We start from the raw sequence: 72089 nt of genomic DNA, 5'->3' as shown, positions 1-72089 counted from the left end.
ATTAGTCCCAAGTTGCAGCCTTCTTTTTCTTTGTTAGGAGGGCTGTTTATAGTTGAAGGTAGCCAACTGCACATGGAGCAGTTCTTTCCAGCTCTTTTCTCTTGCAACGTGAGTTACTTATTTTGAGTTCCTGTTAGCTGTACAGGGGTCCAACCCAGAAGATGAGTTGTATGAAAGCATTTGCCAGATACAACTTGTGACTCAGGACTCTCATGTTACAGAGAGCATGCTATTTTTTGTATCATAGATCAGTCTAAATGTACACCGAAACCAAAGATTTCTTCATTTGTTGTGTGTTGATTCTTGTCTTAGAACTGAGTTTATTTACCTCCATTCTTAGATGACAATTACCTTTTTTTCCCACTCCTTTTGGACAAAGACGTCTATTTACATCAAGCCATATTCAAGCAGTGCTTCTTCTCAAATACCTGGCTATAGGAGCTTAGTCTGAGGAGAGCCTATGACAAGGAGAAGCACTCACTGGATGCACTCAGTCAGAGACTCCTATGGGGATTCTGCAGAGCCCCTCTGGATGTCTTGCACTTTGTGCTGGATCTAGGTTTTCCAGCATCACTTGGAAGTCAATGCAGCACAAAAAAAGAGTCAAGTCCTCGTAAAGAAAGCAATAACTGAGCCGAATCAACCTCCAAGTAAGCTCCATCAGTGCTGTTGCCACCCCCTATTCATCAGGAACAATGAGTGCAGACATTGAGATTCCACGCTGGTTTTATAAACAGAGTGCTGCCTTTTTAGTATGTCACATTTAGGCAAGAGAACAGATTCTGGCTGTAAAAAGTACCCTTGGAACCTGCTTTTATAGTTCTTACTTGAAATATTTCTAAACAGTCCTCTCGTCACATGCATTTAAACAACTTCAGCCTCAAGAGTATAATAACCTATAGCAAATACGCTGACTTTTCCAGAGCATAAATGCAAGTCTTACAGGCAGGTCACAATTTAATGAGTTCACAGACAACAAAGCCCCCAAATGAAAGGGGAATCGATGCTAATTACAATGGGGAATCCCAGCGTCTCTAGTGCATCTGTAGTGACGCTCACCTGCAACCACCAACTTTTCACATACTGATTTTAAGGTTAGCATCAGGCACAGCACCTTGATGTGAAATGTGTCCTTCTGCCCTCAGATTTGCACTGACAGGGATCAAACAGCCAATAATTGGTAGGGGGAAAACATCCCGTACTCCCCATGCATAACTGGAACAAAAGAAAACCCAGATTCATGAATATTTAGCAAGTTCTCACTCTCTTATTCATGACATGTATTTTGGATTTAAAAGAATGTCAAAACCATTCACTGCAATTCCCTTGTGCAATCAGAGCAGTCCCTTTTCTATGAGCAGTTTTGTGGCTCCATCCCATACCTACTTCCTGAAGATTAGTTTGGGGTTGGAACTGTTCAGAGAGGAAAACGGTATCCATACAGACATCTTTTATTTGGAGACTTTTCAATTACATTTATCTTTGGTCTTTGAGGGTGTTTACATCTGCTATATATCTGCCACGAGTTCAAGTATTTCTTAGACACTGCTCCCATTATTTCTTTAAAAGAATTACCAAGACCAAAGAATCATATGCCACCAAAAATATCACCTAAGGAAGAAGAATATCAGTTTCTGTGACCAGAAGGTTACACCGCAGGACAAGCCCTGCTGGCATCCAGACCAGGCTGGCTACGGGGAAGAAACGTACACAGAGCTAGCACAAAGCCCTGCCCTGCGCCACAGCTAAAAGTACGATTCGCAAACACATAAGGTTAGGCGTGCCCAGCTGGCTAACGCGGGGGGTCGGGAGCCTCTCCCCCACCCCGACGTCCAGGAGCCCCCGCTTTGCCAGCAGCAAGTGCCAAGGCGTCACCCACTGGGTCGGAGCAAGCCATGGGCACCCCCCGCCTCCGGACGGGCGAGGGGAGCAGGAGGGCTCCCCGGCTCGCTCCTGAGCCCCAGCCGTCCTCTGGCCTCCCAGGCTCCCCCCGCGGGTCGAGGTACCCCCTCTGCCCGCTCCTCCCCTGCTGCAGGGAAGGGTCTGGGGGCTGCCTCCCCTCCAAGGCTGGGTGGCTGCACCGCAAACACCTCTTCCGTGGGGGAGCCCGCCGTTACTCATCCCTTGGGAATACAGGGCTGGAGCCGCCAGAGAAGCCGTACAAGGGACAGAGAGGTATATAAAATGCTCCGTTAGTGAATTTAATGCCTAGTGATAAAATGTTTTATCCATTCTGGAGGACAATATTTAAACAGATGCTATTAGTGGTTGTATTTCAAAAGTCAATGGGGCTAAATAAATCTAACATTTACTTCTACTAAAAATGTTATGAGGCCAAGCTCTTTTTTTTCTTTAGGTGTTCAATTAAGCAAAAATACATAGATCTCCCGCAGAATTTAAGACTGCCATGAACAGGAAAGCTTTTTGGTTAAGCTTTCATCTCTTCACGTAAAGAACTAAATTGACGATTTTTAAATAATTTACATCCCAGAAGTAGTATTAAAAAGATGTCCCAAATGGAGCTAAAAGCATCGTAAATATAATTTCCTGTCAGATTATATGAAATACTCTGATGAATAAATAGTTCCTAAGAGGACACTAAGTGTGGACTTGGAAGTCCAGCTTTGGGTAGTGTGCCATTTGACTTCATTTTTGCTTGTCTTGAGCAAGCCCTCTGAGATACATGAGTGTGCACTTGTTTTTTTCTTTTTCTGATTTATTACATAGATGCTTATGTTTTGAAGAGCCTTATCCATCTGAGAAGCAAAGGGAAACTAGTCATCAACCCAGAATTCGGGGAAGGGTAGTGGAGCAAATCATGACTTTGTTCACAGGCTGGATGAAGATCCTTTTGAGCACATCACCAGCTTGCCAATGAATGCAAATATCTTTTATTTTTCTTTCAGTGTGAGGGGGAGGGGGAGGGGGAGGGGGAGGAGACAGAGGAGGGAGTCAATCTCTGCTGTTATCTCTGCTGTTATAATGCTGAATTAAGACAACCACCTGCCCATCATCTACTTCCAAATCCTTTTTGCTTTTCAAAGATGACTGACGTTTCACAGCCTCTTGTTGCCCATCTCGCTAAAATATTAATGCATCCAAAGGTTCAGATGGCTGCAACCATCCAGAACAGAGAATCAGAAATTAAAAGCAAACAGGCAGAAGAAAACCCGGTAACGAACACTTAGTTCTGAACTTGCTGTTAAAAGACGAGGTGAGCATGCATTCAGCTTGAGACGTGAGTGAACCGTTTTTGTTATTAATGCAATATTTATTAGCACAGACTCCTCTTCATGTGACTTCTGCCAGCTCTGTTTTCACACCATGTTCATCATAACAGCTTTTCAGTTTCTGTACCCCGCTGTCACAGTGCCCATATATTGCCCATCTTGTCCAGCTAGCTTTCTTCCATGGCTCTTTGTGTGTCATATACTCTCATTGTGTAAACAGCCTGTTTGGCTGCATGTTTTTAATTGCTAGTCTAAAAATAAGATGGGCAATTTTCTTGTCTCATTCTTCTTAAACATTCTGAATATTTGGTCGGCTTGACTGAGGACATCAGCCATACATGACTAATACAGACTAAGATTTTTCTTTCCACACCCAACTGACCATGGTTAATATTTATGTGAACAAAAGGTAGCTACGAAGTGTGGACTATGAGCAGATGCCCTGAATGCCTGCTCTGGAAAAGATGCTAATTGGTGTGGAAATATGACTCAGTAATGGTGCCAAGGGTATAGAGACCTTCAATTCTTTTGCCCCATCCTGTAATATAAAACCAAGTGAGGGTACCTAAATGATGATAATGATTATGATTATTATAAAGAATAATAATCTCAGGGACGGGGGTGATGCTGCTTGGGACATAAGTAAAGACCACCCCTGCCTCAAGAATCATATCCCAGCCAGGTCTGCTGGAGAAGCACAGAGGGCAAGCGCAGAAGAGGCTTGGGGACTTCAATGGGAGCTGAAGGGGACACAAGAAAACAGATGTGGATGAAGAAAGATACATTTGGCAGGTGGTCTACAAGGTGTTAATCACAGTTCCCAGCACAGGGGAAGAACAAGTGAGTACTCCTTCCTCCAGCCCAATTCCCACCAAAGCATTACAGCATGAGAAGGTATTTGCTGTAAGCATTTTTTTTTTACATATACAGCTGTGAAAATTAGGATAAATTCAGTAAAGAGATTGTGCTGGATGTCACTTTCCCTTGCCTCAGGAAATAATTCTGACAGATGTTTATAAATGTGTTAGTACTGCTTTCTTCTGTAATGCAGCACTACCTTCTGAAAGAATATTGGTGTTGCTCAAATTATACCTGTTTTTAATTGCGTTATGGAACAGCATTCTTGTTTTATGTATTGGCATTTTTTTGATGCATAGAGACTTTTTATAGATTTGTTGTTCGTCACAGTGAAAGTCAAAAAAAAAAAAAAGAAAAAAGATTGAAAGGAAACTACCAAGGAGATGTTTCTTCTCCTACAATTTATTCTAGAAAATCTCTTTTCCCTCATCCCACTTCACCTTTTTTGAGAATTTCAGGCAGATTTCACAAGCAAACGCATTAGCAGGGTATCTCCTACAAGGGGAAGAGGGCAAAGGAAGGGCAATAAACAGAAAATAGACGGTTGCCCAGTAACACTACAGAAACCTGATTCACCATGATTCAGCCAAACACCAGAGCACTAAGCCCAGCATTTCCAAAGGGAGGCCACCATCCTGCAGGACAGATGGGACATGATGTACTTTCTCACATCTCATCCCTGAAATGGTCCCCAACATGCCAAGACAGCTCCAGGCACTTGAAACAGCTCACAGGTAGTCCTGAGCCATGATGGATTATCCTTCAGGACCTGCCTCGGTGCTCAGATTCAGAAGGCACCAAGACATCTGAAGTCAGCCTTATCTCCGGTTCCAGCAGTGGGCTGAACTCATGAAGCTAGGCATCCCCAGCTCCAGCACCAAACTGATCTTGGTGCCCAGCTTGTTGCATTTGCTATGACACTACAAATCTGGGATATGGCTCAGAGACGTGTTCTCTGTGCTGTTGGCCATTTCTTCTTTTGCAGCTGTGTGTATTTCTAGGTGATGGGACAGCAGTGGTGAAATAAAAAGTGACAGTCCACGTCAAGTGTTGTTAAGACACTGTCATTTCAATTTTTAAACAGATGGAGTTGGCACAAATTGAATACAGCTCTTCCGACACACTAAACGGCTTTAGCATGATTGGTGGAACTGACCTCTGAGCCCAGGACGTAGTACTGTCGTTTAAAACACAAAGGATGACCTAACGTTTCATACCACTGCCACTGCCAGTCAGTCAGTGATCTGGGCACTGCTGGAAAGGGCTTGTGCATCTGCGCTCAGGAGCCCTCTCAGATGCGCAACGCTGACACTGGAACTGCTGCTCCTCGTACATCCTGGCAAGGTGCATGGTACACAAGGAATGACCTTGGGCTCTTCCACCAGCCTCTTCAGACCACCAGTCATCCAGTACTGAATCTGCATGAAGAACCTGACGCGTCCCCATCCCTACGTGGGCTCACTCACTGTTGTTTGAGAGTCTACAGCAACAGGGACCAAGACAAAATTGTCTTGGTATCCCATACCATATGACTGCATGGCTAACACCTTCATCACCTGCAGCAACTTGCAGGTCATCAGGATGCTTACAACCTGCTTTGGCTCTCTTTGAATTTGGCCAAGACAATTAGATATTATTCTGTTAGCAGCATAGAAAGATACCTCACTACTACTTTCTTCTGCCAGTAATGTGGCTGGCCTTCTCATCTGCTGCTCTGTGACATTCTGTTCTAAAGGCTGGACTGAAATTCAAAACAACAGCAACAGCGTTTGATGTTTTCAGAGGTAGGAAGAGTGCCATTCGGGCAGCCAAGGAACATTACAGCTTGCGGAACTATCATTAAAAGCTGAAAAACCTGCCTTGGCATGAAAATACCAAGCAGACCTTCTCGCTGCTTGGAAGTATATATATAATATATACCAGAATAATTGTGTGTACAATTTGGAAAGTTTCTAATTGCTAATCAAGGGATCAGGAGAGAGTGATCATCTTCCTGGTATTTATTACCAGCATTGTAAAAGTAATTATGTGGAAGATGTCCTGATGCTATTGATGCTATACAAAAACTTTAGATTGGATAGAAATTAATTACTAACAACAGCTCTGTACTGTGTCTTTGCGAATAATTGCAATGTGAGTGACATACAATGGCTGTTCAGCTTCCCACTAGATCAAAGCACTTGCATCATCCATGACAGAGGTGCTACATGGGCAGGAACGTGAAGATTAAAGCCAAGCCAAGTGATCATGCCTCTGGAGGTTTGCATGTAATTCTGCTGACCTCAGTCAATGATGCAGTGACTTACCCAGATGCGTCCCGCAGGGGTGAGATGGCTGTCCGTTAGGCTAAAGAGGAACAGAAGGCTGCCATTAGGTGAACAGCAGTAGTTTAGCTTCAGTGTCCAAGAGGGACATCCAGCAAATCATGATGAGAGCTGAGAACAGACACCGAACACTTCTATGGCACCGGTCCTACCTACCACACTAACTCATCCTTCCTCGAGAGGGTGAAATACATAACTCTTAGAAGAGGGAAACTATGCTCAGCGAAGAGTAGAGGTAAGACAAATGCAGACGTTATGGGAAGTGTTTGCAGTTTCCTTCCGCTCAGACTGAAATTCAGAAATGGTAACAGCTAAACCCTAAGGAGAGGAGGATGAAAGGGCTTCGCTCCCAGGCATGTGACACTACTCCCCTTTGTGGGACCAGATGCGAGGAAAGAGAGGGAGAAGAGAAGCAAAGCTGGAGCTGAAAGACTCTTTTTTTTTTTAAGAAAGAACAAAATGAAAATGATCCTGAAAGAACAACTGTTCCTTTCAAAGCCATTGGTTTGGGAAGCTGGCTGTAAAAGGGTACATTTTTGAAACGTGGCTGCGGTTACCAAGCAACAGCTGAGCCCCTGCTCCACTGCCAGCAGCGCCTCCGAATTCGGGGAGGGAAGGAAGGACGGGGGGCCAACACCGCAGCTATACCCCCCCATGCTGGAAATGGCCCCAGGGGAGCCCGTGCAGCCGGGCAGTCCGGAGAGCAGGCACACCCTGCGGTGTGCGGAGCTGAGGATGCTCCGCAGGGAGCGGCCGCAGCCCAGCCCCTGCTCCAGGAACAAACCGCAGCTTTGAAAGTAATGAGGATGGAAAACCAACTGATGCATTGCACTTGATGGAGTCTGATGGAGGAACAGGGAGAAGGAAAATCTGAAATAAACCAGTAACTGCAGCAGAAGAGATCTAGTTTTGTGTGGGTGTAACCATGAGCATCATTTGATGTATATTACTAAAACTAAGGGAAACGGCAAACAAAACTTTAAATTAAAATTAACAGTTCTCACATGCGTTGGACACACTGAAGTGTTTTGCAGGATTTCGTATGGCTCAGGGTTCTAACAGTGGAGAGAAGAAAATAAATCCTCCTGGGACCTAACGTTTCAAGGCTGGTTCTGTGAGCAGCTGAAAACCCACAATCATGGCTTCGCCCAGAGCTCTACGGTGTTTCATCCCAGTAACTCCAGACAAGGATATCATTACACTTATCTAATCCGCAAGCTGTTTTGTTACCTCCATTACTGTTTTAAATAAGAAGTAGGCACAACGTCCTTAATTTAGGCTATCAGTTGAGCTGGCAAAAATCTAAGCTTCTATCCAAGCTGTACAAAGAGCTGAGGGGTTTTATTTTGACCCATTTGGTGCACAGAACTGGCTCCGAAACTTCACAGCCTCACACTGCCCCAAACATCTCCCTGGCAACATGCATCCCCAAATGCCCCAAGCTGTCTGGAGCTGAGGTCTGGGTTCAAACGTCTCAGCTTGAAACATTAGCACAAAGACAGTGATTAAATGTCATAGGAGACAGCTGAGGACACCAATACCAAAAATGCCCATCTACATCTGCTCTCTTCATCATGTGAAAAATTAGGACTGGAGACATAAACCAATTGTCCACGCAATTCAGCATCCTGACACTGATGCTGACTATTTGCACAGACTTTGTGAGTGCACAGGAAAATTGTTTGGTAGATAACTGAGAAAAGAAAGGTTTTGCTGTACTCCTCTATTTTATTCTGTTAACTATCACTAATGGGACTGTTATTATTTCCTCACATAAATATATTTCACTCTCTTTGCATGCCACCACGCAACTGTGCAAACAGTTTGTCTTGAAACTCTGAGCATTGCTGAACACCTGCTTGTTCCAATGTTCCAAGAGAAATGAACTTAGCACTTCCAGTTCACTATTTCTCTATTATTTGTCTTCCTACATTTCTCTGTGATGTTGCCCTTGTCCTCCCTTTGTGATCCCTGACTCTTTGGATTCACCTCTGACGGTTTGCCATGTTTGTTGTTTGTGATACACTTAAAAATGGAGGGGGGGGGCAGCTTTTGCCATAGAAAACCTAATAGGCCAACTTGATAGTGCTGCCAGACAATAACCTAATTCATGGGCACTGAAGACAGCAGACTAATTGCCATGACTCAACTATTTCTCCTTTCGAAGCTGGGAAAAGGTGGTGAGTGTTAACTGCAAGGCCCGCTCGCAAAGAGCACTGTACAGTATCTTGACTCTCATTTGAACTCCGAATCAGTGTGATCTTTGTTGTGCTGGGTGTTCAGGGCTCACTAGTCATTGCTGTCGGTTCCTGATAATGAATGATTGAGCCAGCATGGGATAAACCCCCTGATCTAATGCTCTAACAACCTCACTTTTCTCTACAGAATCTGAAAGGGAGGCTACGAAGGTTTCTGAGAGGCGCTGGTGCTGCTATTTTATGAAATGGGCAGACATTGGAGACATTCAAATGTTTATGGCTCAGGTGACTCTCTATCTACACCGGTTTATTATGGCCCACTAAAAATAAAGAACAAGACACTACTTGCACTTGTCAAAAGACCAAGCCTTCAAGCAGAAAACAAAAGCAGCCTTATTTGATTGAAGACTTCAGCTGGTGCTGCTTTGTGATTACTGCAGTGTAAGGTCTTATCATCCACATTACTCCTTCACACGGTCTAGCTGAGCAGCTCCAATAAAGCACCCCTTGAAATCCAGCTCTGGGTCTGAATGGGAGGAGGGGAGGCAACATCTCAAGAGCTTGGTGTGGTGCATGACCCACTGCATACTTAGTTACTAAGACAGCAGTGACGCAAGGTGCTGGTGAAACTGCAGGTACACTGGCCTTTCTTCTCCTCAACAAACAGCTGCATTTAAAAGATAATACCAGTCAAGAACATCAAAAGGCACCACTCGGAAAAATACCAGTACTTTAAGCTAAATGTGTTGTCTGAGGTTGAAAAATACTCAAATAGGAAGGACAAAGATAGAAAACCGATTTGGCCAAGGACTGTCCATCTCCCTTGAGCTCAGCACAAAGGGATCCCACAGTTAGACACACAATACCAGGAAGGAATATACATTCAAGTTACATTTGAAGGCACTTGAATAGCAGGAAGCGCTCCACCTCACGTGGCATGATTGCAAACATGGTCTTTTCTTCTAGTCCGTGTACCTTCACAAACCTTAGTGTTTACGCACTCAAGACCAGGATGCTTCGCATTTTGCCACCGCTCCCTGGCTCCGTTCCTCGGGCCATGGCGGGACCAGTGGGCCAAGCGCGGAGACGCGGCATGGCCGGGGCCCAGACACGCACCACGGAGCAGCAGTGGATCCTGCTGGGCTCGGGCACGGCCGGCACTGCTGGCCCTGGTGGAGAGACACCGCAGAACAAACAGGGGGGGGTTGCAGCTCATCTGCACCCCCAGCTCCCTCGACGCATGGACACCCCGGTAGGTTAAAGTACTTCTACTGAGACAAAGGAAGGTGGACATCACAAACCAACAGAAACACGTGGGCAGAGCAGAGAGGACTACAGGAGATGCGACCAGAAGTGTTGAACAGAGTTTGAGGCCAAAAAGAATGAAGACCATTTAGTCTGGCTTCCTACAGAATACAGACCATTAAATGCCCAGTAACTTGCATCATAGCTGCATCCTGTGGTCGTGCTATACCAGAGATCATCTCTTATGAGTAAGGTTGTTACTCCCCAAATCATAATCAAATCACCTCAAAGATTACAGGTATATAAAACTGCTTCTGCACACATATTGCAGTATGTTCAATACGCTACCGACCAGAAGCGCTACTATGTTCTTTGGGTCTGAATCTTTGAGTGGTGCTTTTAGCAAATTACCTTTATCAGCCACTTAGAAACAATTCCTTTGCATCACCATCATCTCTTAACGGTCAGGTCAAATGATACCCTCAATTTAGTGGCTGTTGCATGAAGTTGCATACACAAAGACCAGCAGAGATCAGCAAAATGTTGATTTTTACTGCAAAACTAACAATAAATTCTACACCAGAACTCATATTCACGTGCCTATCTACTCTGCTCAGTGCCTGCAACTGATTCCCTTGAATCCTATCCTGTCCACTGACAACACCTAGCTGTCTTGTTCCTCGTCAACAGTACAGAAAAGCTGTGTCGTCATCAGATTTTTGTTCCAACAGTTGCATTTCTTTTCCCAGGGATGCTAACCATACCACCAATACTTTCTTGTGCAGCAGTACGTGCAATTGCCATCTGTGTAGTTGGCACTTCTTCAAAAAATATTGAAATATCTGTGGAACTTATAAGAGTGTAAATGGAACATGACAAAAACCATAACACAACATAATGTACGCCTGAAGTAAGGGAACATCAACAAGTTCACAATGTTTGAAATGGGAAAAAAAAAACCCTGCACAAGTGCTACACAATACCCCTCTCCCACCAGTTAGCCTGTTCCCAAAATGTGCACACGGTAGGTGTTTTCCGCAAACCTTTTCCATTTTCAGCTGAATCAAACCAATCCCACATTTCTGTGCTAGTGCTAGGTGATGATTACTGAAGCAGCAAGGAGCTGCACAGCTTAATTACACACAGCGCAAAGAAGCACTGCAACTTTTTGTTTATTTTGAAACTTCCTCTCACTATTTTATGTGATGCTACGTTAAAGGTGAGAAGCAAAACCTTAATGACCTTTAGGCCAGCAACATCCTGACCAAAACTCATCATATTTACCTGTTCCTTTTTCACAGCATACTTCAGTCTTTAATAAACTGTAAGTTGAGCAATAGGAACAGCTATAGTTACAGCAATCCTTATTTATGCTGAAAGTTTACCTTCACCTTTCAAATCCCTCCTGAGTTTGGAAATCATTTGGCTTTCCTTTATTACATCTCTTATATTTTCAAATGTTATTTCACCTCTACTTAGACACTAGGAATGCGTTCCAGACCCTCATCTATGTTATCCTTCTTGTTCATTTATCTTTTAAGGATTTTTTCTTCAAGCACTTATTACTGGGAACAGCATCTGTCCTTTCAGACCCCCAAAAAGTGCAGAGTGGTACCAGCTGCTTCCAAAACTAAGACCTACCTTAGCAGCAATGAGAGTAGGAAAGAGGAAACTCTGGAGCTGGAGGCTCCAGACCCAGATGGGCTGATTTGTGCTGCACCTTCCAGCACCTCTTCCCACCATGTTGAACCACGCTCCATCATTATCTGAATCAGATGCAACAGCGTAACACCGTGTGCTACAGCATAAAGCACACAGTATTGCTATACAATTAGCACCATTTTAGCATCTGCCTTTATTTTCACAGCTAAAGCAAATTCTGAGAGATGTCTTAGGAACGTAAGATTCTTACCCAATCTGCACAATCTTCAACAAATGCTCTGTGCGTGGCATTTGACATATTGCTCTGAAATCATTGGGAGTTTTGCCAATAATTGTATTAGACCTGATAGTTTCCCCTATGTTACGCATAATATGGCATTTATGTTACGAAACCAGTCATTCTGAAAAAAGAATGACGTTGTCAACCGCTGCACTAAACAGCTGTTTTGCTCAGTCATTTCATGAAATAACTGAAAATTGTAGGTAGGCATTACATGGAATGCCTAATACCTGAGTATTTAGGATTATTAAATAAAAAGGACAAGAAAACTATTTGCTACATTACATTCATTTATGAAACCAAACAGTCTTTTAGATGTTTCTTCTTGAAACCACACTAGCAAAAACTGTCACTTTCCTGAACTGATCCTTACTTTCACAATTGAGCCTATGCTCTGAAGTGACTGAAAGTTTGAGTCATTTAGCACAAGAACTGCTCCCACAACAGGATTCCAAAAGTAATGCCACTCATTTAGCAGTTTCTGTGCTGTATTTTGTGCAACAACCAAGCAGTACCATCAGGCACAGAAAGAAAGTGCTTAGGATTTTACTCAGATGCAGAGTGCCTCCAGCTGCCACTCATTCCATCAAATGACTGATTTTACAACATGACCATAACACATACATGCTTTATTTTCCTAGTTTTGCCCCTTTTCTCTTAGTGTTATTAGATATCATTTTTCCATGTCTGCATTCTGCTCAGCTTTGTACCTAGTCTTCCTTTTCTTTACTCATTCTTACACTACTTTTGACATATAAAACATCAGATCATCCTTTGAATTTACAATCTGATCCATTTCTCTCTTAATTTAGTAGGAGCTGCAGCGTGCACTTACATGGGTTTTCTCAAGGTACAACTTCTCTGTAGACAATGGGATGACACAGATGAGAAAATAGTGCAAGTAAAACAAGAACAATGTCCTGTAGGTCTGAGTCTGAAAACATGTGAAACAATCTCACACATCATTCTTCATAATCAACACCACTCATACCTCTTCCCATGCAGCGCATCATATTTTTAACTTGTCCGTCCGAACAGCAGGTATTCTCAGCAGTCCCATTTGAGGGAGCAGAAGGTGGTGGCACAAGAGCTAATGCAGATAGATGCTGAAGGCCCATTATTCACAATCACCTTAAAGCTTTTCAGGTAGGCTTTTCAGTGCTCACCCTTTAGAGTGATGTCTTTGCTTTGCCACACTCAAGACTGTGTTGGCACTTCAAAAAAGAACAGGTATTTTTCTTTAAGGCATGTAAACCACAACTGTGAACAAGATATTAGAACAAAAACCCCCTCCAGTCAGGCTGGATTAAACAGAGGCGACCATCTCGCAGCTTTGAGGCAGAGTGCACATCTCAAGATCAACCTCTGCTCCTTGTGAGGGACGGAAAAATTCCCCAGGGAATGGGAGAAAAAATAGTATTATTAACCAGACAGGAAATTAGGGAGTGGAGAGATTACGGCCAGGACTATGAAGGGTATTTAGGCTTCCATCTCTCTTTGAAATCTGTAAAAGGCACCAGAAGTCTCCCTGTCAAGGCTTTTAGACACCCCACCTACCCCCCTATATCTTAAGATCACATGGTGAGTGTGTGGCAGAGTTAGGAACTGAGCGCAGGTCCCTCAAGTCAGTGGCCACTGTCTTAGACAAAATGCCATGTTTCTCTTTTTCATCCATGTTTGAGAGTAGAATCTGGCATAACCAATAGCAGAAATGAGCCCCCCTCACTCAGCCGCCTTGTCAAAACTCAAATGCTTTTCCTGGTTCAGAGGGTTTCTACAGTTATTCTTCTCCAGTCAGAACTCTATTCCCAGTCCTAGAAAGTCCGCTCTTACTTTTTATCGAAGCCATGCGAAGTAAAGTATTAGGCTAGATGCGCAGGCAGGGTAAGATTCTAAAAACAGTACTGCCTCTTAGGATTTAACTGAAATCCAGATGTTGGTGAATTGGTATCCTGTATATTCTTGGATTAGAGAAACCAAAGTGCTGTTGATAAGCATTTGCAAAAGACCTTCAGATTCCTACAATCACCCCTACTTTTCACATCACAGTTTCCATATAGAGCTTAATTATCTCAGCTGCCTTTCCATTTACCAAAAAATGCAGCATTTCACAGAAGCTTTAATTACATTTAACCTTCTGATCAGCCTTTTTTTTAACAGCGTCATGGTTTCTGTCATCCACCTCCACGTTCCCAGGTTCACCAGGCAGGGTCCTGCTCTCATTTACAGAGGCGCAGATCTGGAGTGGTTCCCATGGCCTTCATGGGAATCACTTCTGATTTACACCAGGGCACAGAAAAAGCAGAGTTTGGCCTCCTATTTTCTCAACTGGAACACTCTATTGATTATTACTTTTTCCATGTAATAGCATATTACTAACAAAACAGAGCTGACATGAGCACTGTGGAATGAAAGATAATTGCAATGCACGGAAAAAATGAAGTACCAGCACACCAAAGGGTAGAGGAGACCTCGCAGATTCAATAGATACTTTGTACAAGATGCAAAGCCTACTTGCTAAAATGGCCTCCCCAGTGCTACCATGGATTTAATCCCTATTTGTTACTCTTGGGTAAGAAGAGAGCAAACTTAATGTCAGTTGCCAGAAAGTACTACTGGAGATTTGTTAATTTTCTAAACACAGAACAAAAAACACTTTTTTTTTTTTTAAAAAAAAAGAGACTGTCCAATGTGATGCAGGTCTTACCAGTGCTGAGTATGGTGACAGGAAAGCACTTTACTATGGCATCTGATCTGGTGGCCTGCTAAAAATATGCATCGATTTAATTCAGCTGGCTTAATTAAGCCTTTGCAAACCTTATGTGGACAACATTACTCCAATTTATGAATGCCTTGTTCTGTTTACTGAAACTACGTTACAATTCCCATCTTCACAGAACTGAGATTTCACGGCTCCCCGTGATTATTAACATCACCCAGCCCAAAGGGTTTACTGACATCTTAACTAGTCTCACTAGCCAAGCTAAACTGAAATAATAAAGCAAGCTTTAAAACTGTCTTTTGCTTGCTTTAACTAAGTTAAATTAAACCAATGAAACTTTGTGTACAGAAGAACTCTAGATGCCCAGCCACACAGGGCACTCTGCCCGAGTGGAGCAGAGCACTGCGTGTGCTGCTGCTGCCCGTGCCCGCTCCGAGGGGCAAGGGCAGCCGTGCCCCCCGACAGCACACTCCCACAATTGCTATGTACACTGTGATGCAGCATCAGCAGGGGACACAGAGCACCTCCTGCCCCCACCCTGAAATACTCCGCTGCAATAATTTCAGGACAGAGGAGTGTTGCCACCTCCCCTGGGATACAACCCTACCCTTCCTTTATTTTCCTTGCTGATCCCCCCAAAATGGTGCTGGTTCGAGTCTTGAACAGTGACATGACACTGCTGCTTGCAGCCCTTAACCTCCTTGGTCGGGTCACCTCGTGGCAGCAGGGTTCTCGCCCATGGCTGCAGCGAGTCTTGCAAGTCCCCAGGTGCTAGTTCGTACACAAAATCCTGGGAACAAGCTGGCATTCAAGAGGGCTCAGTGTAGCGGGGCTGGTGTTTTATAAAGCCTGGCAGTTTGTCTGGGCTTTGCCCGAATTCAGAAATCAAGTCAGAGCAGCTGCAAGACCCCCAAACGATAGTGGTTGTTTTCATGTCAAATCTCTGAAAACAGATCGTAAGTCAAAGCGATAGCATGTCCCTGAGATACACTCATCATACCAAGCAGGTCTCACCAATGCCTTCGGAAGCACGCCAGACACTTGCAGACCCGAGCCGGCGCTCACCCTTGCAGCAAAGGTCCCAAGTGGCCATTCCTGCCCGCACGCACCTTCAGAGACCTGCGCTGCCCGCACGGCCAGCGTGCCTGCTCGGCGAAGCAGTCCAGCGCAGCCTCGGCTCCCGCCGGCACGGCGTCATTGCTGGCAGAGTTCAGCCACCCCCCCGGTCCACACCTGGTACCCCAGGGAAAGGGCTCCTTTGCTGCTGCAGGCGCTGGGGAGGGGAGCTTTGCCTTCATGGGTACAGCGCCGAACAACGCAACGCCACGGGTGCACGTGTCGCGCTGCTGATACGCCGTAGTGCCAATCGGGAGTTTGGTACGTTTTCAGCATCGTTTTTCTTGCCGATAACGCTGAACTTCATTTCCTGCCACTGCTTCACCTGGGCAGATTCCTGTAATTCTATTGATTTAGGCCCCAACCCAGCATAACATTTAAAAATGTCATTACATTAAACATTTGATTAATTTAATTTCAGTAAAATTAAATTAATTTCAGACTTTTGCAGCCTTAAAGCTGTACACACACATAAAGGTTGGATGGGTTGCAATCTAACAGATGCACAACTTCTCGGGGTGAGAACACATCTCCAGACATCAGTATTTTAAAATTTGAACGTTACATTGCTAAGTCTCAGGGTTATTCCTTAATCAAAATTCACAAAATCACTGTACAATTGCAGCCCTATCAATACATTAGGTCCCCAAAAATATTTGTTAAGAGCAAAAGCATTTTAGCTGTTCATTCTCACATCTTACCAAGTCTGAAGGATCATCAGAATTATGTGAATGCTGTAACAGCTTGAAACTCTTTGTGTTTCCTTCCCGGATTTCTGTATATGAACACTATTTGCAACTATTGCAAAATTGTTCATAGAAGGGTCTTCTGCCAGCAACTGCAATTTTTTTCTCATAGATAAAGATAGGCATATCTTGTGGCTAAATGGATTTACAGTTATCATTATGATTTTATACTTTTAAATTCTAACACGAGCCCCAAAGTACACGCTCACAGCACTGCAGCGCATAGCTGGACGAGGCAAGGGGCACGAAAAGCAGGACGAGGTGCACGGTGCTAGGAGGTGCACAGCTTGTCCATGGTCGCCAGGACCTCGGGCGCAGAGCTGGAAGGAGACCCCCGTGTCCCAGCTGTCCCCCCTGGCAGCAGTGCCTGCCTCACCCGCTCCCCTCACCCCTTGGAAACACACAGAGGACTGGCAATGCCACACGCGAAGGGGCCAGGCACAAAGCGCCGCGGTCGACGTTTGAAGAGGCACGGCCGGGTGCTGGGTGCCGACGGCAGCAGCCTGGGCTCTTCTCCCACTGCGCAGTGCCCACACGGGCTCGCTGCCGAGGCGAGGGGGCTCTGCTGCCCACCCGGCTGAGGCTTCCTGACCGCCACCTGGCCAAAGCTGCTTGCAAAGAGGATTTCGGGGGGGGGGGGGGGGCAAGGATCTGGCCCTTGAAAGGCAATGAGCAGAAATGCAAAATCCTTCTTTTTGGTCTGCCATGCCTGCAAATTATTTCCCATGTTCTGTAGCCAGAAACAGAAGTTCCTGCATTAGTCTGTTTTTAAAGCAAAACACAACAAGACAAAACGTCCATCAAAAAAGGAAAGAAAAAGTAAACCGACAAACTCCAGTAGCCAGGCACAGCAAAGTTTGCGTAGGTAGGTCTAAGACAAGAAACACACATGTAACTAAAGCAATGCAAACACAGAGGTGGTAAAATTCATCCCTTGATGCTGGCACCAACTAAAGATTGAACCTTTCCAGCATCACTGCGCTAGTTTTTGCAAGGTGGTGAACAAGTGAGATTAGTCTATGGCTCCCGTCTTTGTAGTCTATACATCCTGTCTTTGCAGTCTATAGCTCCCATCTTTGGGTGCATTTCTAATCTAGGTCTGCTTCACAACTAGAGGATTTTGAAATTATCTAGCATGTCTGCAGAGATCTGAAACAATCAACCAGGTCCCTCTTCTCCTCAACTGTGCAGAGATGGGAAAGTCAAGTGTAATTTAAGTAGTGTTATCATTGCGTTGGCAGGTTCAGATCCCACTCATGGGGCATGCCGTACGGAGAAAGATCCACGCACTCAGCATCACTGAAACCCACGGGGCTGGTCAGAGCATGAAGTACTGTGCAGCACAGAGAAGGGAAACAGCATCAGTCCCCGTGTGGCATCCAAGTTCTCTCTTTCCTCTCAGGTCCCAGAAAACCCCCGAGTGCTGCTTTCTCACAGCCAGGCAGGCGTTCGGTCTGACATTACTGACCCGCACTCCTCAGCACAGGAGGTAAATGAGGGTCCCCATAACCGCATCCGATTTTGGCTCCGAGGGACAAATCTCCACAGGTTTCATTTAAATACGCAAAGACTATGGGGTGCTCCAAAACCACATGCAGTTACAAGTGTGCAGCCTACTCCCATTTAAATGCAGATGCTTTAAGAGTAATTATAAATTGATCAATCTCCATGTGAACCAGTAGCAGAAAGCAGTCCGTGCGTGCAGTGAAGACAGCAGAGCAGAGCAGGCAGTCCTAAGGACACCAAGCAAACTGCCTTTCAGCTCTCACATTTATAAATAATTTACTCCTATCCACCTGTGCCCAGAATAACAATTTGCTGCCTGAAATCTCCGAGCTGGTGCTGGGAGGCTGCCGGGGACTCGCTTTCCCGGGACCCTCTAGACCTGTTGGGAAGGGGTCTGGGTCTCCAGAGGAGCGGCTCCAGAGGGATCTGCCCCTAGTGGGAAGAGGCACCGAGAAACAAACACAGGAGCATCCGTTCAGCTGATCGCATTAGGTCCTCGCACTGCTGCTGCCGCCACTTAGATATCTGCCTATGCAGCCATCCGTGCGTTTAGACAAATACACGGACGGATAGAGCGTACGGGTAGGTCTGGAAGCGTCTGTAGCTGCGGAAGGCTGCAGAGCTCTTCCGCGAAGCAGACGTAGAGGAGAGGCTCTGTTTCCCCCGAACAGGGGGTGCGTTACGAAACACGAGTGTACCGGCTGTGGCCGAGGATTTTGGCAGCGCAGCGCCGAGGCTGCTTCGACCCTGCCTGTCGGCGCAGGAGGCCATGGAGCGTTTCTCTCCCGCCAGCTGCCGCACGGCGCAGGACGCCGGCGCCCCGGCCCGGTGAGCCGCAGGGACCCCGGCGAGGGACCCCGGCGAGGGACCCCGGCGAGGGACCCCGGCGAGGGACCCCGGCGAGGGACCCCGGCGGGCGGCGGTGAGCAGGGAGCGTGTGCGGGGCTGCGCGGCGGCTGGATTACTTCCTGATGGGAACAGCTGGAGGGAGCGGAGCGCCGCGCAGACACGGGCAGAGCGCGGGGGGGTGCCCGGCAGGATTACAGCCCTGCGCGCTGGAGGCGGGAGGCAGGAGCGGGATTAGCGGGGAAGGGCAGAGGGAGCAGGATTTACCGGCTTTTCAGATATGCATTACAGCTTTTTATAATATTTCACTGGATTGTCTAGGACTTTGCCTGGCTACAACACGACTTCCTCGACCGTAAAAGAAAGGTGAGTTTTCTCCTCTTTTTCGTATACAGTTGCGTTATCCGCGCCTGCAAGCTGTTTGTCAGCTGGCCTTGACACAAGTAATAACCAGACAACTTTTCGCAGAGGCTGAGGTATTAAAATTCATTGCAGTCTGAATGGCTGTTTGATTTATTAAATTTATCCGTGGCATCTAAGTACACGAGGCTTAGCTGCATTATTTATAAAGATTGCAGTTTGCTCTCGAGATGCCCTTCTCTGAGCATCCGTGAAACATACTTGAAAAGTAGGCATGGATAATGCGAGTGTGTGTTTGTGTCACATAGCCTGGCGAGGCAGACTAGAACGCTCGGCTTCTCTAAACAGTTTCTGAAGCATCATTGTGCTAAATAAATAGACTCTAACAATTTTTAGTAGGCGGACGTTGCGGAAATTTGGATGTTGAGGGGTTTGTGAAAGACACTTTTAAAACACCTATGATTTAGTTACAGATCTGCGTATTATTTTAATTCCAGTAGATTTCCTTGCACACAGGAAAAGATCTCATCTCTAGCTACTGTGGGCTGAGGCAAAAAACAATATACGGTACATTTTTTATGACAGTCTCTTGCAAAACTTCAGCCTATAGCCACGGAATCATATTGGGTTTTTTGGAAATTGCAGATAAAGCATCATTTGCTGGGTGCTTGAGTTCTTAATATCAAAGGCATGTACATTATGCATGAATGCTTTATTATTGATCAAAATACTTTCTAGGTTCAAGAATACTGTTTGCTGGTAGGTCTCAGTTTACCAGTGAATGGTAGCAGATTGTATGTTATCTTTTGAGTACACATCCCTCTATGTACAGAATGCATACACACATACATATATATGTCTGTGTATGTATACATATAAAATGTAGATATGTATATGTCTGCATCTTTTCCATACTGGCATGGAATCAGTCCTCCTGATTACTACTTTATCACCAAGCTAGGTAAAAAGTATTGGATTAATGGAAGAAATACCATATCGCCATGGTGTGCTTTCTGTTACAAGCTGTCACTGGAACACTTTCCAAGTCAGCTCTCTGTCTCACAACACGCCTTCCTGGACCAGCTGCCTCCTGCAGGCTCTTCTGCATCCCTCACCATAGGCTACTGCGTTCACCAACAAAATTATAGCCTAGATTTACACCTACCTATGCTAGAAAATTGGTCTCAAAAAAGCAGAGTATCTAGTGAAAGAGCTGCTGTGACCAAATTTGCACAAGTTAGTGCTGACTCTCCAGCCTCAGGCTGCAGCTCTGTTCTGTGACATTGCCTTTCACTTCCAAAGCCGAATTATCTGTCAACTGTAAAACACCTCCCATATTGCATACAGTGGATATCATGCATATTTTTAACTTGTATATTTTCAACTTGATTTGACTAGTTTATGGACTATAGAGTTTTTCTCCATCTTTCTGCTATCTCTGCATAAAGATTTTTTTCTGCTTTATTTATCACAGTTTATCATTATTTAACAGTTTTAACACGGTATCAGCATCAAAAATAACTTTGCAATCTGATTACATATTGTAGCAAAAGCACTTGTAGCAAGCAATGGTAAACTTGCTAGAAAGCCCTCTCAGGCTGCAACGTTTGCCACTACAGCATGTGGAGAAATTGTGGCACTTCTACCTCATTTCTAGTTTGTTGGCAGACCTTATGTTGTTCCTGAAGAAACACTCAAAGCAGCGTTGTGTCAGGAAAGAGTTGCTCGTGAGGCGCATGTGCGTAGAGTCAGGAGAGGTCCATCCTCTAGCAAGCAAAACTTTTTAAGTTGGAAGAAGTGCTTATTGCTTCTGAAAGCCCAGATAGTAAGGCCAGACCTTTTGGTAGGGCAGCTGACATGACACATCGGAGCTTCAGGGGTCAGGGCAGGCTGAAGGTCCCTTCACTTATGTCTCATTGTTCACCTCATTATTGAAAATCCCTAGATGATAAGCTTCATTTTGATGGGAAAGGGATGGAAGAGTTAGTTTCTAGAAATATTTAAAAGCCAAATTATTCTCTAGATCAAACAATTGGAGGTAAGTTGGGAAGAGATGGGGAAGAAATCCTTTTATTCTATTTAAATACAAACCCTCAGCAAGTTCTGCAGCAGCAGAACTGAATGACGTGACGTGTTTCACATGGAGGGTGATGCAGGATGTGCACGAGCAAAGCGTGGGCACTAACTCATCCTCAGCCTCGCGTGCCTGAGCTAGACATCCCGCCTTGGAACAAAGTAGAAAAGCACCTTGAGTTTTCCACTGGCCCTGCAGGAAGGGCAGGGGTGAGAAAACTGGAGAACAACGGAACTGGCGTGAGCTGCAGCGGCTGCCGGAGCCGTGTAGCACGTCATTGTGCGAGGCTTGAGCCGCACCAGGGCTGTCTCCTGACCCTGCCCATGCAGGACAGCTCACGCACTGCTGGGACGGGGGCTGCGGCTGCTCCACGGCCTGCGATAAAAGCCTCATCTGCAGGGTTATCGGAAGAGCGCGGGGGGAATGCCTGCCCAGGGCCAGAGTTGGAGGGTGTTTCTGCCTCTCCACCTGAAGCCAAATGCTCTGGGAAGGCCAGGTTGTTGGATTCTGGATGGGTCTCGTTTGAGCATTGCATTGTAACAGCCAGAAAGGTCAATGATCAGGTTATATACCATAGACCTTAGCTCACAGAAAAGTGCATGTTTAAGTTGGTGAAGAAAATGAATATTATAGTTAACTCTTCATCGAAAATTTCCTCTCTTTTTGGTGAAAGAGTATCCTAGGAAAGGTGATGGAATTACAAAATCACCTCTTTTTCTTTCCTTTGCATGAATTCCTAAATTACATTGTTAAGTTAGTGAGACAATTCCACATGACACTTTCTAAAGGAGACAGAAAAAGTAATGATGGACCTGAGCCAAAAATCCATCAGCATGAACCTATATCTTGATCTGAGTGGATTTTGGCTTAAGACAGTAGAGTACCAGGATGTTTCTTCTAAGCTTTACTTTTAGCATGTGCTGCTTTCCACACAACTGTGATCCATGGTTTCATTTTCCTCTCTTTTCCCATGATTTGGAAACTGGGATAATGTGGAATTTCTCTGTTGATTCCACTCAAGGTATGAGGGGAGAGCTCAGACAGCTCACCTTTGTCATCTTTTTTAGCCCCTTTCTCAAGAGACAGCTCTGGCCATGTATGAAAGTACAGCTGCGAGAACTTGCTGTCGGCCATCTCGGGACCGACACTGGCAGATACTTGGGATTACTCAGGCTGCTTTTAGCTACAAGAATAAAAGGAACTGCAAATATTTGACAGGATCCCAACATCAAATCTGCAGCTTCTCAGGAGTTTTTCTTCCTATGTGCATTCACACAGTATGATGTTGGCCTTGACTTTCCAAACAGCCTCAAGAAAATGACAGCGTATATCCAAAAGAAAGGCTGTGAGCCAGAATCCTTCAGCTAGGTCCTAACTGACTACATTTGTCCTCAAAGAAAGCTGACAAAAGAAAGGAGAAATGTGGAAGAGGGATGGATTTTTCTAAAAATAGTGTTCATGAGTCCAATTCCCTTCAGTTTACAATAGAAAACATAGTCTTGCTTCCGTGCCAAGAACTCTGAATTTGCAAAATCCTGCTGGTCTTTAGACAAGATCAACTATTGATGAGCTGCAGCCGTCAATGCAGTATTGACCTAAGTTTCTGCACTGAGCAACCTACTAAGGGACAGCCCTCAAGTGAGCAACTCTTCATCTGCAAGTCTGGGGCTGTTCTTTAGTGTCTTCAGCCTTTGCTAGCTTTCATAGCATCACTGAAAATATTCAGTCTTCCCTTAAAAATTCTGTAACTACTCCTCTGGCTAGGAGACTAGAATTGCCAAGAACTTTACAATTTTTCTTCTATTTCTCTTCACAAATAAGTTAATGAAGCTGCCTACTGTGACATCTTCATCACACTTTGTGAGATCATTTTGGAAGCAAGGTACTGACCTGCTTTTTCTATAGCAACTTTTTAATGGCAGTTATAAATCTGGTATTATATATGTAATGAAAGAAAAATAAGGATTAAAGGAAAACCAGCATTTAAAATTAGAAATGCCTCCGGTCTGGTGCTTAGTCCCGTCAGTGCACTCTGAGACGCAACGTGCTGAGTTCACAATCTGTGCTCTGGCATTTCTCAATGCTGTGCATAACCTCTCAGCATTGCAAAAACACCAAGGGAGGGGTACATTTCCAGAGTGGTCTGAAACGAGTAGCACATATGGACAACTCCCTTCTCTGCCTCCTTCCAAAAAGAGCTCCCTACAGTCATGTCAGTGGTGCAGGTGTTCCCCTACCTGTTAACCACATCGGTTTTATGAAATATTGATAGAGCTCTACAAAGATACATTATCCTTTACCAGGCACAGCGGCTGTTCCTAGCGTCTGCAGCGAGTTCAACCAGGGGGCTCACATCCCCTCAAAAACGGCCAGCTGCCTGCTGACGGACATGTTCAGAGGAGCTGGGTGCTACGTGGCTGCCAGAGCTCATTTCAGAGGATACCACTAAAGTCCCCTAAAATTGCTGCCTCTGCCACCCTGCTCTTCTGGGCAATGGCAAGACCTCACAGGAGCAGGCTCTGAGCAATGCGGCCTGCAGGAAAGTTGCAGAAAAGAAAAGCAGCTTTTCTCTGGGTGCTGGTAGGACCATGCCTTATCCAAGCATTGTGGATCCGTGCAAAATCTTTGGGAGAGCATCTCTTAGAGCTGGCACCCAGCACCACACACTCTGAAGCCTGATGGCACCTGAATAAACAAATAACCCATCTGCAACAGTGCTCAGGAGGATTCCCCAGCACTGGGACAGTAGTCTGGCTACCAGCCAGCAAATCCACTGGTGATCAAGTCATGCCAGATTTAGAGGGATCTTTCTTTTAAGATGTTGGCTTTCCCAGAGACAGTGAGAAGAATCACAGCATTGCCTGTTTTAGGAAACAGTTTGGAACACATTCATATTTGGGGATTCTGGGATTTCAGGTAAGATGCATTTTTCAGCCCTGCATTCAGTCCTGCTGGTATATATAGAGGTCTTACATAAAAAAACCTCCAACTATTTTTTCTAATGACATTTCCAGACAAAAAATTTCAGGCACAAACAGCTAAAAATGCTGTTCAAACAACTGAATGGTTATCTGACTTCTGAACAGTTAAAAATTCACCTGTCACTAGTAAAGTGAATAAATTCATACTTTATAAAATAAGATCACTCAATGCTTTTCTGAACCCCATCAAATTCTTGCCCTCAATAACCAGATAATTATCCATTTTATAAACACACAGCCACCAGATGCACCACCTTTTTAGTGGTGCAAGGGATCCTTTCCTTGCTGAAGGCACAGCACCCAGCAGATCTTCTGTACTACCACACTCCTTCTCCAAAGCTGATCCTTGCCAGTGCTAATTATTTTCCTTTTTTTTGTTGAAGTGTTAACCCTTTCATTGTTCTCTTCACCTGGAGGTCTTCTCTGCTGTTTAACAGTTCTCATTGCCCATCTCAAAGTCCTTTCAATTATCATTTTATGATTTTACTGATTAACTCAACTCTCAATTAATATGGTCCTAAAACCCCTTTGGCTGTGAGCACTCATAAATAGGAACAGAAGACTGTACTTTTCTTCCATTTCACTTCATTCATTTTAAGTGAAATATGTATGAAAAAGACAAATGATACACTTTCTATTACCAGATACTAGTTCATATCCTCCTTACTCTTTCCTTTTTAATATCATCATCAAAAGTGATGCACTTCAATTCTTTTAGGCATACTTTGATGATATTGCAATATGCAGTTTATGGAAAAATCAAATGACATTTTTTTATGTCAGCAGCACTCTCTGCTATTTCCCCACTAAAAAGCAACATTTAATTTTTGAGTTGCACATTTGCAGCAGTTGCTGTGGGCGGAGAGTCTGCTTATTTATTTGGTTGGTTTTTACTACGATGTACTGTCATGGCAACTGTACTGAGGGCAAATGCATCTGGAGGTAATTTATATATGTCATATTGACTGCAGTAAAATTGGCCTGTACCATTTAAACTTTCTGAACCACTGGGCAAGGGCAACGTTAGCCTTTTGAGACCCAGAAGCAGCTTCTCCTTAGTAAATAAATAAATAAATAAACTAGGCAGAGCAACAGGAGCAATGCCAAACTTTTCTTGGTGTTTGGATGCAGAGCTTGCTGCATACTTAAATTAGTCTGGTATCTTGGGCAGTTACCCTAGTTCTGCTGATGCGTAGTAGGTCTTTCATCCTGCTAACACGGGAGGCAGCGATCACGCCCTACGCAGGCATTGTTTGGGCAGGCAGTGGCCAGACCTGTCTCCCCTGGCACCAGGAGGCATCGCCGCGTACTGCCCAGACAAGTGGCAGATCCTCCTGTCACGGGGACAATGCAGCTTCCAGCTGCTCCACTTTACATCATTGCAAACATGGAGAAACTCAACTGAAATCTGCTGAAAGGCTCAAGCCTACAGTGGCATTATAAAGGACTAAATTGGGCCAGCGATGCAGTATGAAGCATAACATGCCCGACCTCCGCTACACGGCTTCAATGGTCCTTCTCCAGCGGAGCTGCCACTCATCGCTGATTAGCAACGCCTAAAGGTTCCCGGCTGCCGCAGCACTGCCTTTCCAATGCAAATGACTTGGACGCACTTGAGAACTTTGGCTCGAAGCACTTCTTGATATTGTAACTTGATCACTTTGTGTGTAAACCAGAAGAGCCATGAAACCCTGAATTACAGTTGGGCAAAGATGATTGCAAGTCTGATAAATTTATCTAGCCTCCATCTTGCTGCTGGGGGGGGGGGGGGGGCGCAAATCTTGAACCTTTTGAATACCTATGTGATTGCAGCCATTATCATCTCGCGGACGAGGCTTTGCAGCAGCATTTTATTAAGAAGGGCTGTTCCTTTGCATTATAGATGACAACTTGAACACTGTACTGTCTGCTCAGACACCAGCCACCAAGGCATGCGGCTGCCTCCCCCGTTGGCCAACCCTTACCTCAAAATACTGTATGCTGTAAGGAGCACAGTAATTTCCCAGTCAGAATCTCAAATGGCTAAGAGACACACGCATCTTTCTTTTAGATTAGACAGACTCTTTTGGGAATAGCTCAAGTTTCCAGTAGCCCTATGTTAGGAATAACTAGTGAATCAAATCATACCTATGCTGATAGACAGTATTTCTTCAGATAAATTAGCGCTGTAACAATCTGCAGTTATCTAATTATGGCTAATTTCCTGTTCATCTGTCTAGGTACTTCTGACCCTTTTACTGTAATTCTTGAGCACTCACAACGTTGATCAGAGACTTTTAATAATTTAACTTTAAGGGTCAGCTCTTTAGCTGGTGTAAATCAATGCATTTTCTTTGGCTTTGGAGCTGATCAGAAGGGAGGTGCGTTAACTTTTACAGTGGAGAAAGTGGTTGTAATTTACTACAGCATGCTACAGACTTGTAGCCCTTTGCACCTGCTCGCTCTCCCGAGTTCTTGGAGAAAGTGTAAACACATAGAATATTTTTGGATATTATTCAGCCCTATACAATTGAGACCAGCATACATGAACTTGAACAACAAAATTTAAAAAAAGCACCTAAATCAGGTCCTCAAGACCACCCGACTTGTAGGATTAGAAGACACAAACTCCAGCCTTGTGCCAACCCCATTTAGCAATCGAGGCTGAAAGGTCACACAAATGGAATTCAGGCTCAATTGACAAAAGATTCAGCTGAGCTTTAATATATTTTTGGCCTAGAAGTTTTGGAGCTTTGTTTTTGATTGCTGCTTAAAATAGAAAGAAGTTGCACAACTAAATGAACAAGGCAATGTGTGGAGACTTAATTGGTAGCATCTATTTAAGAAAGAAGCATAAGTGAATTTCCACAAAACTTTAAATCAGATACTGAAACAAGAAGTTCAGTAAACGGATGTTTCTTTGCCAGGACTGTGGATCTCAAGAGTGTGCCCCAATTGCAAGTTAAGCAAAAGCCATAATATTTTCTTTTCTGGAAAACACTGCATCTTTTCTCAACACTTGCCTGGCTCTACAGAGAAGTGATTGACTGGGAAAACAGGAACTTATGGGGAGATGCCAGTTTTTATTTGCTACGGGAGGTTAAAGGTTCCCTAGAGCACAAAGGAGCTTTTCTTGCCCAGACAATCCCATCATGGTATACATCAGCACAACTAAAGCCTGCAAAGCTCAGAAGCAGTCAAGAGATATCTGGTGAAACTTGAAATGAATTTTTTTCATTCACTAGTTTTTATCCATGGTCATCCACATGTCAGTATTTGGCAATAGAAATCTACTAAAAAATAGCAGGATCTCTGGTTTCTTGTAAAGCGACATGCACAGCAACTCACACAGCTCTGCGTGACAGTACAGAATCCGCAAATACCCTTCCAGCATAAAGCCTGACTTTATTATGCTTCAAAGAGATTAATAATTATTATCTTATCTATTGTGAGTTGCAATTTCTTTTTTTTTTTCCCCACATACCCACACTGCTGTTTCCTTCTGATCTGTATTTGTAGCTTAGCTACTGTTTAGCTGAAAGGAAGGAATTTGATAATACCTTCCTAAAAGATGCCTGGACTGTGGCTGCCTGTTCCAGCCAGTGACAAAGAATAGAGATGTCAGCTATTGACAAAAGAAAATAAAGAACTTTTTTTCCAAACATCCCAAGAGAAACAACCTTTCTTAACCTTATCATAAGGATATTTCTTGTGCATTCCAAGCTAAAAGAAAGAAAGAAAAAAAAAAAAACAAGTAAGGCTGAAGATCTGAAACTAGCTTCTGCTTAATCAATCATTCTCACTGGATTACAGTTTTTAAAGTGCGTAATTATAAACAACAGATGAGAGAAACGCTCAGCTGAAAAAAAAAAAAGGGGTGAGGGGTGGGTGGGGGAAAGTCACCCTGATGACAGGTATTTTCTATCTGGATGTGAACCAACCTTCCCCCTTGGTATTTCAGGTTTCAGCACCGGCTGTTAGCTGTTAGCTCAGCAGAGCACGACAATGGCACCACGCCGGGCGCGTGCGGAGCCCCTCAACCAGCCCGGTGCCTGAGGCCGGTGGCAGTGCCGCACCAGGCTGCTCTCTGTGCCGCGGCCATCCGGGAAGAAGGCTTTTTGTCGGGAGAAGGCACCGAAGTGATGGGCTGAACTTATGGGAGGAACCAGTGCCCGGCCAGACGGAGATTCAGGGGCCCGTCGGGAGGCGTGAAGGGCCCGGTTTCAGTAAGGGCATGGCCAAAGCTTTCTTCAGGCTACAGAAGATTCTCCGTCGGACCCAGTTTCTGCTCTTCTTCCTCACAGCAGCTTACCTGATGGCTGGCAGCCTCCTGCTGCTACAGCGGACCCGCTTGGTTATCCAGCAAGGTTCACGTGGGACCTCCGCTAATCAGGCCCTGCCAATGCCGGACGGGATGGCCGGGGTTGGGATCGTAGACCCCAGGACGCTGCAAAACTCCCGCCCCAGTCCCAGGCTGCTGGTGGGCATGGACGCGCTGCAGGAGCCGGCCCTGGACCAGCGGCACAGCCCACGGTGGCTCGTGTCCCGCAACTCGGAGCTCAGGCAGTTGAGAAGAAGGTGGTTTCACAGGTTCATCAGTGATCAGGAGCCCATGCAAACAGCAGGATTTAAAGGGATGAAGCACACTGCTGAGCACAAAGGTAAGGGATGTACCCCTGCCCCGTTTTCTGGCACGCACACAGACTACACCTCCTCCTAGGACCGTCCCAGGCAGAGACTGGTGAGCACCACAAAGTGTCCCTGCAGAAACACATTCCTCCTGGCTCATCACTACTTTCAAAGCAGTTCTTAACCATATGTGCAGGCCAAAGTACGATCCTGATGTCCCTGGTCATGCTGAGCTGTAACTTCCTCCAAAAAAGTATTTTTATTGACTGAATGGAAGCCCAGACAGTGAAATATGCTTCCCTAATTTAAATTATTTTCTCTTCAAGTAGGCAGAGATGAACACTGTTTAATTGATTTTCTTTCTCTGAACAGGGAACACTTTAAAAGTGGGTTTTATTAAATTAACTATCCAAAACCACACAATACCTTAAGTCTAGAAGTGCCTCCTTGCTGCTAACACTTTCTAGCATATACTAAATTCTGCTATTGCAAACACATTCACTGCTCCTGACCTGCCCTCTGTGACCATCTCTGCAAACACACTGTCCTTAGGGGGACAAGATGTGGGCCACACAACCCTCCTGAATCAGAGACAAACTCCATGTGTTTGGCAAGTTTGCTGAAAATTTGCAACAGGCCAAGGGGAACGCAAGGGGAATTCACGCCGCTGCACAGGTGCAGTGCATCAGCGGCCAGAGCACAGGGTAGAAAACTGTACGCCTTCCAATCCAAATGGAAAGCCATTCAGGTTTGACAGAAATGCGAGTTCACTTCACTGTGAGCCTGATCCTGCTGCCTGAACTGCTGCTGAAAAATACATGCATGGACTGCTTTGGTTTGTTCAGTAGGAAAGTAGGAAAGCTTTTAAGAAACTATTTCCAGAGCAAGCAAAGAAGCAAAACAGGAGTCTGTAGTTGTTCACATTTCCTGCATGGCTTTATACCCTTATGACCCCCCCAAAGCAAGCTGCATCATCCCGGGAGAGTTTGGGATGGCACCCCCTCGCTGGGCCCACGACACGCTCCGACGAGGTGTACAAAGCCAGATGCCCATAGTGTTGGGCTGTTACACAGCCAAGCTGCTCGCTGTGGAGCGGGGAGCTGGAGCCCCAACTCTGCAGTCACCTCCAAAGGCTGAGCATCCCCAGAGAGCAGACAAGCCCCCTTGAGAAGCCCAACATAGAAAGCAACAGGATTCAAGCTGGGTGACTGACCTTGCTCTCAAGGCTGCAGCATCAAATTATGAGTTTGCAATCTTTGATCCATTGCCTTTTAGAAGAACTAGTTATTGTTGGAGATGTTTCACTGATAATAAAAAAAGAATGGGATCTGGATGACTAGACACCACATTACTAAACTGCTCTTTAGTTTGTTGAATAAATTTACCCAAAGGGGCACCTTCTGCAAAAATCCCACAAAATGGGTGCCCCCTTCTGACTCCTACTGAGTGAACTGTCAGAAATGGGAACAGGAAGGTGATAGTGATGGTGTATGGGAGATGACTCTCATGCTGTGAGTCAGGCAAACTAACCGCTGGAGCCACCTGAAGCACCAAGCTGGAGCTTCCAAGAGTGCTCTGCAGGCACTTCGTAACATCCCATTGGTAGCAGGTTTTGGTGGCAGAGAAGAGAGGCTGCAAAGCGCAGATGTCTCCCAGAGAACCCCACTGCATTTTGTGACATGCCCCGAGCACATAGCCTGGGTGCTCAGAACTTAATGACAGCCCCTGGACTAGCATGAAACACGAGGTTGCAGCTACTCCATCCCGCGTACCAGTGACCAAGCCTGGTGCAGGGGAGCAGAAAGCTTTGGGGGGTGGCCCTGTCCCTATCCCTGTCCCTGCTGGGCAGGGCTGGACGCAGAGACCGCCAGCTCTTTGTGGGAGGAGGATGCACCTTCACCTTCAGCAAATATGTCTTTTGCTGACTTTGGTCACCACCTACTTTAATAAGCTCTTCGTGGACAGTTGCAGAAAAGAATCACATGAACCCTCCAGGCTACCATTTTTGTACCTGTACGTCATAAAGCCAGTATTTAATATTCACAAAGTACTACTTTTTCACTTTTTTGCAAGCAGCAGACACCCTGGTCTCAGCTGCTCAGTAGAGGCTGACGATTTAACAAGGAGGGGCTCAGGCAGGGTGCTGCCTGGGCAGGCTTGCTGTTTCACACCGGGAGATTTGAGGGGGCCATGGAACAGAGAAAGCAATACAGTAAATTAGGGCACATTACATTCTGTTGCTCCAGATGCCCTGTGAGCAGTACTTCCATGCTGCACATGCTCTGGCAGCATGGATAGTTTCGGTGGGTTCAATGAAGTAAACCTGGCTTGCTGAACTTGGTGAGTGCCCACAAGCCATTTGGCTTTGCCTCTTCCGCAGTCCCGACTGTGTGAAGACAGCATGCCTGGTTCTCCCTTCATGGACTGTAGCTGCTTGGGCAGCTCTAGTCCCCCTTGCATTCGGTGAATTCCCACCCACCCACCCCTGGTGAACAAAAGAACAGATAAAAAGTAGAGAAACATGGTGAGTCCTTCTGAGCTACTCTAATACTAGGCAGAGCATGAACATGTTCTTTAAAAACTTCAATTAAAACCAAAAAAATTAATTTTGAAAATTATCCATAAAGTTAGTTAAGGCTAGCACCCGTATCAGCCATTAAGCTAGTGCCTTGCTCAGGTTCTAACTGCTGACTGAGAGGAGCCAGAAGGACTATTTATTGCTACATCCTGCTGAATTATGTTGATTCAAATATGCATCATTTGAATATCTGACTGAACATGAAGTGACATTATTAATAACAGTATTGTTAACAAGCATTGGAATGCCTTTGGAAATTATCAATTAAAAATTTAACTACCTATGTAGAGCATGTTATCTTCCCCCGCCCTCACTTCTCCTAGTAAACTTACAGGCTTGTTATTTCATTATGGATCCCTTCCAAGATATAATTAACTCCTCCGTGGTTATAATGCTTATTAAAGTTTCAGCGTTGCCCTGTGGTTCCCGCTCAGTAAAGCGGCACATCGCCTTACCACGGAGGCTGTGTTTCTGCATTCCTCATCAGTGCCATCCTAATAACGCCCATGCTTCCCGACGCGGCACGGCCGCTCTGCCCCAGCTCACGCACGGGGATTGCAAGCCAGCCCTCAGTGTGCTTCCCGGGGCAGACCCTTAACCCGAGACAAAAACGATGGCATCTGCTCCAGCATATTGTGAACACCTCCTGGCTCACTTTGCCTTGCTCTGTGTCCACCCAGGATCACATGGCCTTGGGTGAGAAAATTCAAGTCCTTATCTTTTTTTTCTCCACATAAAGCTATCTTGCCTGCTTACGTGGCAAGTGGCTCAGGGTAGGGACCACATCTTACCCTGCCAGGGAGACTGGCAAATACTACTAGTGCAACAAATGAAAACAGGAATTTGTTAGGTAAAAAATGAAAATTTTCTGTTACGAACGCTTCCAGCGGATGGGGTGTTTCATACCATTTCCCCTGGCCTGGTTACACCACTGCACAGGATGCAGAGGGGACAAGGACTGGATTGCTGACATGACGTTCCGCTCCAAGAGCGCAGAGTCTCTCTGTGACTCGTTCACAGGAGGATGTGAATGAGATATTGCTGCCGGGCTGGCAGCAGCGCGGGAAGGATGCAGGGAGGGGCGTGGATGCCGCCTGTGTTCGCTGGCCTGCCCGTGCCTCCCGACTCAGGCTCTTTGGCCCCACACGCTGAGTTTTCTGCTGCTACTGGTTTGAATCAAAGTACCCAGATCAAGTCTCCACTAAAATGCAGAACATCCTTATTGCAGGTGTGTGACTCCCATCTCATTAACAGTGTGCTGTGGGTGTATATTCACAGCTTGTGAATTTTCTAATTGCATGTTTGCAAATTACCAATGTGCAGGTCTTTGAATCTACTGTTGTGTTTTTAATATTTAAATGTTTGATTTATTATTCTTAGCTCCAAAATCTCTGTTAGAGTGGCTCAAACTTTCTTGTGGATTATTTTATTGTTAATACAATGCTTTTTAGTTTCATTTTTCCTCATGTATTCTTTCCCTGTGTTATCACCTCAATACTGCTACTTCTAAAATCAAATTTCCTTTTTTCCTTCATATTTTAATGATAAAATGTACTTAAATACACACAACTGCTGTATAATAGTGGGACTCCACATCATCCTTCCAATCATATATTAAAAAATGGGCTGGATTTTTATAGTCTTTTGTTCATGACAACAAAAAAGAGGCTCAACATAGGATGCAGTCTAGGAGAAATATTTATCTTTCATATGCTAAGTAAAGCAAGACATATTTTAAGAGATTCATTTGCACCAGAGAGAAAGAGAGGGTTCAATGCGATAGCTAGACAGTGCTGCCTAGTTAAGACTGAAGTTATCTTTCCATTATAGCTTTAATATAACTCTATGTACCCAGAGAGAATTGATTTTCTTAATATTTCTCTTGCACCATCTCATTATCAACTAGAGATTTGCAAGAAAACCTGGGAGAAATCCAACAAGATTTCTCAAAGTTTGTATCATTTTGAAGACTACCTTCTCCTTTACTTTAGAAACTCGCCATGCTTTGTCACTGGAGGGAGTCGAGCAGGCGGCAGTCGCCTGCAGGAACCATGGCTCCGGGCTGGTCGCAGACTCTGGGTCTGCAAAGTTAGGCCTGCTTAAAGTAATGCGGGTAAGGGAAAAGTCTCATTTCCCTTCTGTTCGTTTCCATTTGACATTTGAGTTTACTCCTTCAATAGCACCTACAAAGGTTCAGTACCAGCGGACAGGTCTGTAGAGCAAGCTGGACCCCAGACAGGTTGTGACTTGATCAAATGCAACCCTGCTTGCAACATATGGCACTCAATCACAGCTGGATTTTTTTTTTCCCTCTCCCCTGTCTCCATCCCATGCATGTTGCCTAACTCTGGTCTTGCATGCACACAGGCACCTACATGGGATGCTTCAGTGATGATTCAAGGGAAAGGACACTGAAGGGAGCTGTGTTTTATGACTTAAGAAAAATGACAGTATCTCACTGTCAGGAAGCTTGTGCTGAGAGGTGAGTGCTATTTTTTCATTGCTAGTTTTCTCTTTTCTAACAATAAGTGGAACTGAATTTGAAATGGGAAAAGCATGCGTACGTTAAATATATAGCATCTGTGAAAACTGTGATTATCTCATACCTTCCGGCATGGCATAGCTCTGCTACCTTGCTTAAAGTAGACTGTTTCACTGCTGCCTATTCTCTTTATTATAGCAAGGCTACTTACAATATATTTTCTGCTGTCCTGGTCAAAAATTACTGTTCTGTTAGATAGTCTTTGTTAGGTATTTGTTAGATATCGCCCTCTAGCCCAAATCTTTGATCTAAAATATTTAAAAAACTATGAAGAAACTACTGCTCCCAGAAACAGAAGAGAACAAGATGACCAGGTGTGTGGTAAGGAGCAGGGCTGTTCCCAGCGCAGCCCGCAGACCTGCCGGTCATCAGGGAACAGGCAGGCGCAGCTCCTGCCACCGCTCTGCCTGCCCTGTCGGCCGAGGCAGGGTGTGGGCTGGGGATCATCATTAGTACCTGGGGCAGGACTATATGAAAATATTTATGAAAAACATTTCCCATTGCTCCCAAGCACACCAGAAAGCAGAAGAAACAATGCAATTTAGAGCTATTCCTGTGAATTTTGCTTCCCTTGGTCCACAGGGCAACGCAGTATATGTGGAGCCCATCGCTTCAGGGGTGCCCGAACTGCAGCTTAACCCCATCTTGCTGGCTCTCAGACCCCCCTGTTGCAGCCCAGTCCCCTGCAGCCACACAAAGACGCTCCAGATGGAGCTGTCCCTTGGGTGAAGGGAACGGTACTCTCCTCTCAGACGGACAGACCGTCAGGCCTCGTCAGACAGTTTTTGGAGGACACGGAGCCAGGCCCTGGCTCGGTGCAGCCAGCAGAGGGGTCAGCGGTGGGCCTGGCCGAAGGGACCCTCACACAGCCTGCGTGGGCATGGCACGTGCTCGCCTTTGGCATGAGAGGCCCAAGGGAGCGCTTCGCCCTGCAAAGGGGACCCGAGGGACCGCGCGCCGCGACGGCAGGCTGCCGCCTCCATCCAAGCACCGACTCCTGTGCCACAAGCCCACCCAGACCGGACAGTGGTTTCGCGCGGCGTAGGAGGCACTGGCAGCCTGTAGCGGCCGCTCCTGGAGCCGGCGCGGTGGCGGGAAGCAAGCCATGGCTTGGGCATCTCGGGAGAGGCAGCGAGCCCTGGGCCTGCTGTTCGAGCGGCGGCCTCACCTGGGTTTGAGCATTTGAAAATTGCCTAACTGGATCCAAAATGCTCAACTTTAAATGCCAGTTAACAGAACCTCTGAAAGGGGCTTTTCTTCTCTGTCACTCTAAACCATCCTTAAACATTTCTGATCAAAACCTGAAGGGGTACCTCCGGGCAGGGGCAGCGTCACCCCCAGCAGCGACACTCTCACGTCCGTGGCACCAGGTGGGCGAAGGCCCGGCTGCGCTCCCGCGGGAACGGCACAAGCACGACCGTGCAGCCGGAGACCAGGCCGTCACTCAGACACCCGCATCGGGAGGCAAAGCCCACCTCGCTCTCCCGAGGACTGCCCCGGGCCCGGGCAGCCCACGCCAGGCGGAATCTGACCACCACCGCTCCCCGCTGTCACCTGCGGTACGAGGTGGCTGCCCACGCTGGTCCCCGGGGCCGGCTGCGCCTCTGGAGCAGGGCAGCAGAAGCGTACGCCGCACACGGGGACAGGCTCCTGCCTTCGGTGGGTATAAACTCGGGAGTAGACGGGGTGCCTGTAGCGACAGTGCCTGGTTTTGTTCCCCACAGGGCTTACACCTATGCGGGCCTGGCGTACGGAGCAGAGTGCTACTGCGGGAACAAGCTGCCAGCCACCGCCTCGAAGCCTGAGGATTGCAACAGCGAGTGCAAGGGGGAAAAGGGCTCCGTCTGCGGAGGGGTGAACCGGCTCTCTGTCTACAGGGTGGAGGAGCTGCGGGCAGGAGCGAGAAGACGTAAGTGGGTGTGCGACCGGAGAGAGGAGGCTGCTCTCCCCAGAAACGACACTCGCCCCACGGGGAGAGACGCCACAGCCGGGCTGAGCGCGTGGGCTGTCCCTGCGGCTCGTCTCGCTCCGTTTGTCACCAGAGTTTGAAACAGCAAAGGACAAAGGTGCCCATGGGGCGCGGTGTCCATTTGCTGCTGGTCTGGTCCCTGGCTCCCTCCCTGAAATAGCAGCGCTGCTCACCGCCTCGGAGCGGCAAGACATGCCTGGCGTGGCTGCCTCAGGGCTGCCACGTAGGAAGTTAGTGTCACCAGGGAAAAAAACAAAATACAGTGCAGAGCGACTGCAACAGCAGCCGAATTTCAGCTGAAAAACTACTCCATATTGCATCTATTGCAGAGGCACAAACCCACACATGTGTAAGAAACAACCCTGGAAGTGGGTGCCTTTTAATGGAAGGGTAGAAAAGCACTCATATCAATGCCACCCTAAGCTCAGAAATTATCCTAAATGAAGTAAGTGCTACATGACTGCAGGAGGAGAGTAAGTAGAGGCCAGAGAGAGGGGCACACTACTCTCTTTCCTAAGTGACAGAAGTGAGACCACAGTTTTGCTCTTCCAAGGACTTCTGTTCTAGTGACGGTTGGGATTTTTGTTTCATCGTCAGATGACAACACTTATTCTACTTGTCATTCAATCAGCTACCATGGGAGATACAACAGATAAACCTTTGGGCCAACACAAAGCACATAAAATACCTAAACAGCTGAGCAGTCTTTACTTTTGGCAAGCTCACAAGACCTTACGGATGTTATTTGCTGAGAAGAAGCACCAAGACCTTAGGTTGTGCCAGTATTGATGGTACTTCATTTATTCTTAAAGACAAGTCAAGGTTTGTACAATAATCCACCCAGCTACATATAAATTATATATCAAAGGTACATAGACTTAAATTGCTAGTGTCAGGCTGACAGGCACGTTGGCAGGTTTCCCAGGACATGCATCACTGTTTAAATCTTCAGCATAAAATATATATACAAATTTCACAGGAAAAGGCGGCATTTATTTTTTTCTTAAGTATTAATGAATTAGTCATCAAATTAGTCTAGCCTGGAGCTAGATTTGTATTTTGTTTGCCCTTAGTAATACCTGATATTAGACTGTTTGAAGAATCCCACTGACACAAGCTAGCTGAGGGGCCAACAGAAGTATTAATCACGATGAATAAGTATATTGGAAAGTAACTCTGAAACTGTAACGGCATCGATGATTTACACTACGCAATGTAGAGAACAGACCTCGCATAAGGCTTCTACTTATGCAGAGCAGATCCAGCGGCATCTCCATTTAAACCCTCCCAGACATGGGGTTTGCCGGCTCCCCTCTCCATCCCTGGCCGCCCCCTTCCCACCCTGGTTCCCTGGGCAACACGAGCTGCACAGCTCCTGCACCACAGGACTCGTGCCCCCACATCACATTAAACGCAATGAAGCCCAAAGTCTGCGGCTATTGCAGTCTGGGGATCGCTGTGGCAATTCAGCCATCCTTCCCCAGAAAGCAGGCAGATGACGTAAATACAGCACATTTCCAGTGTGATCTGTGGGTTCTCTGCGAACCATGCTCCCTCCCAAGTGCCAGCGTGGGCAGTTCAAGCTTTCTTCCTGACCTGCTCAGGCAACTCTAAACATGTCCATAAACATTTTGTTTCAGGAATTAAATCTTGGTGTGAGATTTAGTAGGAATTCTTTCAAGAGCATCCCGAGAAGCCACAAAACTTGTGTTCCTTCATTCTTTGGTGCTATGCTTGCAGTGATCTGGTCCCAGGGAGGCTCCTGTTTCCCCTCAACTTGCATCAAGTTATTTTATTTTCACATCTCCCAGGTGATCCCGAAGATATAGCATTGCTTCTAGTAACTGGTTCGGACTGTTATTAGAACAATATTTAAGCAGCTTCCCCTTAGATTGCTCTTGGCTCATGCTGGGGAATCTGGGCCCTTGTGCCAGGAAATTCACGCAGAACCAAATTTTTCGTTCAAAACTGCACCGCACCTCTCCTGTCATCCAACACATTTCCCACATCAGTTCTGGTGAGTATTGCTTAAGGTAGCCAGTGAGTGCAGACCCAAATTTATTCCCAAATCTACCTTTCTCCCTACTGAGTCACGCTAGGCAAATTCTGTCAATAAAGAGTTAGTACAGAGCTGTGAAGTTTTCCACCATTGTAAAGCCCACAAAATCACAAGAATTACAGAAGTGTCATACAACATGCAGAACTTTTTCTTTTCTAACCAGCCACGCAATGTTATTTTCTTCATTACCATTAGTTCATCTGTGCAAATGCAGGGCCTCACCCAGGGTAGTGAGTTTCCATGGCAGCTTTGGGTTTTCATTTGGTTCTGTCAGGGGACATTTCTCTCTCAAGCATGAGGGAAAACTGTATTGCTGCTTGTAACAACTATTTGAGCCAAATCCTGACTTCAATCACAGTGATGCAAAAAATGGAGCAATTCTGCCAAGCTCTGTGGCATTTAAACAGGAGCAGGTGAGATCAGACTCTGATGCAAAAGACTTGAAGAAAGCTGTTCTCCCTGAACAGCTTACAAAAGCCTAGTTTAGATTTCGAAGGCTGCAGCAAACTCCCTAGGCCTGAAAAGAAAGCGAGTGGGAAGACGAGAGGGATAGCTCAGCAACTGAGCAGATGTGCAGGAAGGTGGGTCCCTGTGGGGGCTTTCAGGACTCATTTAAATTCCTTTCCTTTTCTGGTGCAGATCATGGGAAGCTTTGTAGATTTTTATTGGGGCTTTTAAGTCTTTCAGGGGAAAGCATGTCTTCAAAAGAAAACTGGGACTTGCAAACAATAGCAATGCCCTCCACTGGTGGAATTTAATCTAAACTCTGCTGCAGCCCTACTTTCAGTGGTTTGTACAAAGCTAAAGGCATGTGCTCCTTTCAATTCCACAGGATTTGCAACACATTTTTCTAGTGTATATCATGGTTTCTCTTATTTCTACAGCATTTGGAATATAAAATTTATTTTATTATTTTTAGCTTCTGAACCTAATATTGTTCTTTGTGAAAGAGGCAGGATACTATGGACATTGTTTTCTCAAGAGAAACCTATTTCATATCCCTGCAGGGAGGAATGTTATCTATCGAGGATGTTTTAGAGCTCCAGAAAATTTAACAGACACCTTTCCAGCCTCTTTGATACAGCCCAATTTGACGGTGGAGATGTGCTCTGAATTTTGCTCCAAGAAAGTAAGAACAGTTCTCATTTCACATCCTTTCTTTTTTGTTATTTTAAATTTTATTCTACTAAGGGAATAGCAGACATTAGTGCCTTAGAGCTTTGAATTTGTAAAAGAGTTTCTAAAGGACAAAACTCAGAGTAAATACCCAGCGATGCATCTGGTCCAACCGCTCTCTTGAGTGGGGATGGCGGGAGGGAAGCCATCAGAGTGATGCCACTAAATATGATGCACAGAAAGGCTGTTCTAAGTGACAAGTATCAACCATGAGGAAATCAATACCATTTCCATGTCACATTCAAACCAAGCCCAGAGCCAGATCTGACCCCAGGAGAGGTCTTGGTGGCTGCTGCTCATCAGGAGACATGCTGCTGGAGGGTGGATGTGGACTGGCAGCACCTGAAATGTGGCTCCAGTGCCCTCTGGGGAGCTGGTCCCTGGCTCAGCTCTCAGGAGCCATGCACAGTGCATGGGCAGGGCAGGGAGAAGCAATCCCCAGTGCCCTCCACTTTGTGCCCTGTGTGCTCCCCTCCAAGATGGTCCTTTTGGTCTCAGGCTCCTTGACGGTGCAGCAGCAGGCACTGCCATAGCGAACAAGATTTAATGCTGAGGTGTCTACACACAATTTTTGCACCAGTGTGTAACTGTGTTGGCTAGGAACTTGATACAATCTTAAATATAAAAAAAAAAAAAATTAGCAGATAAGCACAGTGAAAGCAGGTGGACATTCCTGATACTTTTATATAAACGTGTCTCTTTCCACACCAGAAGAATTTATACCACTTTTACTATAACCTATGTAATTTAAATCACATTTATTTTAATTTAAAATTGAATCATTGTGGAACTTTATGCCGATATATAAGACCACAAGAAAGCAACGAATAAGGTCAGTTGTATGCTTATTGGCTTTTGGACAGAAGGTGAGAAGGAGGAAGGAACATGCTAACATCTGCTGTCCTTGTGCACACTCTTGTCCTGAAGCATCACCTTTGCTCATCCTCCACACTACGACAGAGTAAGACCATGGCTGTAAGAACTGAAGGAGTTTGACTTTGATGGACTTGGGTGTCCTTACGGGAGGGAACATTTGGCCCAGGGCACCCTCTGCTTTAGCAGCTGTTGCTGTGGTTGGTTCCCTTCCCTTCCTCCCCACTCCAATGGGGCCTATTTTTTTTTGTACAGAGGAGGGTTCACTGTGTGGTCAGATTTAGCCTGCAGCCACATTCAGCCTCATGCACGAAACTGAACATTCGATTACTTTGCCTTCTAGCATCACGAAATTGATTAAAACTATTAAGGCATGAACAACAAATCTTCTTAATTACTAGGTAGAGTAGGAAAGCTTTTCCCAGTCAACACACCCTCTATACCAGCTCATCAGTGTTTTAAGAATGCATCATGAAATTAACTCTATGCAACGAATTGCAGTGAATCACCCATATACCCTGTATATAGTACCTTACAAGCATGCATACAAACACACTCTCACATCCTCTGTGCATATAAATGTTCAGTAAAGTAGGACTTCATGAACAATTCTTTCCAAGCTCTGCCGTTAACCTAATGGTAGAAAAAAAATCTTGCTCTTTCTGTGTCATTTTACCCCCACGTAACATAATTTTATTAATATTTACTGATGAAGTGCAATTAATTATTGCTTCTCTATGTGGGAGAACGGTATGAAATATCTGGAGAAGTTGTTTTCAGATGTGCTCAAACATAAGGTCAATGTTTTTAAGCACAGTCATGCCATTCTGGTTTTGGGAGATTACTTTTCTAAATAAGTGGGTTTTCAGAAGTACAGTTCCTTCAAGTTTTTCTGGCCATGCAGCCAAAAAGTGGAAGCATCTGAAATTACTGGTGACTGAGAAGGACAGGAAAAAGACCACAACCAAAATGTGCCACATTACCATGACATTCAAACAGGGTTGAATAGAGGAGAGCAGCAGGATGGAGAAAACTGTCCATCTCTGCAGAACAGCTAGTGGCTTTCCAGAGTTAGAGTCAATGCATATTAACTTGATGAAGCTTGTGTGAAAAAGCCATCATCAAACCACATATTCTAAAGGATTATCTAAACAGACGCCTTCTGCACAGAGACGGCTGCAGAAATTATAACATTAAGAGGAAAAGGGACTGAAGGAAGGTGAAGAAAAGGTTTGGTACCTCTCATTTATTCCCTCCCTAAAACAGGGCAGGTAACCTGCTTATCTCCCCCTGCCTCCTTTAGCTTTGCTAGGCACCATGCTACCCTTTGTAAAGTGACTATTGGAGAGTATCTGCCTGCAAAAAGACTAGCAATGTCTCCCTCCACTTAAGCAGCAGCAATTACATATCCAGAAGTCCAACTGTTACACATCAATTTGTGCTTTATCTCTAGATACCAAAACAAGTCCTATTATGACACTACAAACATTTGTCCCGACTTCAGTTCCTTTCCTTTCAAAATAAGAGGGACAACTTCCTAGCTGACAGCAACATACTTAGCCCTCCTGAAATCAGGAAGGCACTGTCATTTTAGTCCAGTCTGTTATGCTGAAAGGAATTATCCCACCAATTTCTATGTATCCTGAAAAAGCTAGTGGGCTTTTAAATGGAACTAGTTGGATGCTTAAACACATTAATAAGTCTTTTGCTCTTTGCGACTTAGAAGAAAAAGCAAATTGAGGCATACCATATTTATTTGTTAGCCTTGCAAATTGCTTTCTGCAGCTGGAATGGTAGCTCCAGCCGTTGGAAGCATCTGAGATATGAATTTGAGGTTACAACTTCAGATGAAGCCTGCTAAATACCCTTAATTATCAATTTCCTTCTTAATTAACAGAGTGATAACATTGCTTAATAGCAACCCATTATCACCCCATACATGAATGTGTTTCTGTGCTAGGTCCCTTGGCCAGAAGCCATAATTTTCATATATGCTCTTTCCTAAGCCAACCTGCATACTAAATGAGCCATCTCCATTTTAATTTATATTTTTAAATAAACAGTCCCTTTATGACTCAGCTGCTGTATACAGTTATATATGATGATACAAATAAAATCTGGAAGAACACTAAGTCTTGAGGAGAGAACCCCAGTATCTCAACGCATCCAAAAGCCATGTCAGCAAGTTTGCACACTTGAACATTACCAACTCTAAGGTCCTTTTTCTTTTCTTTATAAAGCAATATACAGAATACAGCAATGTTCTAATTTCAGAAATAGACCTACTATTTTGGATTCCAGATGTAGCTACATGCCATTATTTACCCATAAACAAAAGACTCCTGGGATTTTGACCCAAATCCCATTGTAGAATTCATACAGAGTGTTTCTATAGCTTCATTTAGGTTTGGTTTTTTTAAACACAATTAAAACAAAGATAAGTAGGCTAGAACCTCAACTGGCACAGATAATCACAGCCTTGCTGACTTTATTGCAGCAGTGAGAGGAGTATTTCAAATCAGGGTCACATCGGGTATAACAGTGCACTGAGGAACTAGCCCCTGGCCTCCACAGATCACAGTGTAAAACAAGCCAGAATTTTTATGCAAGGGTGTACTGGCTTTATGGAATTTATTCTTTGCTCTTAACATATCCAGTTCAATGAAAACTTGAAGACTGACTTCCGGGTTTGTTGCAAAATGAACATGCCCATTTTTAAATAAACCAAACCCACCATTTTTACTTGGGAGAGAAATTTCCTTCCATGATTAGCCCCTCATCTCTTATTCTTTTTGGTAGATTGAGAGAAAAATTTTAACTGTGTCAGATAGGAGAGTTAGTACAGAAAGTTGGAAAAGAAAGGAATTTAGAGTAGAACCAGATAAGTGTATTTTTAATCTATTCGTAATACTTAATTTGGAAACAATCTAATAAAAACAATCAGCGATTGAATCATCACATCATCTGTGTTGCTATTGGAGAATGATTGCTTTCCTTACAGCACTTAAGCTACCTGTTGAGGCTTCATCTCACAAATTCTTAGGTAAATAGTCCCATTGACATTCCCTTTCACTGAGTTACAGCTTGCAGGATGGACACCTGAGCCTGTCAACACATGCTCTAAAGCTCAATCCAGAAAAATGCTTATTCACAGACCCGCAGACTTCTCTGGCAATAGACTTGTGTTTAACTGAAGTGAAGCATCACAGATTTGTGTGCACTGAGCTTGAGGACTAGTCCTGCGCTTAAAAGTTACATGGTTGCTTAAAGCCATAACCACAGCTTGGGGCATACGTAAATCCACAGATGAGCAAAGTGGATGGCTTGTAGTTTTGATTAAATACTGATGGGAAGTCAAGATTGAATACGTTGCTTTGCAATCGCTTTGTGCCCTGCATCAGGTAGACAGACAGACCGAATAATCAGCCAGCTGATTACAGTGCTTTGCACTGACGCTGCAGATCCTGGTGTGATTCCCAGAACTAGTCATGCTTCTTTCAACGTCTGCGCTGCCATCACTGAAGCTTTGAAACTTTCACTTGTGAAGCCCACTTGCTGCCCGAGCGGCAGGAAGGCTGCACAGGCGAGGCACAGCCCAACTGCCCTGCCCCCAGAATGGCCGGGCACCCCGCACCACCGTTACCCTGAACCGCATGCAGAGTGCCTGCAGAACGGCACCATATCGACCAGGGCTTCTGCGGACACAGAAGTATGGAGAAGCATTGGCTTAGGTCTCTTCCAAAAACCTCCAGCCTTCCAGAAAAGTTAATCGCTTGCAGGTGCCACTTGGCATGAGGTACATTTTTATTCTAGGCTGTGTTTGAGGGCTGGAATACTTATTAATTTCTCAAACGGAGAAACACTGCTTCATTGTAAAGGGAAAATTTCTGTTTGCAGGCAGGAACAGAACTATTTTGCCCTTGGATCAAATCTGCAAATAGTTTTTGACAGTATCATATCTCATTCGCTAAGCAAATGTTGGCTGTTTGGGCACAGATGGCACGTGTTGTATTTGACTCCTTATCAGAGGATGAACACGTGGGGAAGAGCGAGAGATAAGCTGCTCAGCAGTCCTGTCACGCATTCCCAGACTCCAAAAGACTTTTAAAAGGCAAAAAGTGTTGATATGGAATAGGTGGAATCGAACACTCTGCACTCAAATAACCCCTGAACTTCCTTTAGCCATTCTTCGGCTGTGCTGAGCCTGTTCCTGCACGCCCATGCACTCCCATGCTGCTGAGCAAGCCGTCAGTGGACTTTGGAAATCCAAGGAGAAAAACTGAATTTTAGGGCCACTTTCAGCAAAGTACTAAGTGTGCTTTTCCTGTTGAGCACATAAGCAACTGCTAGTTTCTTCAGCAAATAGTTAGCACACCTTTCCCTCAAACTTCTCTTAATTCTCATCATTACTAACCCAGCTGCTCTGACACCACACAGCAATGCTGCTTTGCAGCCTGTTGCCTGTTTTGGGTAAGACTGGTACACCAAAACCTGAATTACTTTTCATCAAATCCACTGAAAAGAAATTTCTCAGAGCCAAAAATTTTCCTTGGGAATTATTTCCTTGCAATGAACACTACCTATAACTTTCTTGTGGTTGCACGTTTCACACTCTGCTGAGATACCTGTCATTTGCAGTGGTCAGTCTGGATTTCGTATGAGGTTTCTCTATCTAGAAGCAAGGTAACATAAAACATCTGTCCATGCCTGAAGACAGAGCCCAGGCACCAGGTGAGCTAACCCTGCATGCACCAGCAGGCAGAGCTGTGTGTGCCCTCAGCTCACTCCAGCAGCAGGTACAGCTGCACTCAGCTCTGCCTCTTCTGGTGCAGCCTCATGTTCACCATCAGCACAGCCCCTCTGAATAGATGTGCCAAAAATTACTTGGTATCATATTTCTATATAGTTTTTCCCAAAATACACACAGTAGCTCTCAAACCCTGTATCAGCCCCTCTATGCACATTCATTTTTTGCAAACTGTGAAGAAGTCAGACTAAGATGCATACTTTTTTTATGGCTTGACTTTTTTCTTTCCATTTTTAAACATGATTGCAGCAGTTAGTGGGTTTAAATTTCCTTCTTTGCTTAAATTCTTTAAGTTTAAGGGCAAGTTTCCGCCACAAAAACTCTGGTTAGATCAACTCAGTAAGGCAAACCTTTTAACAGCCAACGACTCAGTTCAGGGGAATCTAAGTGGAAGTTTAGAAGATGATCCAATTCAAAATGCTCGTTTTGGGGGTAAATAAGAACAACCTTTCCCACACTGATGTTTTGCAGGTGGAGTTACACACTAGATGCTGCAGGAATATTATAAAATTATTTTTATGAATAATTAAAAAAACATAATATTGTGAATTTTCAAGCTTTACAAGGCTTGTGTCTGAAAACCACTTTTTAAGAAATTGCCATATGAAAGTAGTAGGCTAAGAAGCATGAGCTTTACAATGATATATCACAAACACTGCTTTGATCTTGACAGTGGCCTTGCAAAGATTTATTTTTCTTTGTATAGCAGCAGCATTCCCCGCAGGCTGTTGATGTCATGGCATTTACGCACTGATCTATTTTCTCTCATTCGTAGGAGTTTCCCTTGGCAGTCATCCGAGGGCGGGAGTGCTACTGCGGCTACCCCACTGGGCGCTTCTCGCTGCGCGACGGCGCAGATAGGCTGCTCTGCAGCGGGATGCACAACACCAGCAGTGCTGCCGAGGGAAAATACTGCCTGGTCTATCAGACACCGGTGCAAGGTATGAGCTCCAGCCTCGCTGTGCCAGGGCCAGACCCGCCACTGCTGGGAACAGCCCCTGCGCTCCTTCTGCAGTGGGCAAAAGTGATCTAGTTTACAGCAGTCTTATCACAATACAGGCAGGAATTTAGGAAACACCCCTTATCTAAATCCCTCCTTGCAATCGCACTCATAAATATGCATCTTTCTATTCTCTCATTAAGCAACACAGCCTCCCCCCACCCTGGAAGACTATAATTATTTTGCAGATGGAGAGAACAAGGCAGAGCCTGGGAAGGCATACTCCGAGCCATGCAGCACCCTGGGCAGCTGGGGACAAGGACCCCATACTCTGGTTCCACTCCTGCTCATTAAATGCACACCCAGCCCCCATGCCACGTAGCTACTGAAACAGCTCTGCAGACTAATTTTGCTCTACCCATCTTCCTCTAAAATATTCATCTGCATACATGTTTCAAAGCCGGAAAATAAAGCAGAGAGTGAGGCTCCAATCCAGTAAGTCATTTAGGTGGCACTGGCAACTTTATCCGTGCAATGATTTGCACCGAGTTCAGTGAAACTTCTCACAAGCTTAAAATTAAATTAAGTGCTTTTCTGGATTGGTGCCGGGCTTTTTTTAACCCAACACCCTTTTTTTTCCCTCCATCTCCCAGTTCAGAGGTAGGCTGCAGACACCAGCACATGAAAAGATCATGCAAGAGGAACACTTGCTTTCATGAAATTGGTAGTATTTCCCACATCTGTGTAGACCAGTAGTAGCAGAAGACAGCCTCCTGTGGATTGTGCTGGCACTTTCTAGCCATGGCTTCATCTAGAGGCTGCTTTGAAGAATGAAGAGAGTAATTTCTAATTTATTTCCTAGCTTCTTGTTGAATCATCACAAAGGGTCAAGATTGGTTCTCATCTTATCCTTGCTTTTATTGGCACGCTGAGAAATAAGGTTAGGATTTACAAAAGCATGTTGGAAACCAGGTATCTAGCCCCCATGGGAGATCAACGTGATGCAGGTTCATCACTGCCTTGGGCCCTTCAGAGAAGAATGACAGCGTAGAGGTTTAACTGAACACCAGCTGCTTTCATTAAGAGGGCTTTCTCCTGCATTATAAAACTCTCAATTTTCAGGTGTAATGGCACATTCAGGGTTTCATTGAAGAGCCAACTTGCCAGGCAAATAGCCGTTAACAAACAGGCGTCAGGGGGCTTTTATCACAACTTGCTGGCAAGTACAATGGTTTGCCGCAGCTCTATCAAAAAAGCACTGCCACACAAAACCAGCAAAAACCTCTTCCGAGGATAATCTCTTTGGCCTCTTATGGCTGAATTAATTTTGGGAAGCAGCTGACTCACAACCGGACTCAAATTGATATCCTATATTCATAAGAGAGAGAAGAAAGAAGCAATAAACCCTGTAATCAAGAGCTGTCAGTGGAATTATTAAAAAGCCACAATGCTAACAATGAAATATCTTCTGTACTCGCAGACACCCGCTGTACGGACAGGAAATTCTTAACCACCAAATCCAAAGTGTTCGTTGCTCTGTCAAGCTTTCCTGGGGCTGGGAATACATGGGCTCGCCATTTGATAGAGCATGCCACAGGATACTACACAGGAAGCTATTACTTCGATGGAGCCCTCTACAACAAAGGTACTGTATCCAGAGGGATGGGACACACAAAGCCCTTCCGAGGCACGAAGCTTTACTTAACTTGCTCCGGCATCCTTCTGCTTGGAGCCAGCAAAGGCTGTCACTGTCGGCACGTTTGGTAAAATTTAAACACGTGCCCGGAATGAGCAGTCTCACGTGGTGCAGACAGCAGCAGGGACTGCTCCAGCAACACACTGAGCCTGACAGGCAGCTACTTTCATAGACAACAGCCAGGCTCTCGATTTGCAAAATCTGCATGTCACCTGCACTGGTGCTGCTGTGCACATGCATGTGCACCACTCCCATCTAAAAGACTGGTCTAGAAGACCAGCTGACTAAAAAAAAGTTGACTAAACCCTGAGGGTAAGACTCTTCAGTAGCACATGAAATGCAAGGGTTGAATTTTTAAGCATTACTGATTACTCTGGGAGGACAATATCCTGAGGGGCACGTTATTTAGAAGCACCAAGCATTGGCCCTGTGAAAAATGGCCCTTTTGCAGCGAGGTACCAACGAAGTCCTCCCCAGTGGAGGAAAGCCTGGCTCCCAGCACACGCCCTGCTCAGCAGCTGGGGCTCCAGCCAGGACAGGGTCCTCCTTACAGCAGGCGTAGAGAAGCACACAGGAAGATGGTTCCCAGACAAATAAAGTCATTAAGCCTTGCAGGTCAGTGGCAGGCCAAGAATAAATTTCAGTCCTGGTCCCAGGTCCTGGGCGATGCGTTTAATTGACTGGTACTTTCACAAGTTTTACACCACTGTAGGGAATGATTTAGAGTGCATGAAAGGGCACAGACATATAATCAAGTGAAAAAGCCAACAGTCCTGTTTTGTAAAACAGGTTTTAAAGGAGAAAAAGACCACTGGAGAAGTAGAAGGACCATCTGTGTGAAAACACATGAAAGTGGCAAGACGGAGATTGAAATGTTCGACTCGGCAATCCTGTTGATAAGGAACCCATACAAATCACTGATGGCGGAGTTCAACAGGAAATACGCCGGGCACCTGGGGTACGCCACCGACCGCAACTGGAAGAGCAAAGGTAACACACGGCCCCGGCATGGGCTGGGGGTGCCCGCTGCCACTTTGGACAGAGTTTGAAACCCATCTTCTCGTCATGCTGGGAAGGGGGGAATGCACTGGGACCTGAGCAAACAAATGCAGTGGGACTTGAGTCCCACCACAGCCAAGATCAGTCCCAAAAGCACTCAGACCTGCACTCTGGGAGTGGTTGTGGTCTTGCTGTGTATCTACCACCATGGAGAGGAGGGTAGCACTGCACCAATGCTGTGGCCACAGGCATACAGCAACACTACTGCCATCGTACTGTTTGGCAGAGAAAACATGTCCAGGTACAACACCCCTGTGTACAGGCCATTTGCCAAGCTATGTGATGTGAAGAAAATTTGCCCCTGCAGCATGTAATAACTGTGAGAAATCTAATTTAAGATTTGGAGTATTCAATGGAGCATGACATTTCCTGAAGGAAATTTTACAGCACTGCACAGGTGCTACTGCACTGCAGATAAATAAGGATAATAGCAATAAGGGGACTTGAGATTCAGTGTTCCTTGAACACATGAAAAGACTTCAGAATATGCCAGTCAAATGCATGAAGCGTGGCAGGCAAGCTGGATGGTGTGACTACAATTTCCCCACTGAATACACTGCTGCATCCGGACTCTGCAGCACAGAAGAGATTCGGCTTGCATTTCTCCTCGTGCATATTTTAAGCATTACAGCCATGGCTTGGCAAACCACACAGCACAGGGGTGGGGGAGCCTGGGGGGAAGTGTCCTCTGTCACAGCATATTTCTTTCCCAAGTTCATGTATCACCCTTCATCAGTCACAACTCAAGACCTATTCATCAAAAAAACAGACAAAATGTCCTTAGAAAAGAGAAGTCTGGAGGGAATGGCTTTCCTGTAATGCAAACTACAAATTGTTACATTTCAGCCACAAATGTTCTTTGTCCAGCCCAAAAGCTGTAGCTAGGACTATCCTGACCCTTGGAAAATTAAATTATCACAGACAGCAAATAGAGATTGAGGTGTCATTAATGCCAAAGGCAAAGATGGGAAAATAATTCAGTAAATTTTGTCCCAGTGATCCTGGTAGGTGACCCTAAATCCCTCCCATGTGCCAAGAACAGAAGAATCTTCCCCTTTAATCCTATTTCCTTATCCAGTCTCCCCATAAGCAGGCTGGTAAGCATGCAGAAAAATATGTTATTCGGCAGATTTGGAAATCAAGAACTCCTTGGGCCCCAGCCAAGATCAGTGCCTTGATGCTGCATTTACATAATAAAAAGTTAATATATCATTATATAATTATTATATATTATTTGTTTACATAGATGTTAAAAAATAAACCTGTCTCCTCCTCAGTCTACATCTGAAATGGAGGTAAAAGGGTAGTAAAACCACAGAAGTAAAAGAATCTGCTTGAAGTTACATGGCAAAGCATTGCTTAATCCACCCTCCAGGCAGGACCCCCTGCCTTTCCCGCTCATACCCCTTCACCATCTTCCAGTCAAACTCTTCCCCGGGGCATTTTGTCCTCCCCCAGCCCCTGTGCGGGACCACCTGCCCAGCACACACACCGCTAGCATACACAGGGGGCTCAGCTCCTATGAACAAGGCACAGTAAAGACGCAAAGTTGCAGTTCTGCCCACCTGGCCACTGCCATGCCCTCTCCGGCCCCTGGGGCTTCCTAGGCAGCTCCGTGGCCATCCCAGCCCTCTGCGCAGTCCAGATGACTGGGGGGGAGCAGGGTTAAGCATCATCTGTCTCCGTGCCAGAAGCTGCAAAGCCGAGCTGCCGTACCTCAGCAGCCAGCCACGTTGCACTTCTCCAGCGCATGCCCATCCAGCAACATCAGACCATGCCCAGCAACACCAGCCTAGTTGCACAAGATAACATTTGGAAAACTGTTGAAATGCAGCATGACTAACATTGTCTCATTTTCCTGGTTTTCTCGTCATCTAGAGTGGCCCGACTTCGTGAACAGCTATGCCTCCTGGTGGGCCTCCCATGTCCTGGACTGGCTGAAGTATGGGAAGCACCTGCTCGTTGTCCACTACGAGGACCTGAAGCAGAGCCTCATCCCCAAGCTGAAGGAAATGGTGGAGTTTCTGAATATGACCGTGACAGAGGACCGACTGCTCTGCGTTGAGAACAACAGGGATGGGAATTTCAAGCGGTCTGGTGCTAAGCAAAAGGATTTTGAGCCATTCACCCAGGAAATGAAAGATCTTATCAACAGATACATCTTGACGGTGGATGAAGCCCTGAGGGGGAGAAACTTCACAGGGCTGCCCAGAGAGTATGTGCCAAGATGATAGCCTGGTAGCACTCTGCTGTGTTTAAAAATAAAAGTATTTTTTTCTTAAAAAAAAAAAAAAAAAAAGGCAACCAAAAAAAAAACCCCACCAAAACCAGAGCTTTATAGCAGTTAAAGCAAAGATACTTGTGGAGTCTGCTGAGCAGTGCAAATTCTCTCCACTCTTGGGTGTTCTTCAGGGCACTAAGTGCTCCAGAAGGCAAGCAATGAAGGATGGAAATTGGGTTATAAACCAAGGCAAAAAGCTATTAGTGTCTACCTGTGTGTGCCCCTCCCTGCACAAGCGGCTCAGAACTTCACAGTGGAGCACTCCTGCTTCTGCAGCAGGCATCCTGCCTTCTCACCACCGTTGCCATCACAGACCTGCCAGGGGCTGCTTGGGTTTTCACAGCAACTGTGTTGGAAATGGACGTATGCAAAGGGGGAGGAAGAAAAAAAAAAAATTCTAACACTGATCAGCAGTTTTCATCTGAGCATTTAAAAAAAATCAGTTGCTTTCTTCTTAGTATAGCCCACTAGCTTCCTTCTCCCAGGTTTGCTGGTCAGGTCACCTGCCACAGCAGAGTCAGAGGTGCAGGGGGAGAAAAGCACCAGTGGGCAAACGTGTCCTGGATGCTAGGCAGAGAGGTGCTTCAGGACCAACCCCAGGATTCCCTGCAGGAACGGCATGGCCTGCGGCCACATGAGCTCTGCAGGGAGGTGGGTGGCCCCAGCATCCCCCCTGCAGCAATACGCACAGCTGGGGACCAGTAGGAGAAAACAGAAAGTCAGCATGGCCAGAGGTGGAAATCCCTGGGTATCACCTGTCCCAAACAGACCCAAGACCTGGCCCCAGGGGCATGGAGGAGGCCCCAGAGGGGTGGGAGAGTAGGGGCTGTGGCCCATGCTGGGGGCTCAGCACAGGTTTCCGTGCCTCCATCCCCGCACCCGGAGAGTCACGGTGTGTCTGGGGAGACAGCGGGGCCAAATGTTAGCACGCTCCATGCGCTTGGTGCTAGAAGTGGCCATGGCCAGGCAGCACTGACATAAGCCCGCACCACCCAGGGAGTAGGGGCAAAGAGGATGAGCCCCAGCCCTGCCGGCCCCAGCACGGGCAGGATCCCATCTCCCCTTCCATCCCTGGAGGAAGACAGAGGCAGTCCAACCTGAGAAACATAAAAGCTACTTACTGCTGCTCTCTGGGGCCACCCCCAGCAGCAATGCACGTTTTATTTCTAACTCACTGCAGTTCCCTGCGGTTTGTTTCATCCTGTGCTGGGCCGCGTGTGCGGTGCTGAGGGAGCACGGTGCGGGGGCAGCCAGCCTTGTGGTCCTGCCCGTGGGCAGGAGCCGCCGGCAGAGCAGCTCTGAGATGGTTAAACCACACAGCCGAAGGGGTTGCCCTGCTGCAAGATGCTTTTGTTCATGTGAAATAAAGGATTCCCTAAAACCTTGAGTGAAAATACTAATTTTAATAAAACAAGAAATTTATATAAAGGGAGCTGGACTTCCTCTGCATGTGTATCATTGGTGCTTTAAAAAAATACAGGACACGGAGCACACTTGGCCCCAGTCTCTCCCCATCTGCGCTCCACACGCGGCTCATCTATGTGCTCAGGACCACCTGGCTGGCACGGGCCTCGCTGCGGGGGCTCTCATGCCCCCATCTCCAATCCCCAGTTCCTCCCCCGGCAGCGAAGACCCCAGGGGCCGCAGGGAAGCAGTGTGGGATTGCGGTTGACTGAACTGGTTCACAAGGAAAGCTGAAATCTTTTGTTTACACAAGTGGCACAGCTTGAAGAAAAGCAACCGAGTTAGGATGCTGCAAGTCCAGACAAAGGCAAGTGGGAAGAATTTTAAAAAGGTGCTTGCTTTAAATAGCAAAAATGGTCATATTTCTAAAACAATACACACACTGCGCTGTACATTGCCTTCAAATCGGCAAACCCTGATTTCAGCGACCTGGAGCCTCCCCTGCCCTCGCACTCGGCTGCTGTTTGCACGTGCTTGCGGGGTCGCAGGTGGGCGTCAGGGCGCAGCGCGCCCGAGGCCGTGTGCCACAGACCTGCAGTGCCTGCGTGGGGCACAGCCCTCCCCAGGACACCACGTGGCCCCCACGCAGGAGCACGGCTCACAGACACGCATCCCACAGGAGCACGGCTTCCCAGCAGCCTAGGCTGGGGATCAGGGAATCAGGGGTGCAAATACAGCCACTGGAGTGCCTGCTGGGGAGAAGCCAAACACCCAGGCTTGTTCTGCCTGAGACTGCTACCTTGCTGTGTGCACCAGTCTGTTTTTAATATTCTTTCCACAGGTGCCCTACTAGCCTCAAAACCAAATAATATTGAGCTAGACAGATGAAGCAAACACCACAGACAGTATATAAACACACAGGTACAGAAACATATGCATAAAGTGGATAAATTAGGATGCTACAAAACATCATCATCTTTACTGTGACTTAGTAAGAGCAGGTTCTTTTTCAAATTAGGCATTAAAACACTTCAAATGTCCATTTGGGCACCAGTTGCTGTTGATGGATGTGAGTGATGTCCTGCAGAATTTGAGCCCAGCCTATGCACATGTACTTCACAGAAAGAAGCTGCTCTCGACCTCACTGAATCACATGCATGAGACCACAGACAGGAATTTGGGTCCACCAAAAAACATTAAGATTATGAGAATGACATTTTATTATATTGCTTTTCTAGCCTGGTAAAGCTTTATAGGACCATTTAAAAAATATTTTGATCATTTCAAACCTGTAAATGGTGACAGTAAGGACAGTTTGCGAACTCTCAAGAAGGCTATTTAATCACGTGCATGTCCTGTAATGAAGGCTCTAGGTGGCTAAAATTAGAACTGGCAAAAATTATGAATATTCATTAGCTCTGTGCATGCCAAAAATCAGCTCATTTAAAAATGAAATTGTAGCTAAGCAATTCTTAATAGATGAGGTACAGGGACTGCATCTTTATATATATTTTATATTAAATATATATACACGCACGCTTTATGTACATTACACATATATATGTATACACACATACATATGTATCAGCTTGTTATATGTTTTGCAAGGGTTCGTTTAAGACCATAGGAATAGACAAGGACTTCTTGGGCCATTGCACACAATCCCTGCTACTGCCTGTATCACCGCATGCAAGTTATTCACACAAATACATTGACTTCCATCTTAAAAACAGTTACAGTATTTTTACCCCTTACTCTCCTAGGAAGAAGGTTGCAGAATCATCATCTTCTAACGGTTAGGAACCATCTCCAAACCAACTGCCTAAACAGACACAGCTCATGATGCCCTTCCCTTTTTTTTTTTTTTTTTTCAGCATTGTCTTTTAGCTTAAGGAGCCCTTCTTATTTGCCTCCAGATGTGCTCACAGACATTGATCATAACCTCTCTCAAGCTCCATCCTGCAAAGGCAAATAATCTGTGTTGCTTTAGCCTTATATCCTAAGTCAGCAATTCAATGGCATTTAGGAAGACAAAGCTCTCTGCCACAGCTGACCTAAGCACTGCAGTAGGTTTGCACAGCAGACACTGATGCCGGCATGCTGCACTGCACCATAAGAATTTTGCGTAAATATTATACCCATTCATGGAATATGAAAATATGCGTTTCCTACAAAAACAGCATGCAAGTTTCACTTATGTCACCACTGGGTGCCCGCACTCTGGTCAAACGCACAAAAGAAGGAAGAGTGAACCACCATGTGCAGCTAGTGCTGTCCAGGTCAGAGAGGAAAGCTTTTGTCTGCTCTCCTCTCCTGGAAGGCCACCTTCCTCTGACTACAAAGGACTTCTGGTAGATTATGACCCACAGAACTTGACTCAAGTAGCTACATTTGTCCCATTTCCCCCAGAACTTGGTTTAGAGATTGCTCATCCTTCCCACTCTCCATGGGGTTATCTCTAAATAGAGAATATCTCAAAGTAACATAACATTTTGGACCCTCATACATTGCAAGCTGTCCAGGTAAATCTCTCTATGTATCTGGGCAGGTGAAGCAATGGTCAGTGTCCAAAACCTGCCACCAGGATTGAGAGGACAAAAGGCTCTGAAGAAGCAGATTGTTATATCCAATACAGATTTTGGGCCAAATTTTACTGGAACTCCTCTGCTTTATGCCAGGTCAGGGAGTGACACTAGCAATAAATCTACTAAAATCAGCCAAATTAAGTTGCATTTGGGACTGTCATGCAGTAGAAGCCTATTGGTGAACGTTAGGTTTTACTGAATTATTTCTCCCCCTGCATCCATTTTAACGAAACATAGGGGCAGATGAAGAAAACTACTAAAAAAACCCCAAGCAATTTCCCTGCAAGGCAGGTTTTCCTACACTCAACAAGCTGTATGTTTATCACACTGAGCTTTAATTAACCAGGATGTTTTAGTCAAAAACCAAAAAGCTATCATGCCATTAAAAGCCATGTTGATGTTCACTCCACGTACATTTTCCTTCTTATTTTGTATTCAATAGTAGCATATTAGAAATAGAAACATGCATGCAATTCCCTCAAGCTTTCAGTCTTCTTCAGGAAGTTAAGGCTATGATGAGTCATAAGCAGGCAACTAGAACAAAACGAGAGATGCTACATTTGAAAAAAGGAGAAGAGTTTAACACTTGAATTTTTCAAAGTGAACAACTGTCACAATAAACAAGTTGGAATCAAGATTCTCCATTAAACTGCAGCTACATTTTGTCCTACTGCACATCTGGATTCAGGTTACCCCAATTGCTTTCCTGTTCGATCCCAACCACTCTCCTGTTGACTCAAGAGCTCAGAGCCAACCTCCAGCCACACCACCAAGTTCTACAGGCTTTTCTCTTAAATAAAGAAGTTGCTCATGCTTTGCATTTCTCCTGACCTTCCAGAATAGCCACTGCCGGAACCTACAGGAAAAAACATTTGCAGACACCCTCCCCACCACTCTGCAACCCATGCAAGGTTCATCGTGTCAGTGAGCAACGTTCCCCAGGTGTTCCAATACCAAAAAGCCTGGTTGCTCAAGCTAACATCCCCAAAGATGACAGGCAGTAATGATGCAGGTGGACACATTCCCTACAAACCAGGCCAGACACAAAACTGCTGTATGCACGTAAGCTTACTACAGACACACACTTTAATGGCACAAAATGGAAAACAAGTTTTGCCAGACTTGGCTTGAAGACAGGAACAGTGAGCCCCTCTCCCCCTGTCAAAGCTGAGGTCCTGGAAAACTTTTAGATGCAGGTAGGAGACAATCTCTCCATACAGAGAGACTGGGTCGGTATCTCAATTAGAGATCTACTTACCCCTCAAGTGCACTTGCACTCTTCTATAGAGGGGGAAAAGGGGGAAGAAAAAAAAAAAAAAAGGAAGGTAAAAAGGTAAACCTTACTAGGAACAGAGGACATAATAGGAGAGAAAATGGTTTTGCGTCCTGGAAACGAATGGCAAAACAAAGCCTTTAAAGCAATACTAAAAAAGCATGAACGTCATCACCAGCCTTCATATGCAATTCAGCCATTCTGCACTACTTTATTAATTTTCCATTAAACTCATTTCTACTAAAACCTATTATTCACTGCTAAGACCAAGCTACTCCTCTACTACAGTGACATTAACCTCCATAAAATAATTAAAGGATGGATTATCAGCATAAGACCTTATGTGTCACCTCTCTGGAACCTAATGTGTCTTTCAATGGTCTAGAATATAATGAGATGTTCAAATATAGAAAGTTGAGTTACTGCTTTTCTCAGTTGTGACATTTATTCAGCCAGAAAGATCCAACTTCTCAACTGCATTACTTATAATTTACTTTTGACCCTGGGTAGTTGAGAGCAATCTTTAAGGAAGCTATCCCTTTGATTCTCCTTTTTATATTAGCATTTAATTACTCTAACAAATTTCCAGATGTACAAATTATAATGGACTGTAAATCAGCTCTTCCCCTTTGAACCTCAACATCTCACAGGAAGGCATTTTTTAGCCAACTTCATACTCAGACCAGCAAACATATCTATCTCTCAGCATTTGTTCTTGCTCCTTACAGCATCTATTTATCTTCAATTAATGGTTCTCAGGTCATAAGTTTTTCCTATTGCAGTATTCAGCCTACCACCCGAACACCATGGTCCAGTTCCAACCTGCAGGCCTCTGAAGTGGCACCATAATGCTATTTTTCTTACAAATACAGCAACTCACATGCGTCCAAGAAAATGCAAGAAACATATCAGAAAGTATATAATTTCTACACATGGGGCATGGTCATCATTAATGCATACATATTTTGACCAAGCTATCTGTAAGAGCAGCAAAGAGAAGAATGGCTGCTCTTGGTCACATGAAACGGTGTCAAGCACTCCCATAAATGAAACAGACAGAATTAAAGTGCATTATTAAAATGAAATGTTTTATGCAATAGTTAAGATGATGCAATAGGCCCAAACATTTTTAAATGAAATCAATTCTAATTAATGCTATCTCATTTCATCAAACCGGTCTCTCCCCCCACCCCTTTACTGCAGAGCTGTGTGTCTCCCCTATTTTCGGAGCCTGCTCATCCTCCTCCCTGCCCAGAGGAGGGTGGTCCGCAGCCACCAATTTACCTCCTGCCTCCTGCCCACCCTGGGGACACCAGGCGGGATTTTTCTGAGGTTCAAGGCTCACCAAAGCCTTGGCTAGAGCTCCTTACGGTCCTGCCCCAGTGCAGTGAATAACATCTGGCTGCCCACCTGGTTATTGCTGCTGCCTTTCAGCAGTACCAAACGTAAAGCACTGAGGTTTGCAGACAGGAGATGCTCGGTAATTGCAAGCTCTTACAACTTTTGAAAAGGAGAATAATTTTCTCATGTGGACCATAGTGGAGAGATCTTTCAAGGTCAGTTCTGCATCAGTGGGGTGGGTCAGAAGAAATACTGCGTAGCTGGAGCATTTCCTGTAGATACACATTGACTGGATTACAGCAATTATCATAAAACCACTGCAGAGGTAGAACAAATGATCAGAGCCTTTGGTTTTTTTAAGATATGTCTAAAGTCTGCATTAACCTATAATGCTTCTAAAATAAAGCACTTAGCACTACCTTAGCAAAATTATACAGCTCATTTCGTAGAAGAAAATTCATGTCACAATGGATAAAAAAATACAGATAGGGAAATGATTTAAAGGAAACACCTTGCTAATGACAAGAACATTTCTTTGACGAGTAGGGTTATAAAGGAGCAGTCTGAAGTAAAACTGCATCCTTCATGAAGCATCAAATACACTGGAAAATAAACCAAATCTTCCATGCTGACTTACCCTATTAAAATGATGTTCTGGAAAATTGTCAAATGCATGGAAGTACGTGCACGTGTGACCGAACGGGCAGCCGGTCCCATGTCCTTTGTGGAAGGACCAGGAGGCTTGTCCCTGCCTCAGGTTCCCTGGAGCTACCACGCCGCCTTGGGTTGCACAGGGCTGGGACCCCCAGCCAGCACCAGGGAGGGCACAGCTCAGGCAGCGCCACATGGAGCACCCATCGCTGCAGAGGACGGGGGGATAGCTGCATTCTAGCCACCATGCTCTGATGGATTATTTTTTGTTAAAAGACTGTGCAGAACATTTGTTTTCTTAGAAACCGTTTTTCTTTTGCAGTCACTCATTTAAATGGATTCCACTGTGCCTGTTTTATGCCCCTCTTCATTCCAGCAGAGACTAAATTAAGCTTTGAAGTTTAGTGAGAAATCCCAATGGCATAAGACTTCAATGCTATTTCCTGAATCCTGGGGAATTCAAGAAAGGGGGAGAGCAAGAGAAAAGAAACCACTCTTCTTTTATTGTTTTCTACAGCTTGATCCTGAAATGACTGACTTTGAAAATAACCTTAGTGCCTAACTTTATGCATTATTCATATATACTAAAACATGTAAATATAGTTTTCAAAGGTTAAATAAAACTCCTTTCCTATACAGGTTACAATTATTTAATATTTTGGCACACCAACTTACATCATTAATATTAAACAGCAGATTGGGGAAAAAAGTGACCCAAGATGAGCATGTACTTTTCTCCTCAGTATGGAACATCCACACATTGCTCAGAAAACTGGCAGACTACAAATGTGCATAAAGTTTTCCAAAAAGGAGGGAAGGATTAAGCATTTTAATTTTGCATAAAACCGTGTAGCTGCCAGTTTGCCGTTGACTAAGTATGTAGCCTGTCAAAATGTCTATTTGCAAGGATTGTCCTGGCATAGTAATAGTCTTAGGGGATCAAGCAGTAATATTATTTCAGTTTTCAGGAATAATAATGACTATTTAGTCCCAATCAGAAGATAAATTAAGGGTTTGTATTCAGTTTCTACAACAATAAATAGGATGCACCTGGAGCGTTACCTAGTATACACCAACCTGGACTAATTTAAGCCTGTGTATACCACAGGAAAACCTGGAGATGCTGTGAAGTTTACACAAAATACTTGTCTCAAGGAGCAGATCAGCTGATAGAGTATTATTTTTTAATTATTATTGGGTCTTATCATAAAAGACCCACACATTTTGGGTCTTTTTTTTCCCTTCCCCCCTAGAAAACTCTTCTGGTGCAAGTAATCCTAGTCCAGCTCACCCCATGGCCCCAGCACAGTGCAAGGAGGGGCAGGACGACCAAGGGGATGCTCCCTGGCCATGCACCCGCTTGGTGCCAGACCGGAGGGAGGGAACAGCAGGGACTGACAGGGCTGGTGGGACGTCAGCCTGTCCACACACCCACAGGGGGCTCACGGCTCCACAGACCACCAGCACAGAAGCCCAAAGCCACGGCCTGTTGCCCCCACGCACCAATCTGCTTTCCAGGGCCGTTGGGAGCAGTCACGCAGAGCGCAGCGATGCTGCACAACCGCTGTAAGTCACACCACTGGCGGGTATCCTGACAGCATGCTGACGAACGGCTTCTGCACGGCAAGCAACGCAGCCAAGGGCACAGTCCTTATCGCTTGAAACGCCACGTCTCACTGGATATGGTGTTGGAAATTGTGCTCCAGCAGTGGCGGCTGGAGGCACAGGAACCAGGTTAGCATCCCCACCCTTTGCAGCAAGCATAGTAACTGATAGAGCAGCAACGTACATTATTTATTTGAGCCAGATTATGCTACAAGCAGAGAGAGATGTGGCAAGCACAAACATTTCCTGCATATAAAGGACCTTCTCCAAGAAAGGGGCAGTCTTAATTATTCACTTACTTTAATGGCTGTTGGATCACACTGACTTCTCTGGATTGTGAGAAGTCTTAAAAGCTAGGACCTTATTCTCTGTCTGCTCATGCTTGCATAAACCAGAATAACTGCAGGAGAAGTCAGCTGACTAACCCGAATAAAGACAGCAGAAGAGGTCTCACCTTTTCACAGGCCCTCTCAAATGAGCATGTCATTTAATGATCCTTTCGAGGCCATTGTGCTCCTCTGAGACTAGAGAAGAGTGAGCCAGCACTCTCTGCAGAACACCAACAAGCTCAGGCAAACTACGGGAGACCCACCCTGCTTTCTGGAGACTGTACAAAGTCTAGCGAGTTTTAAATCAGGGAATGAGAACTTTTACAGTGCTACTCACATCATATTTTGAATCCACTCAGGGCATTATGTATATCATTCCTGAAAAAAAAATATGGATTGTAGACAGACCATTACATTACTTGTTTTATAGCGCATTTGCTATGAGAAGGTCAACCTGGTATAAATTAGAAAAAACCATCTTTCCTATTCAAAGTACTGGGAAAGTTAAAAGATGAAATTCACTTTCTAACCAAATGGCAGCACCAGCCCTTTCATTTTCCAGTCCGCTAAGGTCAATTTTAAATGTTTAAACTGAGCTGTATTAGTTCAGAAGGCCAATAAAGATCCATTTGCAAGACTGAGTTTCTCCCATAGCATCAGGATCCTCAGTACAAGAGATCCTCTGCCACAGCACCTCAGCTGCAAGAGATATTTCAACAACAGCTCAAATTATCCATGTCTATTGCTTTAGGGAAGAGAAGGAGAAGCACCATCACAAGTGGAGTTTAGTCTGCACAACACTTCAAATTTGCAAGTAAAACATCTCCTGAAAGGAAGGGGCAGAAGATGTATGAGGTAATTGCACATCTACTTTCCTTTCCCAGCCTTGATATTTGAGCAAGACATACAGGACTTGCCTTGCTACCTTACTCTTCCAGAGTAGCCTCTATCACTTTTACCTTGAGGCTCCAAGGGTATATTTTTCCTGCGCTGCAGGATTTGAGCCTCACAGCACCCTCCTGTATCACCGAGCCCATCACAGCGGATCAGCACCAACGTGTACGTTATCAGGCAGGTTTGCTGCACACACTCATATGATGACCAGGACAGGCCACCGTACCCTACGTGGATTTACTTAATGCAGCGTCAGCTCCTCTCCCTTCAGCCCCTCATGGTTAAGCCAGAGGTCCCTGTAGTAACTCACGCAGCAGAAAAAATCCTTGGAGCATTAGCAGTGTTACATGCACAGGAGGAAGAGGAGGTTTCTGTGAAGGTACTCGTAATCACCTCAGCTAGAAGAGTTTACTGTGAGATCACATTAAAGTTAAGAATGACTAATTTTCAAGTTCCAGTATGAAATTTAATGGGCATTTTCTAACCCATTTTGTCTATAGCAACTTGGTTCTCACCTGGCTGTCTCCAACACACATACAAGAAAAGCATGCAAAAGAGACAGCAGCAGTTTGCTATTAAAACCTTCATGGTCTGCAAGAGAGAATACGTATAAAAGTGCTGAATGTGAGAGTCCATGTTTTCTGCTACACACAAGCAAGCCAGAAGAAAGAGAGAGGAACAAATAATGACAGGCTGCACAACCTGCTGAGTCCCTGAAGACCCTGGCATGGATGTGGATGGAGCAATTCCCAATGCTAAATAGCTATACAGTGGGGAAAAAGTTATCAAAATTTCATGGAAACTAAAATAAATTGCATTCTCAAATGTGACTGTAACAAACAAACCAAAAAAAGAAAAACTCATCAGGGTAAATCAGTCCTCTTCATACCTTGAGATACCAACTAAAAATTCCTGTAAACCCAAAATAACTCTGCAAATTCCATGCTCTTTGGGGAACGTCAAAGATATCGTTTCACCCACCACTGTTATGATTAAATTTCCTTATTGAAGCATGAAACAGGCCTGAGCTTTCAGCATGCATTCCTTTCTTCTAATGTTCATTCAGAAAGGAGAGACAAGAACTTCTGCCTTTGACAACTCTTTACCAGCTGTTAACAGTATTAATCCTAATTGCCAGGGACAGAAATCCTGTTAGGCTATCCAGTCCAGCAGTTTGATAGCACAGGATATTCCCCCGGGGTTCTAGGTTATTATCTAGTGCTTTGTTTATCTGTCTCTGAGCTTTGTGTTGATGCCCATAACTAGTACCTGAGCACCTCTCAAGTTAATTACATTGCTAAGAAAGATCAATAAATTTCATGGACTCTTCAGTTCTCCAATTCAGGTCACTTAAGCTCACTGGGGACTGGTGAGGTACCAGATATTAGGTGCCGACAAGAACATCCTGCATCCTCTTCCTGCTCTGTCGAAAACTGCTTATGGAAAAAGGCCATGTTTAAAGTGTCCCAAATTAAGAAAATAGACTTGGAAAAAAAAAAAATTGCAACTGCCAAAGCAGCATTCATTGTAAAAGATTTGTTTTAGTTCAAAGTACATCAGCTTTACAATTTCGGTTTATGGATGGTTGTTTTTTAAGCAACTGAAGGTGAAACAACATCTTTTCCAGGCCTATTTTCTTCCTCACACTAATTATACTCATGCACACACAAATTGTCCTTTCATCTCTCATTTAAAGAGGCAGCAATATGAGAGAGTAAAGAGGGTAAATAAATTGAAATCTCAAATTTCTTCTGGGACAAGAAACAAAATCTTCTGCTCATATATACAGCAGCATTAAAATTAAGTTCTGAGCTTTTTTTAAACATAGAGGTTTATTACAAACGCTTATACAACCTCTATCTACTCTCCATGTACTATAGGCATAACAAAATTATTTTCAATGTACTTTCTGCATTATTTGACCACGGATTGTTAAAGATGTTTTACTTGCTATTGCTGTAAATACATAGCCAGTCATAATTAGAACAGAAGATGCAAACCACACACTGATGTTCTCTGGAGTTGCATGAGAAAGATTCTTGGTTTATAGGATAACCATAACCTGGTATCAGCTCACTTCTTTCAAGTTAGAAAAGCTAAAATGCTTCATTTTATCACACCCTGCAAGATATATGCTAAGTGTAAATATAGCCAAGATGGAAATTGCTAAAGCATTAGCATATATGCAAAATACCTTTAATCAGAACCATGCAGAGTAGAACTTACAAAGCAACCTGTTTCCACAGCATTTTATGAAAGCTGATACTGCTATTTGTACTCAATTAACTTCCAAAAATAAAAACAGGCCTGCATCAACAGTGTTGAGAAATAAAAGTTATATAGTATCAGAACATAAAATTCTGGTCAATTCTGCCAATTTTATCTGTACTAGGAGCACAATAAAACTTAAAAAAAAAAGCAGAATGAAAAATGAGAATGGCTTTTATTTAACTAATCTAAGAATTAATTAAAATAAAGATTTGCTGTCAGCTGTGAGCATCAACAAACGAACACAACATTATTCTAATAATGGCTTATTACATTATTTTTCTGCTAGAATGCAATATTGATTGGAAATCCTTGGGATGGAACAAATTGAATATTTGAGTAAATTTAACGACTGTTTACTTACAAATGCAGACACTTATTGTTTAATTCGAAATGAGTCTATAGGCAAGATCTAGATGATGGCAAAGAGGGCCCAGCGCAACCACAGGTCTAAGTGGTTAGACCTGTGACTAGTTAATCCCGGGCACTTTTCCACTGTGCAAAGGTGTGACTTGGTCCGGCCTGTCCCAAAACACACCACCTGAACCCATGTTCTAGGGCGGTGTTTTAGTCGATTACTCAGCCCCGCAGAGCCAAGGATGCTGAAAAGCAGTGCTGGCATCCAGAGCACAGCATCACCTCCCCAGGGTACCTGGCCCTCGCCACGCTCCTTGCTGGGATCCCCCTTGGGGGGCTCACCCCAAGGCTCCTTCCATTCTGCAGTGCCCAGGCAGCCGAGCACAGAGACCAAAGCAGACCCAGACCTTGCTGTTTGCTTGCAACACTACTTCTAGTGTCACGTACTTAATGAGCGGTTCACAAACATCTTGCTACGCACAAATGCTGATCCACCAAGAAGTGTGATGATGCCAAGCTGATATCAAAGAAACAGAAATAATGACAATATCCAGAGAGATTAGTTACCCTCCATTTGTGGCTACTGAATCCACTGCACCTTGGACTTAAATTTCTGGATTCCACAGCTACAACTTAATTGGTGCTGAGGTCTCAGGGCTATAAGCTTTTGATTATCCTAATTCGACAAAACACTTTTCAACCAGCTTGCTAAAAAAAAAAATTAAAAAAAAAAAATCACTCACAGCAAAAGAAAAAATTCCACTTCTTAGCGTGCAACATGACACATTTCAGTCCTGACCCTGGAGAACTGTCCTTTGCCACAACAGCACGATTTGGTCTACATGTCCGCTTTGATCAGTATTACTAACAGCACAGAACAGCCTTCCTGCTTCTAGTGGGGGGCTGCCTCCAGGTCTTAAAACAGTCAGTGCGCATATTTAAATTAGAAACAATAGCACACACATGCTCTATAAATAATTTTCAATGTGTCAGCAACACGCAGAAAGCTCAGGAGGCAACTAAAGCCTCTGATAGTGCCCATGTTTAAATCGTTCCTGCTTTCTTAGGTTTTAATTTCTGTGTTATTTATGCCAATTTAAAATAATACTAATATTACCAAGCCTGATTGCAGACTTTTAATTTAAAACAAATACCTACAAGGTAGAAGGGGATGGAAATTAATAGAACACCACCACAAAATACCAAATCAGCTTATTCTACATGAGCGACACAAAAAATACACATTTTGTTCCAAACACACCGCAAAGACCTTAAGACTGGCTTCTTTTCAACCCAAAGCGAACAAAAAACTTTCTCCTGATTTCAACCTAGCTGTTAAACCTGGACACCACAGCGGCACCAGAGCCCCACTCTGAACCACTGCCCCGTTGCGCTGCACGGGCAGCAAGAGGACAGTCTCCGCACCAGCTGCTGCCACCGAGGCTGGAAGGGCTGGCCAGGACAGGCAGAGGGGCAGCAGGTCAGCACCAGCAGCGGTCTCTGCCTGCTGGCTCCCTCCACGCTATCAGGTCTCAGTTTGTAGACGATAACATGGGAAAGAGGAAATTTGAGGAAAGGTGTTGAGAAGAGACAGTGGAAGGATGCCACAGCATCCGCTTCCAAGCCATGGAAGAAAACAAACACAATCACATCCACAAAGCTTAAACTCCCTTTTGTAGCTGCGATAGCCAGGTTTACAAACAGCAGGTCTGTTGTATTACTGAGTATTTGGCCTTATAAGAACTCAAGAAAAAAGAGCGAGCAGGTTTTTAGTAGCAATTTGTCTCAACGCAGGCTTTAAACCCTCAATTTATCTCCGTTGTTACCAACAGTTAGCTTAATCTGTTGCTCTGTCTCTTTCTTACTGCTAAGAATCCCAGAAGGATAAGGAACTGATATACATAAAGAAGTAAACTTCAATTAATGCAGGCTCTTGCTAATTTTTCCAACACATAACTAAAACATTTTCACTCACTATTTTCTCATTGCTGAGCCTCTAGAGAAAATGCTTCTACATATTTATTTTTTCTGCAAGTTGGTATTTATCACCCACCACGGCTGCGTCAATGCCATGAAGGTTTGCAAGCAACGCCTCTATCTTCCACCTTCCCAGAAGTAAATATTTCAATTAAAATGAGAAGCAATTTAAATATTAGCATGAGGTTTCCAAACAGATTTAAATAATGCCCCAGCTGCATGGTGCCTTAATTCTTGTTTGGTTCATAATTTTAAAGGAGAACATACAATATTAACCAAACAAATACATTTCATGTTCTTTCAACACACTATTAACAGGACTAACACCAAAACACACATGAAAAGCAGGGATTTTTCTGTGGAAGCAGCATCTGTGGCACGTGTAAGCAGAGCTATTACATGAGTTCTTATGTAAAGACAGGACACGCCAATAACGCCAGAGCAGGTCCCAGGGAAGGGGTGCGCAGGAGGGGCTGCCAGGGACCCAGCTCCGAGGGACCCCTCTGCTTCCCCAGTACCAGCAACACTGAGCTCATAAACGCTGTTAGCAAGAACCAGTATCCTACCAACCCAGTGGCTAGTGTCAACAGCCAAGAAATCATCTGACACGGCATGTGCAGTAACAGCTGTCCCCCAAGACAGCTGAATTTCTAAGCACTAATTATTTTTAAACAAAGTCATTGAAAGGTTTGTTATGCTGCCCTAGTGAATCTGAGCCTTTGCTCTGGCTGAAAGCTTTCCCAGAGCTGAGCACCAAAGAAATGAAAAAGTTTTACTTATGGAGCCAAGCAGAGACCTGACAAACCCGCAAGAGCCACCAGTCCTTCTGCAGCGTTCTTCTGCATTTCCCACTTCCTCAGGAGTTTCCTTCACCAGAGCACCCACTCTCTGTCTCAGTCCAGGCCAGCAGAGCCCCAGGGCACAGCAAAAACACTGATGCAAGCCCCTGCTCGCAGAGGGGCAGAAACCAGCAGGTGCTACGGCAGCATTCCCACACCACAGCAGTCCACCAACAGCAGTGAAACGACTCACTGAGCCGCACGTGGGGTGCCTGCTCCTCGCCCAGTCCCACCATTATCCTCCACCCCACCAATGCTGCCGCCCTCACAGCACCTGAGGGCCAGGCCAGCCCAGCCCCTTGGCAGCAGGACAGAGTTAGCACCTCGTTTAGGAGAAGAGGACCTGTGAAGACCACTGGTCTTATTCTCACCTCTGAAAAACAGCTGGTGTACCAGCAGACAGGTGAAGCATTTCTAAAGTGAGTAAGTTGGTTAGTTCTGACAGGGAAGAGAAAGGGAAATACTCCCTCCCTATAATGACTGATTAAAGGCAGGAGCGGGAACTTTTTGGCACAGTATTACTAAGAATAACTCTTGCTGGTACTGTGCTTTGTTAAGGCTGTGTGGCCCTTTTTGGAAGGATCTAACACCAAGCTTGGTCCTGGTCCTGAGAGCCCCACGACTGAAGGTAAACCCGTGGCTACAGCAAGCTCCCCCGAACAAAGCACAGCAACCCAGTCTGTTAGCATTTCAGCAGAAAACCAAACCCCAGTCTCCCATGGTGGTCGTAGCTCAAGCACTTTTATTGCTCTATTTTGTTTTCTCAATCTATCTCCGTAGCCGTGACACGTCCTGCCAAGGAGAGATGCTCTGGGACATGCGTTGACACCCAAGGGACAGGGCACATACGGGGTGCCGGCAGGGAAGGGAGCCGCAGGGTGAGCCGGAGCCATGGGGGGGGTCTGCCAGGGGAAGAGAGGGAGGAATGGCTCTGTGCCAGTGTAGGAGCTCACACGCAGTGAAAATCACCATGACCATGCTGACCTGAGGACTGAACCCAAAATACAACTTTCAGTTTCAGCCTGTTTTTAACAGCAATGTAAACAAAATAGAGCCCAGCCTCAGGAAAGAAAACATACCGATCTAGTTAATTAGGCCAAGCAGAGCTTTCTCGTATTGCCTCATTTTCTTCCAAATTAAAAACAGCCTTCTGAATTTTTTTGTCACTGAACAATGTTTTCTTTCTAAGAAGTCAGTCTAGAAATAACTGCACTGCTATCTGACAAGCTTAAAGATAAGGGACTGTTCAGCCTCTTTCCGGCATTGGTACATGCTTTGCATTTCTCCTTTGTGCTACTAATTCATTAATCCCCTATATCTGCGCTCCATTCAGATTTCTTCCCTCCTGTTTTCCACATAAAGTAGTGCTTTGTATCTTCCGAGTGTCTGTTTATTGACTAAAATAAAGAAAACAAGACTGTAGAAAAAAGGCCATGCTTGTCCTCTTCAGCTTCAAAAATAATCATGTTTCTTTTTATCTTGAAACCATAATTCACCGCATAGTTGAGAAAACTGCTTTAAAGAAATTGTATTTTTCCTTTGTGAAATCTTTATTCTTATACCTCTTAATTTTTACGTCAATGTGAAAAGAGGTACAAATTATTCTCCGCATCAGTTAGCAGTTTTAGGACAATTTGTTATTTTCTTTTGGTAAGAATTGGGACCAAAGCCTGTGCAGGCACTCGCTGCAGGAAGGGCTGTCACCACTGCAAGCTGCTGCTGCAGGTGGCTGCCAGCACGTGTTGTACCTGGGAGCGGGGGGTTCTCATGATAAAAATCAGGAGATTTTTACCTCCTTCACCTTCCCACTAAGTATCAACACAGAAGCCCATGGACTGTTCACAGTGTGCGAGTGACACACATGTGTAAACCTTTGCAGGATGCTTTTCATTACCAAAGTGCCCGTTATTGCCTCTCTGTACAGTGCTCAGACTTGGGGTAATACTGTCACGAGCCATCCTGTCAACACGTGAATTAAATAACTTTTAACAAAAGCCATAAATGGTTTTTAAAAGTCATGAGCATGTCTCCAGCAATCAATAAAACAAGCTTCTTGTAACCATGGAAAGACTCCAAACACAGGAGATGATCAGGCTGGATTCACTACAAGTCAGGTACAGGCACTTTAAGCATCCTGTGGTCTGCAAACAGGCTTTGGGAAGAAGCCAGAAAGCTTACAAAAGGATGACTCCATTAGTCCAAAGGTAACATAAAGGTGCTGTATACTCCATATTCACCGAGGTACGTGAAAGGGTGCAGCCAACAACTGTTAAAGGGTAAATGGGGCATTTGGAAATACATTTGAAGAATACTCCTGAGAAAAAAGTCTCCAGCTTGAGAGCTGCACCAAGACATTAACGGAACTAAACTAACCTAACAGCCATTAAGAAGCAACATCAAAGAAACAACAACACAGCCTGACCTTCCTGGGACCGAAAATGGTCTCTCTGGTTTCCTCTGAATTTGATTTTAAACTAAAAGCCCATTGTTAGCTCCCCTTCAGCTTCTATAGGCTTTTTGTTCGCCAGGTTCTGCATCTAGCAATTTTAAACTTTACTTGGCTTTCACCTTACATCCTAGTGCAGTTTTCACAATGAATCCTAACAGCAACTTCTGCAAAGGAACAGTTTGATACAGAAGCTGAAAGGCTGCAGAACCTAACCTGGAGTCTTGCCCCGCAAGTCTATGGGAAAGAGGGACAAAACCTTCCTCAGGATGCTGTGCTCTTAAAGGATACCACAGAGGCTGGGATCACTGGGGTCACTGGCTCCAACCCAGCTCCCCCCCCTGGCTTGTGAACACCTGCCTGGCAGCAAGATGCTGCAGGACAAGACCAGGAGCAACCAGAGCTGCTGGGATTCTGCGAAGCAGGAGAAATTTGCCAGACAGCTTGGCACAGCGCAGCTGAGATTCGCCAAGCTGGCAACGGTTTAGAAAGCCAGCCCCTTAACTTTGCAATCAATGAAATAAGGGCAGTCTTTTCACGTACAAAGTAAGGTTTTACAAACAGCCCTGACTGCTCTGTGGACGCTGGATGCTCCCCACGCAGTCCTTGAGACTGTGGGAGCCGTCACTGCTCCCTTCCTGCCCACTTCTGCCCTCTTCCCAGCAGTGCCCCTGGGAGCTCAGTTCCTACCAGGCGAGCACCCACGAAGGGCACCACACAGGATAGATGACCAGGGGTAACAGAGAGGGGTTGCTCCCCCACATTGCCTTCAAGGACGCCAGCCCCCAGGAGCTCCAGTCCCTGCACAGAGCAGAGGACTGACTGCTGCTCCCAAATCGGGGGGTGAGGGCATGGGGCCACCGCGGCAGCTGTTGGGGTGCACCCCGCGCTGTCCACAACCACCCTCACCTGCTGCGGCTCTGCCTGCAGCTCTCCTTCAGGAAACTCATGCCGAATTGCCAGTGACAGTCACCGTAATTGTCAGAGACAAGCAAGCTTTGAGGCAGAAGTGCTCAGCAAGCATTTTACTCCCAGCCCCAGTCAGGCAGTAAGAGAGAGGCGAGCGATGGAGGGGAATCCCATCCCGTGCAACGTATCATTGCTTTGGCAGCATTTTGGTTTCACTGCAAGGAGAGCTGTCGTCTCTGTGAGACACAGGGGATCCCTGAAGGAGCAGACAGCATTAGGTCTTAATCAAAAGTCTCCACAGGCCAAAAAGATTTTTTTTTTTTTTTTTAAATCTGTCTCTCGGAGTGAATCTCACAAACCATGGTACAGTATCACCTACTAGGGAAGCAGCTTACACAGCAACTTTCTTAACCTTTGAAATGGGACTGCTTGTTTTGGGTTTCCATCCTTTTATTGTACTTTTACTTTATGGGCTTTGTAGCAAAAGGAAGTGAAAGGGAAGGGGGGAAGGAAGCAGCAATGCTGCTGCTGAGAACATCTCCTTAGAAAGCAGTAGTCTCCCTTGTAGTGCCGGGAGGCCTGCTACCCACACACATTCATACCCACCACTAAAGGTGCTGTTAAAGACAAAACTACATTTGTTATAGCAAAGATCAGGCATGTTAAAAGATAAAACTTCTGCTCCCCTTCTGTTGGGAAGATGAGTAAGTCTGCACCACAGAGCCCTCAAAGACCCCTTTCCCCAGAAACTCTTCCTGTCATCTAGGCTACTGAATCCAAACTTCAAAGGGACAGCAGGGCAACCTTTCAATTTGGGAGAAGACTAAAAAAAATGGGTATTTAAATCATCAGCAAATGGTGCTCCAAGAAACCAGATTTTAAAGAAAAAGCATGCCGCTAAGTTTAGAGAGCTTTCGTTGCTTTCAAGACCAGATTAAAAAGCATCTCATTCTCTGCTCTCACCCCCACTGAATACACCTGAGTTTTGCCATAAAGTTATATGGCTCAGGAGTCAGTCATCCTGCTGCTCTAGTGCTGTCAAGGACCATTTCTTGAGCTGGTAAAGTTAGCATCATTCTGTCGACTTCAAACAGATTTCTTTTGGTTTATCAACTGCTGAGGATCATCTCCTTCAGCCATTTCAGGGTAATAAAAAGGTTGTTTAAAAAACCCATTACGACTGATAAACAGTCCATGCAAGGAAACATTAAAAAAGATTTCTAAGTGCAAGTTGTAAGTCTGAAGAGATGCCTCAATGATATTTTTATATTACTATTTGTGCAATAAAACAGACAAGGGAGTCGTGAAGTGACTTGGTTTTGGATACACAAAAGGGCAAATAGAGGGGAAGTGCTGCACTGAAGCAGCATAGATTTCAGAAGATTTTCATGATAACGAGAATAGCAAGAGAAACGCAGTATCACAGTCATTATAGTCACTACCTCTTCCAAGAGGGTCAAGCAGAAGGAAGTGGAGGACCTACATGTTGGCCCTATGTGGAACAGAAATGAGGATTAAAAAGGGTGTTAACTTAAATTATTATATACGCCAGACGTCATACATCACAATGTTATGGAGGAACATAAACCAAATATTCATGGAAATGACACGTGTTCATGTACTTTGTCCAATACCCCATCCAAACCCACCAGAGCAGTTAGACCCAAATGCCAGTCACTGATCAGAGGGACAGGTGGTAATTTTCATTTTGCAAGATTAGCATACTGGCAACGCCAAGGTTCAAAGACACTGTTTTCCTTGAGCTTTAGAAAAATATGCAGAATCAGTAACACGCTAGACAATTTTTTTCTCCTTGTGGCTTTGCACCATGCAATACCCAAGCGTCACGACCCGTACTGGACAGAGCAGGGAGGGGTTGTGGCGAGTTTGGAATTCCCTCGCGCTAAATTAAGGTGAAGTGACACCAAACGATCGGCTGAATGTTTTCTTCACGGCAGAAGCAGCCTGAACCCGGGAGGTGTAACAGGAGGTGGCGGGGTCTCTCACAACAGGAATTGCCATGAAACTGCCTCGGTGAGCCCGTAACCCGCAGAAACCATGGACATCACCTCAGGGAAGGAGATCCCTCCCGCGGGGCCAGGGGGCTCCGAGCGGACCCCCTCGCTTTCCAGGCTCCTCCTCAGAGAGGAGCCCGGGGGCGGCTGGATCCGCTCCTCGTCCCAGCCCCGGTCAGCAGTTTGTGTCTAAAGGGACGAGGCACGGGGATTACAGAAAAGAAGAGAAAGATGTCACCGGCCCTGGCTCCAGCAGTCGGTCCCGCCAGCCGAGGGGGCCTTCCCTCCCCGCCCTTTTATCACCTCCTCGCCCCGCCTTCGGGCGGGCACTCGGGCTCGTTAGGCTAATGAGGCGCCACATGCAGCCTGCGCTTTCAGAACCTTCGGGAAATGGGTCGGCACGCTCGCTGCCTGCAGCCGCCACCCAGGCACGGTGAGCGGCCCCGCTCCGCCTGTCGGA

At 45.2% G+C, this 72089-nt stretch overlaps 1 protein-coding gene across 1 annotated transcript; it reads left to right on the top strand.

Annotated features, from left to right (window-relative positions):
* Positions 1-18831: 18831 nt before the first annotated feature.
* Positions 18832-52168, top strand: WSCD1 (WSC domain containing 1). Its single transcript, XM_052804304.1, has 9 exons — positions 18832-19099; positions 28089-28788; positions 33702-33816; positions 35601-35785; positions 38912-39033; positions 45536-45701; positions 47181-47345; positions 48186-48386; positions 50334-52168. The coding sequence occupies exons 2-9, from the start codon at positions 28362-28364 to the stop codon at positions 50684-50686; spliced, it is 1734 nt and encodes a 577-aa protein (XP_052660264.1). The 5' UTR covers positions 18832-19099; positions 28089-28361; the 3' UTR covers positions 50687-52168.
* The last annotated feature ends 19921 nt before the right edge of the window (positions 52169-72089 follow it).

The sequence above is a fragment of the Harpia harpyja genome, chromosome 12, assembly GCF_026419915.1.
Source record: "Harpia harpyja isolate bHarHar1 chromosome 12, bHarHar1 primary haplotype, whole genome shotgun sequence".
Taxonomy (NCBI): domain Eukaryota; kingdom Metazoa; phylum Chordata; class Aves; order Accipitriformes; family Accipitridae; genus Harpia; species Harpia harpyja.
Note: the sequence above shows the minus strand (reverse complement) of the source record. Positions and strands in the feature narration are given on the sequence as shown.

Excerpts from the sequence above, each read along its gene's own strand:
- WSCD1 (XM_052804304.1), top strand. The coding sequence starts at position 28,362 with ATGGCCAAAGCTTTCTTCAGGCTACAGAAGATTCTCCGTCGGACCCAG. Across the intron at positions 28,789-33,701 it reads GCACACTGCTGAGCACAAAG|GCACCTACATGGGATGCTTC; the intron begins GTAAGGGATGTA and ends GCATGCACACAG. Across the intron at positions 35,786-38,911 it reads GCGGGCAGGAGCGAGAAGAC|GGAGGAATGTTATCTATCGA; the intron begins GTAAGTGGGTGT and ends ATATCCCTGCAG.